The 61,014-nt window shown below is 37.8% G+C and overlaps 1 protein-coding gene, 3 long non-coding RNA genes and 1 pseudogene across 4 annotated transcripts; 2 read left to right on the forward strand and 3 right to left on the reverse strand.

Moving 5' to 3' along the window:
- Positions 1-13,682: 13,682 nt before the first annotated feature.
- Positions 13,683-18,845, reverse strand: LOC132645141 (uncharacterized). Its single transcript, XR_009584010.1, has 2 exons — positions 16,976-18,845; positions 13,683-14,107 (listed from the first exon to the last, which is right to left on the reverse strand). It is a non-coding gene; the product is annotated as an uncharacterized LOC132645141 (long non-coding RNA).
- Positions 14,114-16,924, reverse strand: LOC132645138 (receptor-like protein 9DC1; annotated as a pseudogene).
- An 11,379-nt stretch (positions 18,846-30,224) lies between the features above and the next one.
- Positions 30,225-32,530, reverse strand: LOC132645140 (uncharacterized). The gene is made up of 2 exons (XR_009584009.1): positions 32,137-32,530; positions 30,225-30,700 (listed from the first exon to the last, which is right to left on the reverse strand). It is a non-coding gene; the product is annotated as an uncharacterized LOC132645140 (long non-coding RNA).
- A 113-nt stretch (positions 32,531-32,643) lies between these two features.
- LOC132645139 (pentatricopeptide repeat-containing protein At1g08070, chloroplastic-like) lies at positions 32,644-35,503 on the forward strand. Its single transcript, XM_060361926.1, has one exon. The coding sequence runs from the start codon at positions 33,375-33,377 to the stop codon at positions 35,193-35,195; it is 1,821 nt and encodes a 606-aa protein (XP_060217909.1). The 5' UTR covers positions 32,644-33,374; the 3' UTR covers positions 35,196-35,503.
- A 19,554-nt stretch (positions 35,504-55,057) lies between these two features.
- Positions 55,058-57,167, forward strand: LOC132599901 (uncharacterized). Its single transcript, XR_009567065.1, has 3 exons — positions 55,058-55,512; positions 55,852-55,907; positions 56,798-57,167. It is a non-coding gene; the product is annotated as an uncharacterized LOC132599901 (long non-coding RNA).
- Positions 57,168-61,014: the final 3,847 nt, after the last annotated feature.

Here is a 61,014-nt window from a genome sequence, read left to right on the forward strand (position 1 = left end):
CTTTGTGAAGGAAACTCTTTTTTCAATTGCATCTGCAGTGGGATGGAAACCAACAAAGATATGAAGGGAAAAAGAATTATGGAAAATACAATTATAGAGGATACAATAATTTGTACAATTATTCTGCTAGAGTGTTGGCAGGTGGAAGAGTGTTAGGAAATTCGGGAAATTGGAATCCCATCAAAGACAACAGAAACTTCAATGCTGAGAAGGGAAATGCAAATCATAGCCAACAGAAAGAGACAACAATCACTGCTACATGCAACAAATTTAACACTTTGGTGGACTTGGAGGAGGAACAAGAAAATAAAAATGAAACACAAGAAGAAAGCACACATAGTAGCAATCCTGTTAAAGAGACAGCTAGGCCATGGGTGGATGCTGCCTTTGGGAAACAAACAGAAAATAACAAAGCTATGAAGGAGCAGGGAAAGATAGATAGCAGACAAGAGCAAAATAATAAGAAGGAGAAAGGGGTAGGGGGTAATCAGTTAGAGGAGATAGCCATACAAGATTCAGAAAGAACAATTACAGATATCGTGGAAAATGATAACAAAAAAGAAGATGATAACAAACAGATTACTGAAGGCCAAGATGTACTTCAACCCATAGAAGTACATGACAGTGTTAATTCAAGCTCATATCAGCAAGTGGAATCAGCTAGACAACAATTGGATCAAATGAAGGACTTACTGGAAGAGCCTCCTGATGCAAACAATATGGGTGAAGGAGATACAGCATCATCTGCTAATAAGGAACAAAATAATGAAAAGGCAACACAAGAAAGGGATCAGAGAGATCAAAACAACAAAGATACAGACATAGAAAAGCAAGCAATTTCAGGAAATCATAAGTATCAACTGGTAGCCAAAGATCATGAAAACACAACACAAGAAGAAGTGAATCAGAATAACATAGATATTGGAGAGGAGGAAGCAGGGGAAACTATTAGTTCTGATTTAATGGATGGCCACAATAAAGGAGATATTTCCCCTAAACACTTGACAAAAACTAAAAAGGGTCACAAGGCAAGAGATAAAAGTGTTCCTCCCAAGACAGTGGGAGGAGTACAAACAAGGATAGCATGTTCTAAAGGAGTTTCTCAATGAATAGCTCATTAATATGGAATATAAGGTCTGTAAATACTCAACAGGCCTTTGAGAGGGTAGTACTATTGCATAAACAGAAACATTTTAATTATGTTGCGTTACTAGAGCCTTTCCAGCATGTTAGACATATTGACATGTACAAATTGTGGTTAAATATGGGGACATCATGGCATAATGTGAATGGGAAGATTTGGATTTTTGTGGATGCAGAAATTCAAGTAGAAATAATGAGAGATACAGAACAACTGTTATCCTGTAGATTCACTCATTTGGGTGATGGGCAAGAGTTGGTGCTTACAGTTGTTTATGCGAGTACCGATAGAAGTGGGAGAATAGCTCTATGGGAGGATCTATATGACATGTCTTCACACATCACCATACCATGGCTTGTGGGTGGGGATTTTAATGTCATTATAGATGACATTGAGAAATTTGGGGGTCTTCCTGTACAGTTTGCTGAAACAGAAGATTTTAGACAATGTATAGACATTTGCCAACTGATGGATCTTGGTTTTACTGGAAGTATGTTCACATGGTGGAATGGGAGATCTGATGAGGCTTGTATATTTAAAAGACTGGACAGATGTTTGGGAAATCAGGCTCTGCAGAATTGTTTTTCTAATTTGGAGGTAGAGCATCTCATTAAACAAGGCTCTGACCACTCCCCCTTGCTGGTAAATATGAGAGCAGATAGTAGACCAATTAGGAAATCTTTCAGGTTTCTTAATTTTTGGGTGGAGCATGAATCTTTTCTAGATGTAATCAAAGAAAATTGGGTGGAATCTTATGGCTCAGACCCCTTCTTTAACTTTCATAATAAGTTAAAAAAAAGGTGGGAAGAGCTCTCTCTAAGTGGAGTAGGGACACTTATGGTGATATCTTCAAGCAAATTGCAACTCTGGAGGAAGTGGTGCAGGTGCATGAGCAGGAATTTGAACAGAATCCTACAGGGCTTAACAGGGAAAGGCTACAAAGGGTACAAGCTGATCTGATCAGGTTTTATGCTATTGAAGAAAAATTTTGGAAACAAAGAGCAGGGATGCAGTGGTTTCAGGATGGAGATAGAAACACAAAATTCTTTCATGCTCATGTCAATGGAAAGAGAAGAAAGCTAAAATTACAGAGAATGCAAGATCATATAGGTACCTGGCTGGACACTGAAGAGGAGATTGCGCAGGAAGCAATCAGATTTTTCTCAGACCAATTCAAAGAGGAAAATATCCCTACAGATTTCTCTATGCTTGATAAGATTCCTAAAATGGTTACAGAAGAACAAAATCAACAACTCTATGAAATGCCAGATGAAGTAGAGGTGAAAAGAGCAGTTTTTGGTTTAAATGGAGACAGTGCAGGGGGTCCTGATGGTTTCACAGGAAGATTTTTCCAAGCTTGTTGGGAAATTATTGCAAATGACTTGGTGACCATGGTGAGATCATTCTTCTGTGGGCATGAACTCCCAAGGTATGTAACATGTACCAATTTGGTTTTGATACCAAAGAAGAAAGAAATTAATACATTTTCTGATATGAGGCCAATCAGCTTGAGTAACATCACTAGCAAAGTTATCTCAAGAATCATTCATGAAAGACTAATATATCTGCTTCCTGAGATCATTTCACCTCAGCAATCAGGATTTGTTAAAGGCAGGAGTATTGTAGAAAACATTCTGTTGGCTCAGGAAATTGTACATGATATTAGGATTAGAGAAAATCCTGCAAATGTTGTCATTAAGCTTGACATGGAAAAGGCTTATGACAGGGTATCATGGTTATTTCTAACTAAAGTCCTGAGGAGAATGGGGTTCGGTGAATTTACTATTGATCTGGTGTTTAGAGTTATCTCAAATAATTGGTATTCCATTCTGATTAATGGGCAACCTCATGGATTTTTCAAATCATCTAGAGGAGTAAAGCAAGGAAATCCATTGTCCCCTACTTTATTCATTTTGGCTGCAGAATGTTTGTCTAGGGCTCTCAATGCACTGCATACTGAGGCTGAATACAAGGAATATGGGATGCCAAAATGGAGTCCATATGTTAATCATTTGGCATATGCAGATGATACTATCATTTTCACCTCTGCTAATGAACAGTCTATGAGATTAGTGATGAAGACTTTGAGTAATTATGAGAAGGTGAGTGGTCAGAAGATCAACAAGCAGAAAAGCGCTATTTATATGCATCATTTGACATCTCATAACATTAAGGAGCTGGTATTTTCTGTCACTCAGATTCCTAAAAAGGATTTTCCATTCACATATTTGGGTGTACCAATTTACTATGGGAGAAGAAGGAACATTTACTACAAGGAGATAATAGAAAAGATTCAGAAGAGACTGAGCTCATGGACTGGTAAGCTGTTATCTATTGGAGGAAGGACAACACTGATTAAACATGTTTTACAGAGCATGCCTATACACCTACTATCCGCTTGTGACCCTCCTAGTGCTATACTTGCTCAGATTCATAGATTGTTTGCTAAGTTCTTTTGGAGCAACTCTGTGGGAAATTCAAGTAAACATTGGGCAACTTGGACAACCTTATGTCACCCACAAGAAGAAGGTGGCATGGGGTTCAGAAGCCTACAAGATATATCTAAAGCCCTCTTTGCTAAACTGTGGTGGAACATGAGAACCAAACAATCCTTATGGAGAACTTTCATGAGTAATAAGTACTTAAAGAAGTTTCATGCTGTGATAGCCCCGAGCGGATCAGGTACTTATGTGTGGAAGAAGATGATTAAATACCGAGATGAGATGGAACATGAGATATGGTGGAAGCTTCAACAAGGTAATTCTTATTTTTGGTTTGATAATTGGACAGGACTGGGAGCCCTATACCATATTACTCCACCAGATTTTGAGTGTGATCCCACAATCATTCTTGTAAAAGAAACTGCAGAAATGGGGCAATGGGATGAACAGTTGCTAAGAAGAATCCTTCCTGAGGATCTAGCAGATCATATTGTGCAGCACATTAATCCACCAAATGAAAATGGCCAAGCAGATAAGGCTTTCTGGAAATTAGATTCGAGGGGGAAATTCACAGTTGGGTCTGCATTTCAATTGCTCAGACAAAGAAAAGACCCCAGTAATTTGTATAAGCAGATGTGGATTAAAGGACTACCAATAAAGATATCTTTTTTTATTTGGAGATTTTGGAAGTTCAAACTACCACTGGATGATAAGCTAAAGAAATGGGGACACCAATTTCCTTCCAGATGCTATTGTTGTCAACATCCAGAAGTGGAAGATACCTCCCATGTCTTTTTACACTCACCAACAGCTCAAGCCATCTGGAAGTATTTTTGTGGACCAGTGGGAATAAATATTGAGAATTTGCAAGTCACCCAAATAATTAACAGATGGTGGGATATGCCTAGTAGACGACATGTCAAATGCATCAACCAAGCTGTCCCTGCTATTATTATTTGGGAACTCTGGAAGAGGAGAAACACTATGAGACATGAAGGGAAGGTGTCAATCACAAAACTCATTTACCAGGTGATGTATACTTTGATTCAATTCATGAAGGTGAGAAGGAAAATTTTTAGGTATGCACCATATAATTGGAGTGTGATTGTTGAAGCATTACAGAGATACTCTCCAAAGATAAGAGTAACACCAGTGACTTGGAGAACTTCAGATATTGGATGGATAAAAGTCAATACTGATGGAGCCTCAAGAGGAAACCCGGGTAGGAGTTCATGGGCCTTTTGTGTAAGGGATGAAAGGGGAGATGTGATACAAGCACAGGCCAGAGAAATAGAGGATCTTCAAAGCACCAATACCGAGGCAGAGGCCCTGGCCATTTTACAGGCTCTTAGGTATTTAAAAGACAATCAATGGGATCAAATAAGAATAGAGACAGATTCACTTTTGCTGAAGAACTCTATTCAAAGGACATGGGAAATTCCTTGGCAAATCATTACTATGGTGGAAGAAATTTGGAGAATAAGTGAGGAAAAAGTGGTGGTGATAGAGCATATTTATAGGGAAGGAAACAAATTAGCAGATCACTTGGCTAATTTAGCTTTGGACACAGGGGACATACAATTCAATTCCTTTCATGACATGGAGAGCCACTGTAAAAGAATTGTGAACAGTGACAAATTACAGCTGCCCTATCTAAGAATTAGATCATGTTAAGGAGACTGAATATAGAGGGAAGGTGGGAGAAAAAGAGGTCCTCACACTCAAATCCTTTGGGAGGAGAATGTGAAGGATTTGGTTTACACTAACTGTTTGCTAATGGTTGCAGGTACACAAACTAACATAAATGGAGGATTTTTAATTCAACAGGTACCACAGAACAACAACACCGAAGGAATACCAACAAGCAGCGAAACACAGTGCAATCAGGATGTTGAGAAGGTTTACCAGCATAAATTGCAACTGGTTGGAGGCACTTTTGACAAATGACATGAAGTGGAATTACTGCTCTTAATGATTGAGCACATGGAACACAACAGACCTCTTGAGTACACATGGGCATACAGGTTCTATTTAGTGGTTGTTTCTTAGTTGGTGGTATTAGCACCCCGGGATGCTCATCCTACTGAGAACTGGTCATTAGTTAGAAAATGTACTGCCTTGGTGCATATAGAGGGCCAAATATAGAGCATGTGAGATATAGAAACAGAAGTTCTTTATGGAGCAATTATTTCAAATTTCATTCTATTAGTAATTTTTTAACATTTTGTAATATCAAATTAAGACAAGTTATAAGTCTTAATTTGATCATTAGTTTAAATTTTGTATTTTTCATTAGCTTTTTTGGCTACGGTTGTACAAACTTCTGGATTTTTTGATAAAATTTATAAAATTAGCCCTAGGCCAAAAGCCTAGTGGACTTGAATTTTAAAAAAAAATATATCTAATGCTAAGGCACGTGAGACAGTATCTGAGTTTTTTCACACGATAATTATAGGTTCGATTTCATTTTCTTTACCAGTGTAATTGAAAAAATTACACGATCGATTTACTTTCCAAAGAGGCCAACTTTTCGAGGGTGTTTTGTAGTAGTACTTTATCCAATATCAAATTAACCTTACAACTTAGTCTCTTTTCCTTTGAGAGACTGAAAAGTCCAATATTAACTCTTTACTCCATTCGTGTCAACTTTTCTGAGACATTGTTTTCATCCTTTCTAATAAGTAACAATGGGATCGATCTGATGGATCATCCATCAGTAAAGAAAACAAATCCTTCAATTTCAATTAATGTGACAGTGTAATATTAGCTTGGACACAGAGTTTAATTATGATGTTATTTTTATTTATATACTAGTAAATTGGCACGCGCTTCGCGCGATTGTTAAAATCTTATTAAATTTATGAAATTAATCCCTACGTTTAGCTTAAATGATTTGTTCCAATAAATAAAATGACATATTACAATAATGATATCCATAAAAAATTGAACTAATATGCTATAAGCCTTAGATTAACTGAAAGGAAAGAAATACACAGAGAAGGAGCAACAAAGAGAAATAAGCACACAAAAAAATTATCTACACTTTTGTTTGATAAAACACTTAATAATCCAATTGAGATGAACATATAACAATGAAAATAAAATCTATCTTTAAACAAGCTTTAATACTACAACAACCTCGATATATATCTTTCCTTCACTATTCTCTTCTCCTTAAAATCTTCCATTGATCTTCTTATATGTACCATCCTTCAACAAAATGTGTATTCAACCATTTTTCTCTTTCGCTCTCATCTTCTCAAACTCCTTGCCCATAAGCATAAGAAAATAAAATTCAGAAAAAGAAACCTAAGCAGCAATTTTCGAATCAATTGAATGAAAAAAAAGACTATTAAGAAATACATATATGTTTGGAGATTCCCATGTTTCATTTTTGAACTATAATTCAAGATCATTAAAGATAAGCTTGCTTCAAATGTCTTTAAGGGTGGCACATCACTTTTCTATTTCCCATAATTATATATTTTTTATTCACGAAAAATTAAGAAAGTTGGATAAATTAGAAGTAATTAATGATGAAGTAACATAGAATAACAAAAATAGATGGAGTTAAAGAGATTTTTGAATTGGTACATTATCTCTTTAATTGAAGAGTTGCCATTATCTCTTTTAATCGGTACATTATCTCTTTTATGGTCTAATTATTTTCTTATTTTATCATCGATTGGTTGATTGACACCGCAAATTTTATTACTTCGTCTTGCTGATTTCTTCTACTTGCTTCCTAACTCGAAGGCAAAAAGAGGTTAGAGTTTTCTGTTTTGTATGAGTAATGGTCTGATTATTTTCTTATTTTATCATAGATTGGTTGATTGACACCACAAATTCAATTGTTTCGTCTTGTTGATTTCATCTACTTGCTTCCTAGCTCAAAGGCAAAAAGAGGTTAGAAAACTATTAAAAGTACAAAGCCCTTAGAAAAATGTCGTTCGCTACGTTAGACAAAATTGTAGTTTAACTATTTTTCTTATATTTAGTGATTTAAAATCAGCTAAAATTTTGATTTTATATTTTTGATTTCAACAAAAACTTTCATTGCACATCATAGGGCCTCAACCGGAGTTCAAGAATAAGTTGCATTAAGCCAAAGAAGAGAACTTTTGCGTCCACGCCAAGTGATTTCTTGCTACTTCCAAGAAGTTTTTATTGCATATTTTCTTTAAATTTTTGATTTGTTTATTTCAAAGTTTGGCTTTGCAAGAAGGTCTATGTTGAAACGATGAGGTCAGAAAATTCACTATGTTGGCAGAAAGTTCTCCATTACATAATAGGCTATTGTTTAGGTTTTGTTCATAAAAAGTACTGTATTTATTTTAAGAATTAGAATGTATTTCTCATTATTTCTTTTTCAATTGTTTTGTGCCTGAGGCGAAGGGATTGGATCCCCTCTATTACTATTTAGTCATTAATCTTTAATAGAGTGTTTGATATGTGCCATGTGGACAACAAATAATTGATAGTTTGAAATTATTTTATTATTCAACATAACTTTTTTTTAGCAAAAACGATTTTCTAAATTTCATGCTATTGAAGTTACCGTTTTTCATAAAAAAAAAAAGAGTTTGCGTAGTGATACTTTAAAGTTGTTTATAATTGTAGTAAACCAGTATTCTATTCCACTTCTCCTACATTCTTTTTATTGGAAAAATTTCATTAATTCATTTATCTTTTAATAACATATGCTTTTGTCGTGGACAAGTAATAGGTACATTCATACTAATTCACCGTGATTTTTTTCTTATGTTATTTATCGTACAAAATAGCCATGCTTCATAATTCAAATGAGAAAATGATTTATATAGGATATTTAATATTAGGGTTGGCTTTCCACATATTTTTCAAATAAGGAAAGATTTCATGCAGAAAATTTGTTGATTTAAACCTCTGAAATATTAGGGGAAATCTAAAATGATAATTTTGTCAAATTTGAAGTCTATATTTTTAAAGGGTTTTACAAAAAATTATTCTAAATTGAAGGGATTAAGAATTTTATGCAAATAATATATTTTCAATTAGGAAGGAAGAATTTACTTTTTAGCAACTAAAAATAAATAACATGTCACTCAGAGGATTTAAGCTTTAAAGTATCATAAGGAAGGTCGAGATGCATATGCTGGATGATTTGAAATAACAGAAAACAACATTAATTTACATGTTGATTGAATTATTTGCACTTCATTAGAAGACATTACAATAGACTTACTATTAGTCCTTTCAAAATTAAAATATTTAATTATCTCATATTATTTAGGACTTCAAAACCAACCAAAATTTGGTCATTAAATCCTATATAATAGACTATTCAAATTAGTCTAGAGTTCGTTTACAATGCATTAAGCACTTAAATATTACTCACTAGGAAACAATAAGGTTTTGTTACACTGTAAAAATAAAAAAGTACAATAAAAAAAGGCATTTGAAGCAATTTAGCTACTAGCAATTTAGCGATGGATAAACCGCGAAATTTGGATTTAAGTCCGACTTTTTTTTTTTCAAATAATGTTTGTTATAAAAGAAGTACAATAAAAAAGGCACTTGAAGCAATTTAGCGATGGATAAACGGCAAAATTTGAATTTAAGTCTGACTTTTTTTTCAAATAGTGTTTGTTGTCAAATCAGGCTCATGCTTTTGTCACGCGCAAAGCGCGTACGCTGAGACTAGTGCAAAAAGAAATGGAAGTGTAAAATCATAAAGGCAAAGCAACTGATTAACGAATATTGAGACAAATCATTATATTTAAGAAAAAAAAAAAGGAAGAGATCATTATAGAAATAATGAAGTAGTACCAATGATGTTAATTGGAGAAAGGAACTGCGGTACAGGAATAGGTGTGGGTGGATTTAGCGAGAATGAAGGGAGAGAATGAAGGGGAGAGAGAGGGGCAAAATTTGACGCTACTACTTAAGGCTATCTCCAACCTTACATCATTTTTTGCACCAAATGCTATTTTGGTGTAAAAATGACGTTTTGGAGCTTCAACCTTGCACTATTTTTGCACCATTTTGGTGCATGAATAGTGTTACACCAAATTTGGTGCAACACTATTCATTGCATCATTACTGTTCATTAATAATTTTTTTTATTATTATATAACACTTTTAATTTAACATATTATAAATTTTAATTTTTACATTTAGATTCCTAATATACCTATTCATCTACACCATTACTATTCATTAATATTTTTTTTAATTATATAACAGTTTTAATTTAACATATTATAAATTTTAATTTATAATTTTAGATTCCTAATATACCTAATTATTTTTTATGTAATATCTTATAATATTAATTTTACATCTTAATTTTGGAGTGTAAGTTTTATAAATTAATTTTTGTATATATTATTTTATATAAAATTGTAAGTTAATTTTATTATAAGTTATAATTGTATTAAAAAATATAACCATCACAAAAATGAAAAGTGCAAATATAAAATATAATATGTTGTTAATAAATAACACAATGTTCAATAACATAATAATTTTGAATATATAACACAATGTTCAATAACAACACAATGATCAATAACATAACAATGTTCATTACATTAAAATTGAAAATACATTAAACAACATAATAATTTAGAAAATCATAACAATAATTTAGTACTCTGGTAGGTCGTTTCCAGATCCACCAATATCATTAAAATATTAAGTGTATGTGGCAGAGGATTGTTGTGGTTGTGACTGTTGAAATTGTTGACTTCTTTTATCCATTATTCGTTTTTGTTCTTGTCGAATAAATTCACGAATACTTGGATCACCAATAGAATCTAAATTCGACAATAAAATTTTATTTTCTTCTTTAAATTCTTTTAGTTTCAAAGCTCTATCTTTCATCTCCAAATCTCGCTGCCTGTCTGCACCTGACTTTACCAACAACTCAACAAGCCGATTATTTTCTGATTGGACCATTTGCACAGCAGATGAAAAACCTTCTTCGATTTTTCTCTTCAATTTTGCTTTCTTCACCCTAATAGGTCGTTGTGATGATGTGGAATCACCTGCAACATCCTCATTCAAATTTAGTGAAAATGATGATAAGTTAGGAGATGATACTAGAGGTGAATCAAGAGCAGGAGTCTCAGACTCCGATGATATATAAGAAGAGCCTTGCTTTCGAACTTTTTTACTTCCAGGATCGACATCTTTAAACTTCTCAAAATCCTTCATCATACCCCACACATGATCAAATTTAAAACCTTTTTTGTAGTTCGGATCTTGCATAAGTAAACATTTTGCTTGATTAATTTGCAATATTTAAAAAAAAAATTGAAGGGAAACTGTAAGTAAATATATACAAATAAAGTATAAAAATTTACAAAATAAATACTCACAATATCTTTATCTGAAGCACTACTAGGATGCAAATTTTCAACTTGACGTACACAACCATTTAATTTTCTTATAGCCTTCTCAATAACTTTAATTCGACATTCCAACGATCTTTTGTTGCGATACTCCCAACACTGATCCCTTACACTATTGTACCCATCTTCCACTTGACCCCAAAAATTATCTCTACATTGATTTATACCTGTTATTGGATCTTGAGATACATCTAAATAAACTTGGCATAATACCATATCTTCATTGGTAGAGTATCCTGTAGATCAGGTAGACATTTTTTGCAAGTGAATAGAGGAAAAGTAGATTATATGGTTAAAGAAAAACTAAAGCCAATTTCGTATGAATGGGTATTTTGGGACTTGAATATATATAGATAAAAGTAGAGCCAAAATAGGATAGATTTCATCTTGATCTCAACCGTTGAATGAATTTGATCCTAATCTCAACCATCGGATGGATTTTATCCTTATCTCAACCGGATAATAATAGGATAGATTTCATCTTGATCTCAATCGTTGAATGGATCTTAACCGTCGGATGGATTTTATCCTTATCTCAACCGGATAATAATAGGATAGATTTCATCTTGTCTCAACCGTTGAATGGATTTCATCTTAATCTCAACTGTCGGATGGATTTCATCCTTATCTCAACCAGATAATAATAGGATAGATTTCATCTTGATCTCAACCGTTGAATGGATTTCATCCTAATCTCAACCGTCGGATGAATTTCATCCTTATCTCAACCCGATAATAATATGATAGATTTCATCTTGATCTCAACCGTTGAATGGATTTCATCCTAATCTCAATCATCGGATGGATTTCATCCTTATCTCAACCGGATAATAATAGGATTTCATCCTAATCTATAAAAATGAACATCATTTAGGTAAATAACTCAGGATTTCCAATTCATTTCACAATCAAATCAAAAATTCTTATTTGTCTTCTGAAAATGAATTTCTATACTGGAGGTTATTCTAATAATAATGATAAAAATTCCTCTTCATCATCATCATCTTTAGATTTAGATGATACTATTGCAGAAGAGCAACAAGTAATCTTGCGAAATATTCGCATGAACAACTATATGTTGCAATATTTGCAAGAATATCAAAATAATGAAGTTTTCAGAGTTGGCTCTGTTCCAGGTCATTCAGTAATCAATCGAGATTGTGAAGCAACTGATAATAATTTATTTCTCGATTATTTTTCATATAATCCATGCTATAATGATGGTAGGTTTCGTCATCGATATCGGATGTCCCGGAATTTGTTTCTTCGTATTGTTGATGCAATTAAAGCTCATGATACGTACTTCGAACAACATGCTGATGCGATGGGTAGATTTGGTTTATCTACTATACAAAAATCACAGCTATGTTTAGAATGTTGGCATACGGCTTGCCAGCGGATGCCACTGACGAATATGTGAAAATTGGAGAGTCAACTGCAATTGAAAGCATGAAGAGATTTTGTTGAGCTATCGTAGAGGTTTTTGGCCAGCAGTATCTGAGATCACCAACAACTAACGATGTTGCAAGGCTTCTTCACATCGGTGAGCAACGTGGTTTTCCAGGAATGCTAGGTAGTCTAGATTGCATGCATTAATGGAGATGGAAAAATTGTCCAACAGCATGGGCTGGACAATATGCAGGTCGTAGTGGATCCCCAACAATAATTCTTGAAGCTGTAGCTGATTATGACCTTTGGATATGGCATGCATATTTTGGTATGACTGGCACCAATAATGACATTAATGTTTTAGAATCGTCACATCTGTTTTTCAATCTTGCTAAAGGTATTGCTCCTCCCGCCCATTATGTTATTCAAGGAAACGAATATGATGTGGTTTATTATTTAGCTGACAGTATATATCCAAAATGGTCTACAATTGTGCAAACCATTCATGAGCCACAATCTCAAAAGAAGAAATATTTCGCGACGAAACAAGAATCATGTCGAAAAGATGTTGAACGTGCATTCGAAGTTTTGCAATCTCGTTTTGCAATTATTGCAGGGCCGTCGCGTTTTTGGAGAAAAGAAGAGCTACATGATATATTAGCATCATGTATTATACTGTACAACATGATAATCGAGGATGAGTGTGATCTTAATGCACCAATTCAAGATGCTTGGAAAGGTCCAATTCCAACAGTAGAAATGGTAGTAGATGAAAATTATCGATTTGAATAATTTTTAGCTCGACACAAAAAAAATTAAGAACAAAGATTTTCATTTTGCACTTCGTAATGCATTAGTAGAGCATTTATGAGAGCAACGTACTAATCATGGAAGTTGAATATTTATGTAGAAATTAAAATAAATTCTACCTTAATGTAATAGTATTTATTTAATTATATTTTATCAATGATTTCACTTTTATTTGAATTATCCATTAATATGTATAACGTATAATATTTGCTTACAATTTATATTATTTAAAATTTTATGGTATAAAATAATTTTATATTAAATGATTATATAACAAAGGATTATGAATTACATGGGATGGATATGTAAAAAAGAAAAAAAAAAGGATTTTTTTTATGAAATTAAAAATAAAATTTAAGTAAAAGAAAATAATATAATATAAAAGAGAGAGAAGAATATAAAAGGAATATTCTTTTTTGGTGCAAAAAATGGTGCAATGGGTTGGAGTTAATTTGCACCATTTTGGTGCAAAAAATAGTGCAATGGGTTGGAGTTAATTTGCACCAATTTGGTGCAAAAAATGGTGCAATGGGTTGGAGATGCCCTAAGAAAGGCAAGTAGGCAACGTATGGAAACATTAAAAAAAAATCTGAAAGAATATGTCCGTTTATGTTTACTAATTAACTAACAGAGTTAAAAATGAAATGAAGGCATAAAATTGAGAATAAATAAAAAATAGGTTTGCTGGCTTTTGAGGCATGTCACATCAACGGGCTTTTGTCTTTTTTTTTATTTTTTTATATATATATACAAGTTGAGGCCATGAACTCTAATAATCTAACACTTTAAATAAATGAAAATAAATTTGGCTGAGTCTCAAAGGAAGAAAGCACATGTCTTTATTCATAGGGTAACAAACACTTCTGAAAAATCACAAACTATGAAGATAAAGGCTTATATTTGCATCACTAGCAATATATTAGACTTGAATCCTGCAATTTTCAAAAATGAAGAATTAAAGTTAATTAAGAGCTTTAAGGATGAAGGAGGTAGAAAACACTCTAATAAATAAAAAATAATCTTCTGAAGGATAGAAATCAAGTTGAATACTTGGAGGTTACACGCTAATTTCTTTTCTTGTGTCTTTTCGTTCTCGTAATAATTCTATGCTCCAATTCTTCAACCATCCTCGAAAACCATGTTGGATTTTGGGTTGCTAACATTATGTATATTACAGACAATACAATAATTAGACCACAACCATAACCTATGAGAAACACTTGCCAACTGATTATTGCTGAATCTCCTTCTCCTTGATCTAGCTCACCTGGAGTTGTCGCTTGTGGTACCCCCTCATCACCACCACAATCTGTTGAGAGTGCAAAACCTCGTAATCCATCATTCCCTTGGTATGAACTGTTCTCAAACGTATCAAATTGTTTTCCTTTGGGGATGCATCTAACAAGATGATTGTGAGAGAGATTTAAGACTTCAAGTGATGTGAGGGATGCAAGTTGTTGTGGAATTTCTCTGCCAATTTTGTTAGATGAGAGATCCAGTGATTCAAGTACAGATAGTTGTTGTAGTGATGCTAGTATGTGACCTTCCAAGCCATTGTGGGATAAGTTCAACTTACGAAGCCCAATGAGATCTCCAATAATACTTGGAATATAACATCCAAATCTATTGTTAGAAAGATCGATAACTATGTTTGTTGTCAAAACACGAGGAAGTTCTAAATCCAATCCCTTTGTTGTCACTATCAAAGAACTTGTGTAATAAACAAGAATTACATCTGCTACATACTCTCGGGTTCCACTGTTCTCATCAATTATTTTCATAGCTTGGAAATTCTCAAAAAGGTTCACCGGTAATTCTCCACTAAATCCATTCGATGAGAGATCTATTATTCGAATTTGAGCAAACAAGTTTTCAGCCCTTGAATCTTTTATAGGGTCATGCAACTTATTTGATCTCAAACTTAAAATCTTCAAATCAGGTAGGGTTCCCAACCAATTTGGAAATGTGTCATTCAACTCATTGTTACCTAAATCAAGGAGTTCCAAATACTTGCAATTGATCAAAGATCGTGGCACTTTCCCCCGTAGCTTATTCCCATCCAATTTAATGATCATGAGTGTGTTTCCAACATTAATTGTCCCACTTAGACTATTGTTGCTTAAATCCAAAACCAAAAGCCCAGACATTTGGGGATTGTTCCCTCCAGATTATTACTTCCCAAATCTAGCACTTCCACTGTTTTTAGATTGCAGATAGTTGAATCAATCTATTCGCTGAGATTATTTTGAGAAAGAAGAAGCAATTCTAGGCTCTGCTGGTTTAGGAGTGACTTTGGAATAGGACATTGCAGCTGATTTTGTCTTAAAATAACTGTTCTCAATGTTTTGAGCTTGAAATCCTGAATTTTGCCAGTGAAATTGTTATTCCTCAAATCTAACAATCCTATGTTGGTGAGATTCCATATAGGTTTAGGGAATGGGCCCTGAGAGATTTGCAGAGCTCATGTACAATGCTTGCAATGAAGTTAAATAACTAACTGATTCAGGTATCCTACCAGTAAAATTCACGCCATCAAGACCTAAATACATGAGAGATGCACTGCTATTCCATTTGGTTGTGGGAAACCCAACTGTGAGATGAGGATTGTGTGATAAATAAAGAGCTTTCAAGTTGGAAAGGTGGAAAATTCTTTCGGGAAATATACCAAATAACTGTGTGTTGACAAGCCATAGAGTTGTTAAATAAGAATAGATATTTAGAGGAATGGTGGAAGAGATGTTCACATGGAAAAGGTTAAGCTCTCTTAATTGGGTCAAGTTCTTAAGGAGCAGTTCAAAATTGTGAGGTCCGAATTTAAGCCCAGATGGATAATTCCGGATACGAAGAAAGTATAATTTGGAAAGATGAGAGATTTCAGAAGGGATTAGACCAGAACAAACCGAATCCCCCAAATCAAGATGCGTCAAACTAGAAAACTCACCAAATTTAGGTGAAATGAACGACCCGAAAAAATTATTATCAGACAAATAAAGCCTTTTGAGATTGGAGAGTTGAAAGATGCTACTATTAGAAAGGAACTTGCCTTGAAGTCCGCTGCAACAAAGATCAAGCTCAATTACTTGTCCTGTTGTCTCCTCATAGTTAACTCCATCCCATTCGCAGCAATTTGTGCTCTTGTTCCATGTAATTGTTTTTGGATGAGAAAAACCACAATATTTAGAAGCATTGGAATTTATGGTAAACATGTGCTTGAATTGTAGCAAAGCATGAGCTTGATCTTTGGGGCACAAATGAGGTAAGGATGAAGAGAAAACAAGTTGACAGAGAAAGACTATATATAGCAGAAACAATGTAAATATTCCATAACCCATTTCTGTTACTAAAATGATCAAATCTGAGTACTTAAGGTGGAAAAGAAATCAAGAAAATTTTGCTGTGCTCCTCTATTCAATAATATTGAGTTATATATAGCAGAAAGCAAAGAAAAATGTACTATTGTAGCTTTGGAGTAGTCAATACCAGGAAGGTCACCTAATCATTTTCAGGTTTAAAATTTTGATTGGTAAGGATGAGAGTGTAACTTGGGGTAAAGACCTTGACTTACAGAATATCATACTTTTTCTTTACTCTGCTTTCTCCATACAATCAAGAATCTCAATCAAGTTCAGAGAAGGTTCCTAATATTTTCCATCAGCACATAGTATTATTGCAAGGTTCCATTTAAATCAAAGTAGAAACCTTCTACCATTCAAATACAGTGCTAAACAAAGAAAATTCTGTGGAGAATTGAAACAAACAAAAATAAATAATAGAGAAATAAAAGAGAAGAGAGAACGTACTTTGTTAGACCCATTTTCGCGTGTATGTACGATTTACTGTGTAAGTTGAAAAAACAGTAAATTTGCAAAGTCAAGCCCCTCTTTGATCAAGTTAACTTTATCTTTTTCATCTTGATATTACTCTCAGATCACCTTATTACTTTAATTTTTTGTTGATTAATGGGTTTTTCAGCTTGCTTTTTTGAGCTGGGTTAAGCCTTTTATTTTGCTACTTATGGTTAAAGTTTCCACCTTCTTTATTTGAGTCTGTTGACTTCGTCAAATATTATTTCCAGCTTGTTTCTTTTCATTTAATTGCACGGTTTGCCCTTCAAATGGGCTAGACTTTGGTTTTTGCCCTTCAAATGGGCTAGACTTTGGTTTTTGCCCTTCAAATGGGATGATTTTTAATTTTGGGAATATAGGTGCAAATATACTCCTCAAATAATAGATATATCCCTCGTTAAAAATATAGTACATATATACCATTGCCACTACAGAAATAGTGCAAATATACCCTTTTTGCTGACAATTTTTTCTTTTTAAGAGCTTGTTATATATTTAAAAATATACCACATGGCTTTAAAAAGATAAGTCTACCTATTTTTTAGTAGACTTATTTTTTATTAGTGGTCGGGTCTGGTTCGTTTAAAAAGATGGATAGACTTATGTTTTTTTTAAATCTAAACAGGTATTTTTTTTAAACGAACGAGATAACCCACTAGCCAAAAAAATTGCCTCGTAGCTTTAAGAAATAAGTCTAATAAAAAATAGGTAGACTTATTTTTTTTAAATCACGTGACAATTTCTTAATTAAAATATATGCTAAATGATTTAAAAAAAAACTCTAGTAGCTAAATGGGTATATTTACACAATTTGTATAACGGCAGGAGTATATATGCATCATTTTCTTAACGAAGGTATTTATTCTTAAGGGCAGATATTACTCTATCAAAGTCGGATTATTTATTTCCCAATTCTGAATCCTATTTTCTAACAGCCCTTCACCGGACTCTGCTAATGCGGGATGCTTTGTGCCCCAAGGTACCCTGTAATCTCAGGAATGCATTCATTTCCTAGTTCTTTATTTTCCTTAAAATCCTATAACCACGTAAACTTGCGTGTGAGTTTAGGAGCAACAATAACACATGCATCTTGTTTGATGCCTTATTAGACAAAGATAACACCAAAAAGGTATTTGTTTAGGCTTTCTTAACAACCCCACTACACGCACACTCCACACGCAGAGAGAATACTTTCCCCTTTCATTACACACACAAAATAAAATAAAATAAAAAGAAGAGCGGGAGATGACAATTTCTACTTTGCTTTCTCTTCACAATCTCGAATCGATTTCTACTTTGCTTTCTATTTCTTTTGGCTTTCTTAACAACCCCACTACCCACACACGCCACACGCAGAGAGAGTACTTTCCCCTTCCATTACACAGACACACACAGACACACACACACACAAAAAAAAAGAGAGAGAGAGAGAGAGATGACAATTTCTACTTTGCTTTCTCTTCACAATCTAGAATCACTTTTCCCTTTTTTTTTTCAACTTCTCTCCTCAGGATATACACGTAAGCATGTCACCTGGTGTTTGTTAGCAAATTCAAGTTTTAACAAAAGAATGAGAGTTTGTTCCAATGAAAATATCAAGCTCAATTCAAATGTTTATTAAAATAGTAAAAGTCATGATATTATGTAAAAAAATCAGAAATTAGGATAAATGAAGAGAGAATAGATTTGTGTTATTATTAACTTAACTAATATTAAAACCTGCGCGATACGCGGTTGATATTAAAAAAAATTAATCATACAAATTGTTACCGTATGCTTCTCTATCCAATATTGTTAGAACCCGTATTTTTGTACAGTGGAATAATCTGGATTAATTACGATAAGTTAGGGACAAAATTATTTCGGGATACAAAGTCGGGATTCTTGACCTTCGATTTTATTTTGAGATATAAGTTGTGCATGAATTTATTGGTATGGATCAATTAGGAAAAATTTGGGACCAAAAGTGATAAAATTAGAAGTGGAAAGTCATCCACAAATTCCATGTGGTGCCCACACAATTTGGTGTCATCTTTTAAGTGGTCCAACTCATTTAATGTGGGCCAAGGGACAACAATGCACTTCATATTAGTTAAAAGATGACCATGTATTCATCTTTCTCACTTCCCACAAAAAAAAAAAATATATCTAAAAGTTGAAGGAGAAAACCCCCAACCTCACGGCCAAGTTGAAAAAAAAATCAAGATCAATTCTAGCCTTCCAAAAATTATTTCTTTGGCACAAATCAACTATATTGAGGTCCCTAAGTAGCGTGGAAGCATTGTGGGAGCGATCAATCCACTATTTCTCATCTTGTGGAAACCCTAGGCTTGTGGAAGTTGAAGATAAAAAGGTAAGATTTGATCTTGTTCTTGTGTTATGATGGTTATATTCATGTTGTAGTATCTTATTATGGTTAAAAATCATGAAATAAAGAATGGTGAAGTGGATGCCATATGTATGAGGGTTGGGCGTGTGATGGGTGTTGTTGTGTTGTGATTGAAATTATGAATTAATGTTTAGTTAGTTGATTATGATCATTGTAAGGTGAAGAACAATTGGGAATCATCCATATATGTGTATGTGTAGTGTTGATTGAAATGGTTCACATTATATGACAATGAGCGAATGAATATCGCTTAATGTTTTAATCGTCGTCGCTTTGAATTTTATGCTGGAAATGAATGTTCATTGGTTCAAATTGAGGTTGTAGATGTTGCGGACTGATTTGGGGGCTTTTGTATATTTAATGTAATTGGTATATGGACGAGATAGTATTGTTAGAAGGTGAATTGTGAATACAAACCATAATTTGTAAATGAAGAAAAAGTTAGAGGGGCTGTTTCGGTTAGGGGGCTGTTTCGGGTAGCTGGAGAAAAATTTGGATTATTGGAAATGTTGTATGAATTGCTTAGAATGTCCTTAAATATTGTTGGTAGGGGCATGGGTTAGTATGTGAATGTATAAGCGTCGATTTTGGCTTGAAGGTAAGTTGTCGAATTGAATTTATGTAAGTTGTTGAATAGTGGAAAAAGAAAGCTATTGTTGTTGTATTGCTTTCCGAATTAGTTGTTGATGTTGTTAGGTTGGTTGTTGCTGTTGTTGTTGATTGATATGGCCGAGTTAAATTCTCGGGGTAGCCTATTTACAGGGGAAATGCCGCCCAAATTTCCGTAGAGTTAAGGGCGAAATTGGAATTTAATGCCCAAAAAGTCTTTAGCTAATGTTTGGCATTTTATGGCTTGTTTGTAGACCTTGGGCAGCCCGAATCATAGTTTGGACTTAGCTGGAGTTGGATCATATTGGAGAGCGTTTGAGGTATGTAAAGCAACCTTCCTTCTTTTGGCGTGCCTTAGTTTCACATAGGCTAGATTGGAGCTTTAAGGGAACTCCAAATTCGAGATCCGAGCATGTTATGATCCATATATATATATTCTTTGGCACTCTTATGTATGTTTTTATGAAATATGAACCATGATGTATTTGAAGTAATCGCTTTCCGAAATTCGCATGGAAAATGTTCGCTTTAAGGAATTTTGTAATCTCTGAATGCCATATTTTTCGCATAGAGGCTCGGATCGCTCCAATAATTTTTATAGGAGTTTGCTTGATGTATAATGGGTATGTTTTTCATAGGCGGACTCAGTTCGGGTCTATACTCGTCCGTGGGTCCCGCGACGCCCTTTATGTAAATTCGACAACTTTGAATCAAAAAGTGATAATTATTACTCCGATTTCAAATATGACTATTTTACTTATCCTTCGGATTTATAATAATGATTTTATGCATATGATTCCTCACTACTCCGCTCGTGCCTACTATGATATCGTTCGCCGGTTCCCGGGCCGGTTCTGTTGTCGTGCGCTTTTTGATATATTCCGGTGTTATGCTGTGTTTATGGTTCACCGTGCTCCTTGCTCGAGGGCCGGGTTCCACTTATGTTTGGCGTTATGCTGTGTTGTGATGTGTGACGGGGATTCGGAGATTTGAAACTTTCTGGTGTTATGCTGTGTTGTGGCGCCATCGACAGGCGGGCGACCACATTTTCCAGTGCCCTATGCATAATTTATACTTTGGGAATAAACATTTTGATATGTATTATTTTCTATATATCTGATTCGATTATTATTCAGATTTATTTCTGTACCTTCTGCTTTGCATACTCAGTACATATTTCGTACTGACCCCCTTCTCCGGGGGCTGCGTTTCATGCCCGCAGGTACAGACGCGCAGCCTGGTGATCCACCTGTTTAGGACACCCTTTCTGCTATTCGGAGTGCTCCTCTCTTTCCGGAGCTTATACTTTTGGTATATATATTTATTAGTGCATTTGTATATATTCGTTCATGGGTACGGCGGGGCCCTGTCCCGTCATATGATTCTGTCGGTCTGTTTAGAGGTCTGTGGACATGTTTGTGGGTTAGGGTCTTTCTGTATGGATGTATGTACATGTCGTTTGGGTGATCCCATACGCCGAGGCGGCCGGTCCGCATATGTTGTTTGGGCGATCCTATACGCCGAGGCGGCCGGTCCGCATATGTTTATATCTTGCTTGGTTAGCCCTGTGTGGCTTTTGTTGGTATTTTCTGCGTGCAGGGTATATTGGATAGTCCGTAAAACAAAGGAAACTCTGCCGAAATTTTTCTGGAAATTACTTAAATTTGAAATAAAGCCTTGTCGGCTTCCGCCATATACTAGAATGAGTTGATGGAATTTGAGATAATACTTAATAGATGGGTTCGGGTGCTCAGATCGGGCACTAGTCACGGCCTACGGGGTTGGGTCGTGACAGAAGTGGTATCAGAGCGGTTTGTCCTCGGAGTGTCCACAGATCGTGTCTAGTAGAGTCTTGTTTATCGGTGTGTTGTGCACCACATCTATAAACAGGAGGCTACAGGACATTTAGGATGTTGTCTTTTCTTCTGATCTTAGATCGTGCGATAGAACTGTGCTATTAGGATGATTCTGTTTTGATCTGTTGTTGTTTTTCTTTCAGTGATGCCTCCGAAAAAGGCGACGGCCGCCCAGAAGAAAAAGGGCGTAGTAGGAGAGACCAGCCGGGCTCAGAAGGGTACTCGGACCCTTGCTCAGATGATGCGTGATATTACATCCCGGCCAGCCGACTCTGCTACGTCTTCATCGTCAGAGGAGTCTGGAGCAGCTTCACCATTAGCTCCAGGGGCTTCAGCTCCCGCGCCTCCAGCTCCTCAGCAAGGGGCGGAGGACAGGACACTGAGAGAGGCTGTGCAGTTATTGACCACTCTGGTAGCGGGACAGGCTCGCAGACGCGGGCGGAGAGATGATGATGATGACGATAGGCGTGACAGCCTGAGGGTTCGAGAGTTTCTATTATGTGGCCCTCCAGAGTTTTACGGGTCTAAGCCCGACGAGGACCCCCATGACTTTATTCGGGGGATGCGGCGCTCACTAGATTTGGTCAGGGCTTCAGAGACTGAGTCTGTTGAGTTGGCTTCGCATAGACTACGGGATGTTGCTGCTCACTGGTATGAGTCCTGGGAGCTATCCAGGGGTGAGGGTGCTACCCCAGCTACTTGGGACGAGTTCGTGACTGCTTTCACTCACCACTTTTTGCCCCCAGAGTTACGGCGAGCGCGGGTTGACCGATTTTTGCATCTGCAGCAGAGGGGTCGGAGCGTCCGTGAGTATAATATGGAGTTTGATTCTTTGGCCCGGTATGCACCTGCCATAGTAGCAGATATGGCCGATCGGATGCACAGATACGTGATGGGGTTAGACCGCTATTTGATTGATGGCTGTATGGCGGTGGCATTGCAGGCAGACATGGATATTGCCCGACTACAGGCTTATGCCCTAGGTATGGAGGACCGACATAGAGCTGATTATTCTAGCAGAGATCGGGACAGGAGGCCGCCCAAGAGGGCCAGATTCGCAGGTTATTCTGGAGACTCTCGAGGCGGACAGCCTCAGCAGCAGCAGTCAGGCAGACATCCTCCTCCGTCAGGCCGGGGTACACCCCCACAGTTTACCGGCAGGAGATCTGAGGGTGTCGGATATTCAGGGGCAGGCCCGAGCTCCAGGGCTTCAGGTTCACAGTTGAACAGAGGTTCCAGCAGTCAGATGAGGCCACCCAGACCTTTGTGTTCCTACTGTGGGAGACAGCACCCGGGAGAGTGTTTCCGAGCTACGGGTGCATGCTTTGTGTGCGGCCGTCAGGGCCATCAGATGAGAGACTGTCCGGCTAGAGGTGGTACAGGCAGTTCAGCTCAGTCTACCGGGTCAGCCGGTGGTTCATCTTCAGCCTCGGTGGCGATGCGCCCTGCGGGGCGAGGTACTCCAGCACCAGCAGGCCGCGGCAGGGGTCGTGGCGGAGCTTCGGGTTCTAGCGGTCCTTCGAACCGCATTTATGCTTTAGCCAGCAGACAGGACCAGGAGGCTTCGCCTAATGTCGTCACAGGTATATTACTGGTTTTCTCTCGTGATGTGTATGCATTGATTGATCCTGGTTCTACATTATCATTTATATCTCCACTCGTTGCTGATAAAATTGGGATAGAATCCGAACCGATAGAGCCTTTTGAGGTAGCTACACCAGTAGGGGATTCTGTTATAGCCAGTCAGATTTATAGAGATTGTTCCGTGATTATCTGTGGCCGCTGCACTAAGGCGGATTTGGTAGAGTTAGATATGATCGAGTTTGACGTGATTATGGGTATGGATTGGCTAGCTTCTTGCTATGCTAATGTTGACTGTCAAAAGAAGATAGTCCGATTCCAATTCCCAGGGGAGCCAGTTATAGAGTGGGCAGGTAATACAGTATCGCCGAGGGGTAAGTTTATTTCATACCTCAAGGCTGAGAAAATGATCAGAAAGGGGTATATTTATCATCTGGTCCGTGTTCATGATTTAGAGGCAGAGGCACCGACTCTTCAGTCAGTCCCAGTGGTTAATGAATTTGTAGATGTATTCCCAGATGAGCTTCCGGGTCTACCTCCCGAACGGGAGATAGAGTTTGCTATTGATCTGTTGCCAGACACTCAGCCTATCTCTATTCCTCCGTACAGAATGGCACCTGCAGAATTAAAAGAATTGAAAGAGCAGCTGAGAGATTTATTGGAGAAGGGTTTCATTCGGCCTAGTGCGTCACCCTGGGGAGCTCCAGTATTATTTGTGAGGAAGAAAGACGGCTCGCTGCGGATGTGCATTGATTATCGGCAGTTGAATAAGGTAACCATCAAGAATAAATATCCCCTCCCCAGGATTGATGATTTGTTTGATCAGCTGCAGGGTGCCAGGTACTTCTCGAAGATAGACCTGCGATCGGGTTACCATCAGGTACGGGTACGAGAGGCTGATATTCCCAAGACAGCATTCAGGACCCGATATGGGCACTATGAGTTCAGAGTTATGTCTTTTGGGCTGACAAATGCCCCAGCAGTATTTATGGACCTGATGAATCGGGTATTCAGACCGTTCTTGGATATGTTTGTGATCGTATTTATCGATGATATTCTGGTTTATTCTCGGTCAGAAGCAGAGCATGCAGACCATTTGAGGACGGTACTTGGCACACTTCGGCACCAGGAATTATATGCTAAATTTTCTAAGTGTGAATTCTGGTTATCTTCAGTGGCATTTCTGGGACATATTATTGGGGCTGATGGCGTCCGGGTGGATACCCAGAAGATCGAGGCCGTAAAGAATTGGCCTAGACCTACGACGCCGACAGAGGTGCGTAGCTTTCTGGGATTGGCTGGTTATTATCGGAGATTCGTGGAGAAGTTTGCTTCCATTTCAGCGCCTTTGACAAGGCTGACTCAGAAGGGAGCTAAGTTTCAGTGGTCAGATGCTTGCGAGCGTAGCTTCCAGTTGCTGAAAGAGAAGTTGACTACGGCTCCAGTCCTGACTCTTCCGGAGGGTCCAGATGGGTATGTGATTTATTGTGATGCCTCTGGTATTGGTTTGGGATGTGTGTTGATGCAGCATGGCAGGGTGATAGCTTATGCTTCCCGGCAGCTCAGAAAACATGAAAAGAATTATCCTACTCACGATTTGGAGCTGGCCGCGGTCATTCATGCCTTGAAGATGTGGAGACATTACTTATATGGGGTTCACGTTGACATTTATACAGATCATAAGAGCCTTCAGTACATCTTTAGGCAAAAGGAGCTGAACTTGCGGCAGCGGAGGTGGTTAGAGTTGCTGAAAGATTATGATGTTGACATTCTCTACCATCCTGGGAAAGCTAATGTTGTGGCGGATGCACTCAGCCGCAAGTCTATGGGCAGCCTAGTAGACGTGCCATCAGAGAGTAAAGAAATGGTTCGCGATATTCATCAGTTGGCTAGTCTTGGAGTTCGCTTGGCTGATTCTGGAGATGTTGGGGTTTCTGTTCGAGGTATTGCTGAGTCCTCTATTACAGAAGATATTAAGCGGCATCAGTATGAGGATCCTATTCTGGCAAAGTACAGAGACGCAGCGCTGGCACAGGAGAAGACTCCGTTTGAGATTTCACCTAATGGAGTGTTATTTCACAGAGGCAGATTGTGTGTACCTGACGTTGCAGGGTTGCGGCGACAGGTTATGGGCGAGGCACATTACGCCCGATATTCTGTTCACCCAGGGTCGACGAAGATGTACCATGATATCAGATGCCTATATTGGTGGGACGGTATGAAAAGAGATATAGCAGAGTTCGTTGCTCAGTGTCCAAATTGCCAGCAGGTTAAGATTGAGCACCAGAAGCCCGGTGGGCTATTGCAGGAGATGGAGATACCGACGTGGAAGTGGGAGATCATTAATATGGACTTTATTACAGGTCTACCTCGCACTCCACGGAGGTATGATTCTATTTGGGTTATTGTTGATCGGCTGACGAAATCAGCCCATTTTCTTCCGGTTCGGACCACCTATTCAGCTGAGGATTATGCCAGGCTTTATGTCAGGGAGATTGTACGACTTCATGGAGTTCCGGTGTCTGTTATTTCCGATAGAGGTGCCCAGTTTACAGCTAGGTTCTGGAGATCGTTTCAGGAAGGATTGGGAACCCAGGTGAGCCTGAGTACAGCCTTCCATCCCCAGTCTGACGGACAGGCCGAGCGCACTATTCAGACATTGGAAGATATGTTGCGTGCCTGCGTTATTGATTTCAGGGGTAGCTGGGACGACCATTTACCGCTTGTTGAGTTTGCATATAACAACAGCTACCACTCCAGTATTCAGATGGCACCCTATGAGGCTTTGTATGGCAGGAAATGCAGATCTCCGATTGGTTGGTTTGACGTGGGTGAGACTCAGTTCATCGGTCCAGATGTGGTCCAGCAGGCCGTGGATAAGGTGAGACTTATTCGAGAGAGATTGCTAGCGGCCCAGAGTCGACAGAAATCTTATGCTGATAAACGACGTCGACCGTTAGAGTTTCAGATTGGCGATTGGGTGTTCCTGAAAGTGTCGCCTATGAAAGGTGTTATGAGATTCGGCAAGAAAGGGAAGCTCAGTCCGAGATATATTGGGCCGTATCAAATTATTCGTACAATAGGCAAGGTGGCCTATGAATTAGATCTGCCAGCTGATTTGGGAGCGGTACACCCGGTATTTCATGTTTCTATGCTTCGTAAGTGTATTGGTGACCCTTCCAGAGTTTTTCCTGTAGATGATATTCAAGTCACAGAGGAGCTATCTTATGAGGAGCAGCCTATAGCCATATTGGATCGTCAGGTAAAAAGGTTGCGGAACAAAGATATGGCTTCTGTTAAAGTGCTGTGGCGGAACAATAACCGAGAGGAAATGACCTGGGAAGCTGAGGAGCATATGAAGAAGAAGTATCCTCATTTATTTTCGGAACCTACAGGTAATCCAATTCTCTATTTGACTTTGTTGTTTGATCAATAAATGTATGGTTGTGATAGTTGAGAAGGAAACTCCCCCAAATTGTTTGTATGACCCGTGAGATAAATCTAACATTCGCGGACGAATGTTCTTAAGGGGGGGAGGATGTTAGAACCCGTATTTTTGTACAGTGGAATAATCTGGATTAATTACGATAAGTTAGGGACAAAATTATTTCGGGATACAAAGTCGGGATTCTTGACCTTCGATTTTATTTTGAGATATAAGTTGTGCATGAATTTATTGGTATGGATCAATTAGGAAAAATTTGGGACCAAAAGTGATAAAATTAGAAGTGGAAAGTCATCCACAAATTCCATGTGGTGCCCACACAATTTGGTGTCATCTTTTAAGTGGTCCAACTCATTTAATGTGGGCCAAGGGACAACAATGCACTTCATATTAGTTAAAAGATGACCATGTATTCATCTTTCTCACTTCCCACAAAAAAAAAAAAAATATCTAAAAGTTGAAGGAGAAAACCCCCAACCTCACGGCCAAGTTGAAAAAAAAATCAAGATCAATTCTAGCCTTCCAAAAATTATTTCTTTGGCACAAATCAACTATATTGAGGTCCCTAAGTCGCGTGGAAGCATTGTGGGAGCGATCAATCCACTATTTCTCATCTTGTGGAAACCCTAGGCTTGTGGAAGTTGAAGATAAAAAGGTAAGATTTGATCTTGTTCTTGTGTTATGATGGTTATATTCATGTTGTAGTATCTTATTATGGTTAAAAATCATGAAATAAAGAATGGTGAAGTGGATGCCATATGTATGAGGGTTGGGCGTGTGATGGGTGTTGTTGTGTTGTGATTGAAATTATGAATTAATGTTTAGTTAGTTGATTATGATCATTGTAAGGTGAAGAACAATTGGGAATCATCCATATATGTGTATGTGTAGTGTTGATTGAAATGGTTCACATTATATGACAATGAGCGAATGAATATCGCTTAATGTTTTAATCGTCGTCGCTTTGAATTTTATGCTGGAAATGAATGTTCATTGGTTCAAATTGAGGTTGTAGATGTTGCGGACTGATTTGGGGGCTTTTGTATATTTAATGTAATTGGTATATGGACGAGATAGTATTGTTAGAAGGTGAATTGTGAATACAAACCATAATTTGTAAATGAAGAAAAAGTTAGAGGGGCTGTTTCGGTTAGGGGGCTGTTTCGGGTAGCTGGAGAAAAATTTGGATTATTGGAAATGTTGTATGAATTGCTTAGAATGTCCTTAAATATTGTTGGTAGGGGCATGGGTTAGTATGTGAATGTATAAGCGTCGATTTTGGCTTGAAGGTAAGTTGTCGAATTGAATTTATGTAAGTTGTTGAATAGTGGAAAAAGAAAGCTATTGTTGTTGTATTGCTTTCCGAATTAGTTGTTGATGTTGTTAGGTTGGTTGTTGCTGTTGTTGTTGATTGATATGGCCGAGTTAAATTCTCGGGGTAGCCTATTTACAGGGGAAATGCCGCCCAAATTTCCGTAGAGTTAAGGGCGAAATTGGAATTTAATGCCCAAAAAGTCTTTAGCTAATGTTTGGCATTTTATGGCTTGTTTGTAGACCTTGGGCAGCCCGAATCATAGTTTGGACTTAGCTGGAGTTGGATCATATTGGAGAGCGTTTGAGGTATGTAAAGCAACCTTCCTTCTTTTGGCGTGCCTTAGTTTCACATAGGCTAGATTGGAGCTTTAAGGGAACTCCAAATTCGAGATCCGAGCATGTTATGATCCATATATATATATTCTTTGGCACTCTTATGTATGTTTTTATGAAATATGAACCATGATGTATTTGAAGTAATCGCTTTCCGAAATTCGCATGGAAAATGTTCGCTTTAAGGAATTTTGTAATCTCTGAATGCCATATTTTTCGCATAGAGGCTCGGATCGCTCCAATAATTTTTATAGGAGTTTGCTTGATGTATAATGGGTATGTTTTTCATAGGCGGACTCAGTTCGGGTCTATACTCGTCCGTGGGTCCCGCGACGCCCTTTATGTAAATTCGACAACTTTGAATCAAAAAGTGATAATTATTACTCCGATTTCAAATATGACTATTTTACTTATCCTTCGGATTTATAATAATGATTTTATGCATATGATTCCTCACTACTCCGCTCGTGCCTACTATGATATCGTTCGCCGGTTCCCGGGCCGGTTCTGTTGTCGTGCGCTTTTTGATATATTCCGGTGTTATGCTGTGTTTATGGTTCACCGTGCTCCTTGCTCGAGGGCCGGGTTCCACTTATGTTTGGCGTTATGCTGTGTTGTGATGTGTGACGGGGATTCGGAGATTTGAAACTTTCTGGTGTTATGCTGTGTTGTGGCGCCATCGACAGGCGGGCGACCACATTTTCCAGTGCCCTATGCATAATTTATACTTTGGGAATAAACATTTTGATATGTATTATTTTCTATATATCTGATTCGATTATTATTCAGATTTATTTCTGTACCTTCTGCTTTGCATACTCAGTACATATTTCGTACTGACCCCCTTCTCCGGGGGCTGCGTTTCATGCCCGCAGGTACAGACGCGCAGCCTGGTGATCCACCTGTTTAGGACACCCTTTCTGCTATTCGGAGTGCTCCTCTCTTTCCGGAGCTTATACTTTTGGTATATATATTTATTAGTGCATTTGTATATATTCGTTCATGGGTACGGCGGGGCCCTGTCCCGTCATATGATTCTGTCGGTCTGTTTAGAGGTCTGTGGACATGTTTGTGGGTTAGGGTCTTTCTGTATGGATGTATGTACATGTCGTTTGGGTGATCCCATACGCCGAGGCGGCCGGTCCGCATATGTTGTTTGGGCGATCCTATACGCCGAGGCGGCCGGTCCGCATATGTTTATATCTTGCTTGGTTAGCCCTGTGTGGCTTTTGTTGGTATTTTCTGCGTGCAGGGTATATTGGATAGTCCGTAAAACAAAGGAAACTCTGCCGAAATTTTTCTGGAAATTACTTAAATTTGAAATAAAGCCTTGTCGGCTTCCGCCATATACTAGAATGAGTTGATGGAATTTGAGATAATACTTAATAGATGGGTTCGGGTGCTCAGATCGGGCACTAGTCACGGCCTACGGGGTTGGGTCGTGACAAATATACTCCAACACAAAGAGTTTATAAATTATAGTCTAACTAAAAATTTATGGTTTAAAGAATTTTTAAGAACAGTGGTTTTTAAGATTTTGCAATATATCAAATTCTTTGTAACTACAATAAGATAGACCCTTTAGTATAAATAAAACAGTAACTCAACTTATATTCTCTGGATGTAAAAATACCAATATATATATATATCCCAACTATCAATTGAAGGAAAACAAACTCAAAACAAATTTAGAACCATTTCAATTGTAATGAAGGCAGAAGTACACCACAGCTGGGTGTTCATCCTTGTCAATAGAAAGAGGTTAATAAAAGAAACCAATAGAATCTTTCTACCAACATTCTTCCTTCTAGCCTCCTCGTGGTCCATGATTCCGGCAGAGGTAGTTAATGTATCCAAACTGTCTAGAAGGCAGTAACCTTGTTATCCATCCTTCAATCTCCCTAACACCCAACATCAAAGCTACGACTAATGACATCTCATTTGTTCCCTTTTTTTTTTTAAAGCAAATTCACTAGGCGAGGTGCCTAGGGCTAGTTTTTTATTTATATAATAAAAGCGAAACGCAAAGGAAAAGTACAAGCAAGGAGGCTAGGCCTTACCTTACTAATCCTATTTGTTCAGCCTATCATTTTCTTCAACAACAATTATTCCTCACATGTGATCATCAACATACTCAGATTCTCCGATGTACCCTACACAAAGATGGAAAGGATAAGAATTACGGAACTGTCGAAAAAAATGTGGAGCAAGAGAAAAGAACAAAAACACAGATGTTTTAAGATATGGTGCCTCTGCTATTTCAATTAGAGGCATCAATCTGATCTTGAGATAACAAAGTATAAAGGTAAACCCAACAGAGGAAACTATATACATTCTATCTTATGCCTTTCCTCACTTGCTCTAGCGCAAAGATTGTTAATTTGCGGCATCTCTTCTTCCAGGAGGTTTTTTTTTTCAGTAAATAAAGAAGCAAAAGTCAATTCCAACACAACATATATAAAAAAAAAAAATTGGAAATAGTAAAGCGACTGTATTTCGGAAACAGCCGTCCTACCTTGGTAGGAGTCAGGTCTGCGTACACTCTACCCTCCCCAGACCCTACGATGTGGGATTTTACTGGGTTGTTGTTGTTGTAGTAAAGCGACTGTATATATAACATCTTCGAATAAAAAATTTGTTAAGTACCATGAGAGTAGATACATTCACCAACATTTGTTTATGAGTCGGAATAATTTAACTACTTTAAAATGTAGAACCACTAAATATGTAGATTAGTTACCATCCAGAAATCAATACTTTTTACTTCTTTTGGTTGTAGTTTCTTTGTGGTTTAGACACCACTCAGTTTTGAAGCTCAAAAGAACTCGAAAAGGAAGGAACACCTTTAAAAACATTATGATCAAAGTGAGTATATGCAAGTTTGGGGCGCAACTAAACATCCCAAAATGTCAAAGATTATCAACTCGTGTTTTCAACTGTTACAATCTTCAAAAAAAAAAAAAAAAAAAAAAAAGACAAACTGAATGAATACTGAGAAAAGAAAAAGTTGCCATAGGCGACCCTAAGCGATTTCCGTTTATTTTTGTTCCTATACCCCAAGACGCTGTCATGACTCCATGTTTGGGCATGAGAGTCAAGAATTTATTCCATGTGCAGCAGATAAAATAAAACACGGATCCGAAGAGGGAATCTAATTCTTAATAAAAAGGAGAAAATAAATCAAGAAAATTTAGTGCATTAAAAAAAGAGACCAAAACATCTCAACAAAATTCTAAGACTTAAACATGTCTATCTCTATGGCTAAGCCGATTGTTCACGTAGCCCACTATGTAAGAGAAAGAACTAAGATACTCCATGTTTTTTAGGATCTGTCATGGTAAAGTTTTGTTTCAAAACAAAAGCAAAGAAGAAGAATAAAGGAGATGCATTTAATAAGATAATTAATAAAAAGAATGGGAGGATTAATGAATTGGTGTGACTGAAGCAATGGGAGGGGCCTAAATATGAAGACAATGAAATTTTTAGAGAAACCATAATTTACTTGCATGCTGAGATAATATACAAAGCCAAACTCATATTTTATTTCGTTTCATTTCGGGAGAAAGATTGAAATTGAAAGACAACAAACCTCAAATAAGGACTTGTATCCATAAATTCCATTTGTCCCACAAACAAAATCAAAAGTGGCCTTCACTACAGAAAATCTTCGACAGTCTTGCACTTACTTCATTGGTACTCCTTTATTTACATAAATAATCTGCAGTTGAAGCAAGAACTTAGAAAAGAAAGAACACCCAGACTGTGATAAAAGCCAAAGAGTATCAGAAACATCCCAAATCTGCTAATCAGATCTCCTAACTTTCAAGAATAATGCTTGAGATTGCTTAATTTGATGTCAAATACAGCTTCGGGTTAACTCAAAAATAAATCTTTTGCATGAAAACTAATTGAAATCCCTGTAACTGAAATACTAAGAGAAAAAGAAAAACACCCAGATAAAGACAGAACCAAAAGCACAACTAACGAACGTGGGATAAGACAAAGCAGTTTCTCCCAGTTTCACATTCAAAGCAGTTTATTTTTTTCTCTCCCACAGTTTCTGTAATTTTCTAAATATTTTTATTTTTATTTTATTACTATTTATTTATTTATTAAAATGTAGGAGATTTATCTAAAAAATTAAACTTGAAATTTTGTAGTGATGACACTTGTCATCTTATCATGCTTTTGTCTCTCCTATTATATATAATATAGATAGATATATAGATATAAATTATACGAGTGAATGTGGAATAACATGTTAAAAGTAGTTGTTGAGATGTGATAAGTTAATTGATAAAAGAAATATCATAACAAAGTGTAAAATTTGAGTAGCGTAATGAATTTGATGAGTTATACAAAGTTACCCGAAATTTCATGAAAATAGCATCAAGTGACACATTTTAAACTAATCTAAAATAAAACGAGTGTCATATGAATTAAAAAACTTATACGTACATTTTTTATGGTTATTTTACCCACCCTTAATGATAACTAGTCATGCTATTAGGACATCACCCTCTAGGTTATTATTATCCGAGAATTTTCCTTGTGAATTTTGATACCCGACGTGACTAGTTTTAATTATAGAGTGACTATTTGTGAATTTTTACACATGGACAGACAATTTTTTTGGGTGGACCAAAATATTTATGCCTAATCAGTAATCAACACGCCATCCATCTATGTAAAAATCTGTTGGACAATTCTTCCCGCCAAAGTTCGTTTAGATTCATGTAAATCCCAATTACAGTTAACAGTTTCAATTATCCTTGATATTTTCTCTGTGTGTTTTTAAACAAGAAATCAAATGTTATACCATTAACCATGGCTTGCCACTTGTCCTTGTCTATTACATCCTTAAATGTTTGTTCCAATGTCAGTTCTCAAAAACCTTGTTTCTTTCACAAAAAAATCAATTCTTTGATCACCAAAACTAGCTCCCAACAACCCCTTTACACCAAAATCATATCTTTATGTTCTTCTACAATACCCTATAAGGACATAAGCTATATCCACTCTCTTTTCACTAATTTACACGACCCAGATATCAATCTTTATAACTCCTTAATTAGATGTGTTTTAACCTCTAAATGTAAGGAAAATGCTTTACTTGCTTTTTTAATGTATGTTGAAGTGATGTGTAAAGGCTTAGATTTGGATAAATATACGTACCCTCTTGTTCTTAAGGCATGTGTACAATTACGTGAGCTGAGATACGGTACATTTGTTCATGCCCATGTGATAAAAAATGGGTTTGCGTTGGATTTGTATGTAGTGAACAATTTAATGCGTTTGTATGGTGTTTGCGGGTGTGTTGGGAGTGTTTGCAAGGTGTTTGATAGAAGTCCTGTGAGGGACTTGGTATCTTGGACTATTTTGATTCAGGGGTATGTGGACAACGGTTATTTGAAGCAAGGAGTGGATTTGTTTTTTGAAATGATAGAAGACGGGTTATGTGCTGACGAAAGGATGATGGTTGTTGTGATATCTGCTTGTGCTAAATTAGGGGATTTGAGATTGGGCAAGATGTTGCATGAATACGTAAAGAGTCATAAGTTGAATTTTGATGTGTTTCTTGGGAACGCATTGGTGGATATGTACTTAAAATGTGGTGAATGTGACGTTGCTTTTGATGTTTTTAGAGAGATGCCAACGAGAAATGTGGTATCGTGGAATACGTTAATATCTGGATTGGCTCAAAGAAGGGAATTTAAACAGGCCATGAACGTGTTTAACGAAATGCAGGATCAAGGAGTAAAGCCTGATGAGAATACTTTAGTTGGTGTTCTCAACTGTTGTAGCAATTTAGGGGCACTAGAAGTTGGGAAATGGGTTCACACATATATAGATAGAAATAGGATAAAAGTAGCGGGGTTTGTGGGCAATGCTCTTGTAGATATGTATGCAAAGTGTGGAAGCATGGACGATGCCCTTAGAGTTTTTGGAAGTATGAGTACTAAAGATGTTTATTCATACACATCCGTGATAGTTGGATTGGCCACAAATGGGAAGGCACGAATGGCACTTAATTACTTCTATAAGATGCTTGAAATTGGCATAAAACCAAATGAGGTCACATTTGTTGGTGTTCTCACAGCTTGTAGTCATGGAGGACTAGTGGAAGAGGGTAACAAGCTTTTTGCAGATATGTGGAGAGTGAACAAATTAAAACCTCAAATAGAGCACTATGGCTGTATGGTTGATCTGTTAGGTCGTGCAGGGTTGATAGATGAAGCAATGGAGTTTGTGGAAAACATGCCAATTGAACCTGATGCTTCTATTTGGGGATCGATATTAGCAGCATGCAGGATCCATGGAAAAGTTGAACTCGCTGAGCATGTGACTGAAAAACTTGTTGATATAGAGTCTGAAAAAGATGGTACATACATATTGATGTCAAACACATATGCTTCAGTCAGTAAATGGAGAGATGCTTTAAAAGTAAGAAAAGCAATGAAGAGACAGAAAATAAAGAAAGTTCCTGGATGTAGCTCCATTGAACTTGACGGCGTTGTTTCTGAATTTAGGAGAAGTGACAAAGCTCATCCAAGAAGTAAAGACATATATGCGATGGTTGAGCAATTGACATTTCATCTAATTGGTACAGAGGCCTTATCAGACGGAAGTGAGTCTTGCATAGTTTGAATGGTGCAAAGAAGAATTATTCCCTTAATTGAATGGTTAGTTAGAAAAGGCACTGTGTTCACTGTTCTTCTATACATTGCTACTCTATTTCACTCAGCTTGCCGCTCTTATACCTGAACGAAGGCCCCCGTAAATGCTCTGTGCAATGAAATAGGCAGCCTTATTTGAAAATGAATTTTGTCAGGCTTCACTTCTTGACTTAAATGGCATGAATTAGTTGGAATCTCTGACAGTTGAAATTTTTTAGGACGATTCCTTTGTACATTTTGTAACAAACTTTCGAGAATAACAGAGTATTATTACACATAGATTGTTCGCAATTCCTTACAAGAAACTTTTGTGACATCATCTGTGTGATTATTGTTGGGATACTTGCACTTCGCTTACCAAACATTACAAATATAAGTAAATATTTACAGCTTGCCGTTAGATCTAACATAGACTAATTGCTTTACCTTCTAAGCATTATTTGAAGTCCAGAATTTCCAGTTGAAAGGTAGCAGATAGCCTAGTAGTCGAAGAACTGGAATGACAACCCAGGGAACAAAAGTTCAAGCCTCAGCGAAGGTACCACTAAGTGAATTCTTCCTAGTTACCTAATCTTTAGAGGCCAAAGTTACCCTGTATTTATGATAGTAGGAGATCGCAGGTATCAGGTGGATTAGCGGAGATGTACCTGAACTGGTCGGGACACCATCGTTATTGAAAAAACAAGGAAAACATATCTTGCTTATATCAAGTGAATAAATATATAAACTTAAAGAAGGTGGTGATCCATAATGTTTGTCAACTCATACTGTGGAGGATAGTTTTGATGCTGTGGCTCAGAACTAAACGAGCACTATTTGGGCTGGAAACTCAGTGTCCATGCTCAAATTTTGTTCTTACAACAATACAAATCAACTTATTATTTTTTAATTACAGTGTGCACCTAATCTTTTCACATAAGTTATTAGTAATGATATTCTTAATTCGACGTTGTTGATGTATTTATGAATACTTATAAATCTTAGTGTATGACTAAAATACGAAATTCGATGAGCATGACACTCGTAAGCAAACTCAGCCTCAGATGCCTGAGAGGTTGTGTTGGTTGCCTGCCCACAAAAATTTCTTATGAAACAAAGACAATAATATTAAACTCATCCTGAGATGTTTGAGTTATGTTGGTTACGTGCCCTCAATAAACTATTCTTGTGAAATAGAGACAATAGACGTACAAGGGAAGCATGCAGTTAGCAGCCTGTTTCCCAGAGTTCTAAGGTAGTAGAGCACTGTGACGTATAGGGAAGCAATAGTTAGCTTTAAGCAACAGAATATCTATAGTATTTTATGAATCTAGCTTTTATCCAAAAAACTTGTCTGTTTGCCTTTATGTCGTGGCGTGGGGAACCTTTTAGAGATACTATGATCTGCATCACAAGAAACAAACACCAGAGAGAAAGAGGGAAAAGTGTTAGGAATTTGCTTTAGAACTGCAGTAAATTTATTTTTACTGCTTTAGTTTTTTAATAAGACTTAGTCAAATAGTTGTTAGCTATCATTTGCTATTATTTAGGAGTTAGTTCGTAAAGATAATGATTCTATGAATCTGCTAGGATCGTGTCTCTTTTTTTTACTGCTTTTGTTTTTTCAAGGTTTTATATATGAAACCTGCAGCAGTCAATAAAATTAATGTTCTTCCACTGCTATACTTTTTTGCTTTCTCATACCCTTGTGTTCTAAAAAATAACCAACAATTGGTATCTAGAGCCCTTTTTCTTGAGGGATCTGTAAGTATTCTCTGTGAGTGAGTGTTTCGAGTGAATCGCGAACCACAACCAGAAACACCAAAACTTCAAACATGGAAGAAAGCTCAAGTTTCTCAGCAATGGCACCTCCAGTCTTCAATGGTGAAAATTTTCACACGTGGGCAGTGCGGATGGAAGCCTATCTAGAAGCGTTAGATCTTTGGGAAGCAGTTGAGGAAGATTATGAAGTTCCTCCACTACCCGACAACCTAACAATGGCTCAAATCAAGAATCATAAGGACAAAAAAACCAGAAAGTCTAAGGCAAAGGCGTGTCTCTTTTCGACAGTCTCATCAACAATTTTCACTCGTATCATGTCTCTAAAATCAGCAAAAGCCATATGGGATTATCTCAAGGCAGAATATGAAGGAGATGATCGTATCAAAGGCATGCGGGTGCTGAATCTCATTAGAGACTTTTGAGTTACACAAGATGAAAGAGTCGGAAACCATCAAGGAGTACTCTGACAGGCTTATGAACATAGCAAACAGAGTAAGATTACTTGTTCTGAGTTTAAAGACTCTCATATTGTTGAAAAAATTCTGGTTGTTGTACCTGAAAGATTTGAAGCCACCATAACCACTTTGGAAAACACCAAGGATCTGTCCAAAATTACTTTGGCAGGATTATTGAATTCCTTGATGGCACAAGCACAAAGAAGGGTTATGAGAGAGGATGGAATTAGAGAGGGTGCGTTGCCAGCCAAACATGAAGATAGCGGAAGATACAAAAAGAAAAACAATAAGAAGAACCAACCATCAAATGGAGAAGGAGCAGCGCGCAACAACAACAAAAACAAAGCAGGCAGTTCCAAAGGAAACTACCCTCCTCGTAAGCATTGTGGAAAGAATGGACATGCGCCTTACAAGTGTTGGAAAAGGCCTGATGCTAAGTGCAATAAGTGCAACCAGTTTGGGCACGAAGCAATCATTTGTAAGAATAAACCTCAGCATGACGCAGATGCTCAGGTTGTTAATGAGTAGGAAGAGGATTAACTTTTTGTCGCGTCGTGTTTTGCAAACAATGTTTCAAGAGAATCTTGGCTGTTCGATAGTGGATGCATAAATCACATGACTTATGATAAAGAAATCTTCAAGGAATTGAAGCCTACTCGAGTTGCAAAGGTTAGAATAGGCCATGGTGGTCACATTCCAGCAAAAGGAATGGGAACCATTGCAGTTGAGACACAATCAGGTACTAAAACAATATATGATGTTCTTTATGTACCTGACTTGGACAGGAACTTGTTAAGCGTTGGTTAGTTATTAGAAAATGGTTTCAAACTTAATTTCGAAGATAAGTATTGCTTGATCAAGGATACGTCGGGACAAGAATTGTTTAAAGTCAAAATGAGAGGCAGAAGTTTCTCATTAGATCCATTTGAGGAAGAGCAGATGGTGTATTCAACAAAAGAAAATGTCGCTGACTTATGGCATAAGAGACTCGGGCACTATCACTATCAAGGGCTTGTCAAAATGCAAAAAATGAAGATGGTGGAGAACCTACCTAACTTGGGAGTGAGTTCTACAGATTGTCGTGCTTGTCAATTTGGGAAACAAAGTAGACTTCCGTTCCCTAAGGCAACTTGGAGAGCTACAAGAAAGTTGCAGCTGGTTCACACAGATGTTGGAGGACCCCAAAGGACTCCTTCACTTAACGGTAGTCTTTATTATGTTATTTGTATTGATGATCTGACCCGAATGTGCTGGATTTATTTTCTAAAGTTCAAATCAGAGGCCAAGAGCATTTTCTTGAAGTTCAAAATGAAAGTGGAAAATGAAAGTTGTTGTAAAATTCAGATTTTACGATCTGACAATGGCAAGAGTATACTTCTCATCAGTTCAGTTTATTTTGTGAGGAAGTCGGTATTGAAAGTCAACTTACAGCTCCAGAACAAAATGGCGTTAGTGAAAGAAGAAATAGGTTTATTATGGAGATGGCAAGATGTATGTTGCATGAGAAAAATCTGCCAAAGAAGTCTGAGCATAGGCAGCAAACACAGATGTGTTCCTACAAAATAGACTTTCCTCAAAGGCTGTGAAAGATCAAACTCCTTTTGAAGCATGGTATAGGTACAAACCTCCGCTGCATTTTCTTAAAGTGTTTGGTTGTCTTTGTTTTACCTATGTTCCTCAGGTTAAACGAGATAAACTAGACAAAAAGGATGCCCCGGGTATCTTTATTGGGTACAGTACTGTTTCAAAGGCGTACAAAATCTTTCAACCAGAAGTTGAGAAGATAGTTATCAGTAGAGATGTCCACTTCATGGAAAATGAAGAATGGGATTGGGAAGACTCAAAGAATTTTGTCCAGCAAACAAGCTCATGGTTAAACGAAAGGGAGGATGATCCACCGATTAGGGGAATTCGATTGCTCTCTGACATATATCAGAGATGCAATGTTGCATTATGTGAACCTGCTAACCCTGAAGATGCTCTCAAAAACCCCAAGTGGAAAAATGCAATGGAGGAGGAGCTGTTTATGATCGAAAAAAAATAATACGTGGTAGCTTGTTGACAAACCTCAAGGCAGAAAGGTAATTGGGGGTAAAATGGGTATTTAGAACCAAGCTAAATGCTAATGGTGTTATACCCCATTTTAAACGGGATCCAAATTGGAGTATAACATATTGGAGATTCCTAAATTGCTTATTTTAAGGAGTCGCCACCTAATTGATTTTAAGGTGAATTAGGGCACCTAATTATTAACTAAGGTAAAACTAACTAAATCTCCGTTAATAGTCTGCTTAATCAGCATGATTCTAGGTAAGGGTTCTATATTATCCTAAAGGGAAGGGGTTAGGCATCCTTTAGAATCCGTTAACTACGATTATCCGGCCAAACTTAGGTTAATTAATTAATGCTAAATAAGGTGCTTAAATTTTAAGAAAAGGGCTTATAATGTTACTAAGGTTATAAAGGAAAATATGATAACGCTGTTTAAAATAAGACTTAGAAATATGCTGATGCTTTAAGTAAAAAATGTTATTTAAAACAAGACTTATAAAAGAAGACTTTAAATGAAAATATAATAATTCTATTTTAAAATAAGACTAATAATTTGCGTAAAGGAGATTTTAAAATGCTATTTTAAAATAAAGCTTATAAACGTTGCTAATATCTTAAATGAAAGTATAATAATAAAATTGGCAAAATCTGCATATAAGTAGAAGAAAATGCGGGTTTGTGCAGTGTTTTAATAAATATTTGAAACAAACCAAATGATGATGTATTAATTGATTTTGCGATTTAGGAGTATGAACAAAATACGAAAATAGCTAATGAGTTTTCTTTATCCTTTCATTATTTTTTACTAACTATGCTTAATTAAAACAATGTGTAATTAAACCAAACTTGCAATACTTAAATTTATATATTTTTTTGCATATCCACGGTACATCAATCTCTAAGGTGATAGATAAACAAAGAGTAATTCTCTAATCCAAAGCACGTGTTCTTATCATCGAAAATCAATGATTCTAGCAAAGGTAAATATTATAAATGATGTAAATAATTTTAAGATAAATGTTATAAATTATGTAAATAATTTTAGGATAAATATTATAGATAATGTAAATAAAAAAAGAAAAAAAGAAAAAAAAAAGCCCACGGAATTAACTACTAATTTCCTTTGGATTAACTACCCTTTATACTAAAAACTAACCCACTAAGTTTACTAGAATTCGTCTAAGTTAAGAAGATAAAATAAGATAAGGTGTTAGTCATACAAAACAAATAAAAAATACACAATAATAAAAAATAAGGTAGAGGGGAAGAAAATTGAATGGATATGGCCCATTTTTTAGGGCCCAACTGCTGCGAACTGTTGCTATTGGGCTTTGGCCCGAAATTTCGTTTCTTTCTTTTGTATATATGCTGCGGACAGGGCTAGAACAAAGAGGGAAATAATATTTTGTTGGGCCTTGGCCCAACATCGAATGCGGAAGAAGAACGAGTCCCTCGGACTCTTATGCGATGGTCATGCATAAAAACGAAAGATAAGGATTAGTATATAATCAACAAATGAAGTTAAACATGTAAAATATAAACTCAAAACAGATCAGTAAATTATGTATATACTGTGTATATTTAAGTATATCTCATGTATACACATGTGAACATAATCAAACTGTTATAGCCCGTATTTTGAATGTTCGGATAATTCAAGATAGTTGTGAGAAGTTAAGGGCAAGGCCATATTTTGACCCTGTTTAATACACAAGTTGTTTATGAATATTATTTATGAATATTATTGGTATGGAAATATTGAGAAAGGCTAAGGGTAGAAAGGGAAATTCACAAAGTGGTCCATGGTAATATTGTGAAAGGCTAGGGGCAAAACGGGAATTTCACAAAATGTTCAAGAAAATTCTTGAAGAAGGCCACTTTGGCTGTGTGGCATATATATATATATATATGGAAAAGTGATGACAAAATAAAATAATTAGTCATCTTTATTTTAATATTTAAGGAACTTCAAGAAAGAGGGCATGTGTTCACATGGTATTGGAAGGGGCTATATATATATATATATGTAGAGAGATGACCAAAGCAAGACATATTTTCATCTTCAAAACTCAAGGAAACTTCAAGAAAAATTAAAGAGCCATTCGGCCATGGCTAAGGAAAATTGTCTCCATGGAGTTGATCAAGAAAAAATATTTTCTTCTAGTATTCCAACCAATTGGAACGTCCTCTTTAACATGGAGTGGTTGTTGGAGCAATAAAACCATCTATTTGTGCAAGTTCACAACCCTAGCCAAGCCAAGAAGCTAAGTGAAAAAGGTATGTATTCAATCTTCTTTCATGTGTTATGGATGATTGTGAGTATTGTAGTATGTAGAAAAGGATGAAATTCATGAAATATGGGTATGTTGGTGGTGGCCGAATATAGTTGTGTTGTGTAGAACAAATGAATTGATTTTATTTAGTAATTTGATTGTTGTGGTTGTGAATTCCATGATGAAAATGAAGGTTGGATGAATTGAAATGAAGTTGTAATCGTTGAGAAATTATTGGAGGAATTAATGTGATTCCAATATGGTTTCTTGTAATTATAAGAATAATGTTGTTAGTGTGTGAATCATTGGTATAGTTCATAAATTGAAGGAAGGAAATGTGTTGTCATTGTTCTTATTGAATTTGGAGGTTTCGGGTGAAGTAAAATGTTGATTGGGTTGTTTGGAATATTATGTGAATTGCTTGAAGTATTCTTGAACCATGTTAGAATGATTTCGGATTAATACTTGAATGTGGGATCATTGGTGTTAGCTTGAATATATGTGATCGAATTGAATATAAATGAAATGCCGTTGAATTGTGTGACAAGAGTTGTTAATGTTAGAATATATTTTGGATTGATTGTTGAAGATTGTTAGTATGATTGTTGGTATTGCTGTTGATAATTTGGCCGAGTTGAATTCTCGGATTATTGTTGATAAATTGGCCGAGTTAGATTCTCGGGGATGGTGTATTTACAGGGGAAATGCTGCCGAAATTTCGGCAGATTATAAGTGAGTTTATTTGAAAGATTAAGACAAGTGTGTGACAATGTGTTTGATGATTATGTAAATCTCCTTGAATGTAGACTAACGAGCTTGGATGAATAAGCGTAGCTAATAGGACGTGGAACAGGTATGTAAGGCTTACCCTTTCTTTCTTTTGGCATGATCCTTATGAAACGAGCAAATGACGTATATGTATGATTTCAAAGAAGTTCCTATTCTTAGAGCCACTAGGATGGCTAACGTTCTTGATTTCCATAAGTTACTTCATATGGTTTGATGCGTATCTATGATGTCCGAAGATCTATGTGATATGTTTCTGAATGACATTCGAGAAATAATTGATATGACTAATGTCTTGATTTCCAAATGATAGCATGTTCGATTATTCCATTGAGTCTTTGATATACTTTGACACGTACATATGGTTCCAAAAGCTCTATTTGATTTGATCCATAATGATGTTCGGAAGGTACCTAACATGATTGTTGCTTTGATTTTCCAAAAATGGCTTCTGAAACGTTCGTAGAAGGTTCTGTACTTCAAACACTCATAACTTTCTTATACTAAGTCGGATTGACCCGAAACTTGTTTCTGAGCCTTCAGGTGTCGGTAAGTATATTTATCTATCGAGTCTTGATTTATATGCATATGGTTTCTCACGATTCTGCTCGTGCATGCCTTAATGTATCCTCCACTGAGTCCCGGGCCAGGATATGTTCTCGTGCGTACTCCTTTGCATTGTTCACCGAGTCCCTCTCACTTGCGGGCCGGGACACGTTATATGTATATGTATATGATGATACGGGGATGGCGGTCAGGATGGCATATGATGAATTTATTCACCGAGACCCGCAATAGAGGGCCGGGACACGTTATATGTATACATGATATATGATGTTGACATGTATTATTCTATCCACCGAGTCCCTCACTAGAGGGCCGGGACACGTTACACATATATGATATATGATGTGGACATGTATGATGTTATCCACCGAGTCCCTCACTGGAGGGCTGGGACACGTTATCTGTATATATGATATACGATGTGGATATGCATGATTTTAATTTAAAAAGACAAGTGCTTTGATGTTTTAAAAGGTCATACTTGATTCTGGTAAATCTCTGTTTCAGTTATGATCCTCTTTTCTGTATTCCATGCCTTACATGCTCAGTACATATTCCGTACTGACCCCCTTTCTTCGGGGGCTGCGTTTCATGCCGCGCAGGTACACCCAGATGAGTAGCAGTCATTATAGAAGATGTTCCAGCTGTTGACACCCAATTTTATCCCTCCTTTATTTAATTTTATTCACTCGGGCGTCTAAAATTACTGACAAGCTAAATACTTTATTTTCACTACTATTATTTTCGCCACTTTTATTTTCAACATTACAAGCATTACTTTATCAAAAATTTTAAATGTTCGTCATCGTTTCATTTTCGGGTTTGGACTCGTTAAATTAATTACAAGACAACACTTTGTACAATCCTTATTTTTTCTACACATTAATTATTAATTGTCTCCACATAGTATATATTGTACTAATTGTTAAATTAGAAGCCCAAAAATAACTAAATAGAGGAGAAATGATCAACAATGTTTAGCCAAATTAATGACCCAAAATATAAATACAATATTATTTCCCTACCCAAATAAATAACCCACATTTTAATACCCAACCCACATTTTTACCTAAATTATTAGCCCACTACAGTACGCAACCCGTCCGGCCCATTTGTTTTAATCAGCTCAACCTAAACTAAATCCCTAAACCTAATCCCTTAACCAGCCGCAAACTCCCTTCTCCCCCCATTCCCTTCACCGATCTCTCTCTCGCTCCACCTCTCTCTTCTCCCACGTTCCTCTCCACCATTGCCATTCCCCCATGCCTGCTTCTGCTCCTCACGTTCTCCCTCTGCACCTCCACTCACCACTGTCCCATACTTGTTCTCTGCACCTCCACACTCCCCTGTTCCCCACGTTCTCTGCCGCCTCCACACACACCTGTCCCCCACACCTTCATCTTCTCTCATACGCTCCACTTTTCCTTAAACCCAATGGCAATCCTATAAAAAGGGGGAGGAGAACAAGGGAACGGGGGACAAAAAAATAAAAAAAAATCAGGAACCGCAAAATTCCCTACAAAACATCAATTTTAATCATAAAAAGGAGCCTTACTCGAAGGAGAACAGCCAATAATCACTCACCCTGTTTCGTTCTTGGGTTTTGAAACTTTAACTACTTTAATCGGGCACGCTCGAGTTCGAGTATAGATTCGAGGCCCCGACGACCTCAGTTCATTGCACACAAAAGAGGTAAACTTCGATACACTCATTGTTCATGGTCTTTAGTTTCTGCTTTGTTTAAGAAATTTTTAGTTTATTCTGCGATATGTTTAGTGATTGTGTGGTTTCCTCGTCGTCGCATTATTTGTTTGATGTTTGGGAGCTGTTAGGATAGTACATTAATCGTTAATTGAATTTGAAAGATATCTAGTGTAATCCGGATGCCTAAGACTGAATTTCCAGGACTTAGGATACATTTAAAATAAAATATACAGAGGATATACTGTGGGTTATCAAGACAAGAGGAAGATAGACATTCGATATACGTCTGATATATACACTACTGTGCGTATATCCTAGGTATATTACATATACGATCAGGATAGGCCAACATCGTTTCTCTTTTACTCTATCTTCTAGTAAGATACCCGTCATGAATGTAATTTGTTGGGATAGATATGATAAACTGATAGTATGACATGTCGATGTTGGTTGCTAAATTTTGTTTGGCCCTGTCCTGTTTCGTCAGTTTCCAATTCTGTCGTTAGTGTGTGTGTTTAGTTCAGTTGTCGCAGTTTGACAATGGATGGCATCCATATGTTATTATCTCATTTCAATTTAATTTAATCTCATTTTATTAGTGTTTAGATGTTCGTATGAGCTCATGTTTGGATGATTAAGTCGAGATGATTTGGTGTTCAAAATCAGTTGATCTCCCTTAAATGCTTATCTCTTTCATAATCCTGTCTTGAACCTAACCTCTTTTGTGCTTAATGTATATGTCCAAATTATGTGAGCCTAGGAGAAGTCTAAACTTATTTGATGTGCTGCTTTATTGTGAACTCGTTACTATCATTTGCTTGACTGTGTTTGTATCTAGTTTCTTTCAGCATGATAGTTTTTCTTTCCCTCAGTCTGTGGTCCTTTCACTTGTTTGTGTCTTGCATGCTTGAATATAGTGTGGAACCGTATATGAATGCCTCTCTTATAATATCTTTATCACACCTGATCTCTGCATCTACTTGCCTATTAATTGGACTGTTTTTAGAAAATATGCTGACACTTCTACTGTTTTGAATTCGACCTTTTGCTGGCACTTGCATATATTGGTACACCTATCTAGATTTAGTTACTTTCCTATTAATAATTAAGGTTATTATGTCATTGATAAATGTGAGATGTTCCATTTGCACCAGACAGGGTATTGAACCTTAGATTTTAAAACCCCTTTTTTTCATTGACGATTATGCTTTCTGGTTGTCCATGTGCATCCCACATTCATGCCTCTGTCTTTCATTTATTATTGATTGTTTAACATGCTTCCATTGTGGCTTTCACTCTACTTGTCATGGTGAGTATTTGAGCTGCATTTAATCTGCCCCCTTCCGCTGGTAAGCAGTCCACATCCTCGTTTCCTTCCTCACTTGCATCCACTGCTATGCAGATGCCGTTTGCTATTAGTATCTTATGCAATTTATTCTTGCAATGTGTACTGCCACTACTGGGCAGAATGTGTGCTTTATATGTTATAAATGCACTAATGTTGTTAAGGCACCAAGGCTGTATACCTATGCATACATAAGGTATACTTCAAATATGCCAAAAATATGCACAGTATGTATATAATTTGTTTTGTTTGAGTTTTATACCTTACATTTTTGGTGTTATCCATTGATCGTATACTAATACTTTGCCTTCATTTTTATGCATGACCCTCGTATACGAGTTCCAGATTCGTCATCTCCCGCACCAGATGTTGGGCTAAAAGCCCAACGTAATTCTCCTACCGAGTCACCCCCCCTACAGTGGCAGACAGCAGCAATACATACAATTTGGGATAAAACCCACTAGCGAAACGGACTGTAGTAGCAGTCCATGAAAAAAAAAAGGATTAAGCCCATTTAATTTTATTTTACGCTTCAGCTTTATTTTATACCTAACTTATATTATTTGGCTAACACTTTTTCTTTTTGTTGTTGTTTCTTTTCTTAGCTTAAAAGAATCGTAGGAATTAGTATGGATAGTTTTAGAAGTCACGGTTAGTTAATTTAGGGAGAATCAACGATTAGTTCCATGGGTTTAATTTCCTATTTATGTTCTAAACGATTTGTAATACCCATAACACTTATTGGAGTAATTGATTTTCAAATTGTACGCATACCTATTTTTGAGGTTAAAGGAATCATTTTTTCATTCTTACCATCTTAAGAACTTCGAAATGTCACTAACACACAAATATGAATTCAAGTAATTTTATGAATACATTTTTTAGAATTATGCATATTTTAGTTAAATAAAACTAATGAAAGAGAAAGAAACTTACCTTTTTTTCGTACTTACAAAAATATAATTTTTCTACATCGTTATATTCATACAATATAATTTTTTATCTAGAGTTCACGTTTGTTGAATCTTCTCTACAAGTATCATTTTAAACAACACTATTATGCTTTCGTTTAAAATCTTAACAATATTTACAAGTCGTATTTGTCAAAATAGCATTAGAAGTACTCTTTTATACAAATTATCATTTTTTCTACAAGTCCTATAGCATTCTTGCATATCTATCTATAACTTTAGTCCTATTTATAAAGCTATGTTCTTTCCTATAATACTATATTTACACTTAGCCTAACTAATCGTAAGTCCGATCGGTCAACTATTGTTAATGGGTCTTAAAGGGTGCCTAATACCTTCCCTTTAGACTAATTGAACCCTTACCTAGAGTTTTAAGTTTCGCAGATCTTAAAGAGTTAAGTTTAAACACAACTTTAATAAACTTTAGGTGTCCTAATTCACCATAAATAATTAGGTGTCGACTCTTAACTTTAAATAACCCCGGAATTACTCGGATGTTATAAACTATTTTGACTTCGGTTAAAATAGGGTATGACAGCCTGGCGACTCTGCTGGGGATGTACACTTCGGTTCTAACCATAACAGACTTAGTTTAAATAGGCTTTGTGTGTTTATTTTAATTACTTTATTTATTTGTTAACTGTTTTTACATGCTATTAATTGTTTGTTTGATATAAACTGTTTGTTTGATATAAATTGTTTATGTGTTACTTGCTTTGATAAAACTGTCATTCCGTTCATACTTCCTCCACTTCTGGAAAATCCACACAATCACACGTACACGCGAGGTGTGTTTTGTGCACCCGCAAATCTCTTTCAAAATTCCAATTTTTAGGAGAGTTGGCGTATGCGCGGGGTGTCCGAATAACGGTGACCGCATAGCCTTCTCACTCGAGTTGTCCGCTCGGGAACCTTGCGTCCAGTAAACCCACTCTTAGTCAGCCTAAGATAGAGCTAAACCAACACTCTTTATTAAGAGCATACATTTCATGACCTAGGAGGTTTAATACCCTTGGTGTATTAAAACCATTAGACAACTTTACCAAATGTCCAAGCGGGTTCACGACCCCAAGTGACATTAAGCATACTTTATGTGCATGTTTGAAGGATAACTATGCCAAAATATTGACTATTTGCTCTAATTAATTAAACTTTAAGAGGGAGAGAATGACTAACGTTTTATGACAGGTATGGATTTGCATTGGAGTACAACAAATGACGCAGATGGAACTAGAAGTTAGGCATAGGAAATTTTATTTACTTTAGGAAACACTTTATGTTGTATTCATTTGACATGTAATAAATATTACATTGTTTTGTACTTTATTTTTGAGAAATAGAACTTGTTTAATTAATCAAAAGCAACGGGATGACGTATTATGGCACACTTTACCCTTCAAACAAACGTTAGGCCTACCTCTGGCACAAAGAGGTCACATGCATATTAGGACGCGTTATCGTTTGATATAATCGTTTACATTTGTTTGACAGCATGTTTGATTTTATTCTACGTGACTTTACGTGATCATGACTTTACCTAGATATGCTCATGAGACTAACATCGTTTATACTTTATGTTTCTTTTATCTTATTCCCCATAGAGAGTTGATTCGTGTTGACACTCGATGGCCGACCATCCTTACATCACAAGGTCAAAGACGTCATCGTTACCTGAACGTAGTTGGGTTGTTCAAGGAAATGAAATTACTATGTCTGATCCGGCCGCAGCTATTTCAACTGGTGTGGAAAATATCGTGATCTCTAACGATCCGCCCGAGACTTCCGAACACGAAACTACTATTCAACGGGATGAACATATCGCCCACCTGACTCAAGAAATTGAGAATCTACGTGGAGAACTAAATCGGGTTAGGGACTTGACCAATTTATCCATCACACTCCAAAATTCACCTCCTGAACCTAGAAATACTGCACCAGACCCACCTCGTTTCCCCTCACTTGAATCTCCAGTTCCTGAGCATTTTCCTTCCCAAAACAATGCACCAACCAACGACAACTTACCTCCAATCACCCCCGCAAATCCACCAAATCCGTCATCCGCCTATACTCCCCCACAAAGTCAACCACCCACTTACACTAACTATACTTCTCCACAAAGTCAACCACCGACCTACAGTAACTATACTCCCCCACAAAACCAACCACCCCCCTACACTACCTATGCTACTCCTAATCCACCACCCGTCAACCCACCAAGTCAATCACTAGTTCACACTCCTTATGTTCCTTTGCCTACCAACACTAATCCACCACCTACGACTACTCCCCTAAACCCGTCAAATCAACCACCTACAAATACCACTTATAACATACCACCTCCTATCCAAAACACTCCGACCGTCCAAACTTATCCAACCCAGCATCTACAAGGGGCACATTTTGTCACTCCAAATACACCGTATGTGCCTCCGGTATATGCCGCAGAAACACAAGCCTTTACCAACCCAGTAACGGTCAGGTTCCAACCCGAGGTAGATCAATACGAAGAGGACGCAAAAGCAGGGGCAGACAACATATTGCTAAAAGAGATCCACAGTCTCAAAGAAGCAATGAGAAACCTTCAAGTTGCTAGGGGAACTAAGAGTGTAGAATACGAGGATCTCTGCGTTCAGCCTGATGTCGATTTGCCCGTAGGCTACAAGCCGCCAAAATTTGATACATTTAATGGGACAGGCGACCCTCATACACACTTAAGAGCTTATTGTGACAAACTGGTTGGAGTAGGTAGAGACCAGAACATAAGGATGAAGCTCTTCATAAGAAGCTTATCTGGCGAATCTCTTACTTGGTATACACAACAGGACGTCCGTAAATGGCGTGGTTGGAGTGACATGGCTCAAGACTTTATGGACAGATTCAGTTTTAACACCGACATCACGCCAGATAGAGTCTACATGACTAAGTTAACCAAGAAGTCAACTGAGATGTTCCGCGAGTATGCGTTACGCTGGAGGTCAGAAGCGGCCAGGGTTCAACCTCCGATGAATGATAGAGAAATGACTGCTACCTTTATTGAATGCCAGACTGGCATATTTTATGAGAAAATGATAGGTATGATGGGACAAAAATTCACAGAAGTTGTCAGAATGGGAGAAGCCTTAGAAGAAGGAATCAAATCGGGAAAGATTCAGGATCTTATTGCTTTGCAAGCAATAAACAAATCTATTCAATCTGGTTCTGTCGGCGGGGTTAAAAAGAAGAAAGAAGATGTCGCTGCAGTCATGAACGTCCAAGGGCATGAGCCGAGCCAAGCCATTACATACTTTAACCACCCACAGCAACCTTTCTACCCTTACCACTACACTGAACCCTACCAAGCTCCACCATCTCCTTACCCTGTTTACAACACCCAAGAAAACTACTACCAACCCCGAGCACCTCCGCATCAAAACCCACGTCCATATCAACCCGTCCAAGCCCCAACTTACCAAAATCGACCACATGCTATACCCAGAGCTCGTCCAAACCATGACACCAAAAATACCCGTAATTACACTCGGATCGCTGAACCCTTGGCTCAATTGTTTGAAAGAATGAAAGCACCAGGCATAATACAACCGATTGAAGGAAGAATTCCCGATCCTATCCCAAAATGGTTTGATGGTTCCAAGCGCTGTGCATACCATTCTGGAGTTGCTGAGAACGCCACTGAAGATTGCTATGGGCTTAAAAACAAAATTGAAGCCCTGATTAAGGAAGGAGTAGTCCAGCTCGCTGAAGCTAAGCCCAATGTGGTCAACAATCCTTTACCTACTCACGAAGATGCCAAGATTTGAAAGAGGCCATGTGTGTGTCGATCGGAGGGTGGAAAAGGAACATGTCATCAACTTTTGTCGCTCCCGTGGGAACAATCCGAAGACAAACACACATGAAGATTACTGCTACAACTACTCACAACACCAAGGCACTGACAATACGGGGTGCCGAACCAGGAGTCTTGGTAGACTGAACATGTAGTGAACTTTTATTTTTAAAGGCTTGAATCATGCTCAAAACTTTTGTTTGCTTTGCTTCATCTTTGGGAAGCTTAATCGTGAAAACTATGAATGCATTTATGATTTTCCTTAATCATCTATTATTGTTATTTTTCTACTATAATTATCAAATCTGTCAACTCTACGATTGTGACATGAAATGTACGAATAGACAACATACATCCCGAGAGAGTAGCAAAGAAACTAGGGGACAAGACAAGATTCCACTCGAAAGGAATTGAAATAGCCGATAGGTGATGACATAAGCCTGAAAGCTAACAATCCGAGAAGAAATCAAAGGACGACATTAGGTAAGACAACCTAGTTCGCAACCTTTCCTTTAACAACCAGTTACGAACTACGCTTGACCTGATTCCTCGGTGGATACGTAGGCGGCCCATACAGGGACTCGGTCATACTAAGTTAGAATTTTTCCCATTTGCGTACGAATTACGTTCCGACCTGATTCCCGTGGTGGGATACGTAGGCAGCCTACATAGGGTTCGGTTGCACTATAACAGAAAATCAAAAATCATTAACAAAGTACGAACTACGTTCCGACCTGATTCCCGAGGTGGGATACGTAGGCAGCCCATATAGGGTTCGGTTGTATTATAATAGAAAATCCAAAAAATCCTTATACAAGGAGAACTACATATAGCCTGATTCCCTCGGCGGGATTCGTAGACTATCAACATACAGGTCCGTCACACCCAGATCTTTCACCATTTGTATAACAGAACTACGCCGATCTGATTCCCTTGGTGGGATACGTAGGCAATCCAAATCGGGTTCGGTCCCTTTATCAGAAAATTTCAAACCATTTCTATGTACCTCACGAACTACGTTCTGACCTGATTCCTTGGCGGATACGTAGGCAACTTATACAAGGTTCGGTCATACCGCAACATAAATTTAGCATACTCTTCTGAACCCAAAACTGGGGCATATTTTGAAAAGATATAGACAAAAGAACAATTGTGCATCGACAAGATTAAGGCTACCAGACAGGAAGTATTATGAACCGATTACTTTAGAAGTGTCACAATCTAAAGTTGGCAGAATATTTTACAACTTACATATATATACATTTACACATATATCTTTTCTTATATACATATACTTACGTATATATCTTTCCTTATACATATACTTACATACATACCTTTCAAATGAAACACTTTCTTTCAATTGTTTCACTACTGTTCGTCTACCGAGGCTTGAATGGAGATCACAAGATCCAAACAAATAAGACGAATGGAGCAGCCAACAACGTCAAGCTTCGAGTCAACACGAATCAACTTCCCCCTCCCAAACTAAGAATTTTTCTTTGAGTGCAGGAACCTAAAATCGCGAGATCAACAGTCAAGTCTATCAATCAGGGCCAAAAAACATCATTTGGCTCATTATGGCCTCGCCTCAAAAGCCATACGGCTTTAATTCCAACTTTATCTTTTAATTTATTTTATTTTTATCACAATAATTTTATGACTTTATATACCTGTTTTTGTAGGTTGACGAGATTGAAGGCGAATTAAATCAGGATTACGTGTCCTTAATTTGGCCTGTCACGATACCATCAATATCATTAGCCGAGCGAACTGACTCTTACTTTACTCTCCGTTTTATTATTTATTTTAAATACTTTAATGACTTTACTTTAAATTTTGTAGAAATCAATATCACACTCCGAGGATAACTATACACTTTAGGCTCGTCCGCCTTGAATAGGACACTTTAGGATTGTCCGCCTTTAATAGGACACTTTAGGCTCGTCCGCATTTAATAGGACACTTTAGGCTCGTCCGCCTTTAATAGGACATTTAGGCTCGTCCGCCTTTAATAGGACACTTTAGGATTGTCCGCCTTTAATAGGACACTATAGGCTCGTCCGCCTTTAATAGGACACTTTAGGCTCGTCCGCCTTTAATAAGATATCATTTCTTTAAATGCCTCACACGGCATATGCATCATGTCCTCGAAAACAACCGGAGACATGCTTGGGTTCGTCCACCCTAAAATAGGACACTTTAGGCTCGTCCGCCTTTAATAGGATATCATTTCTTTAAATGCCTCACACGGCATATGCATCATGTCCTCGAAAACAACCGGAGACATACTTGGGTTCGTCCACCCTAAAATAGGACATATCGGGTTCTTCCACCCTAAAATAGGACATATCGGGTTCTTCCACCCTAAAATAGGATACTTGGGTCCTTCCACCCTAAAATAGGATACTTGGGTTCGTCCACCCTAAAATAGGACATATTGGGTCATTCCACCCTAAAATAAGAATTCACATTTTTGTCTTGAATTTTACAGGATTGGCGTCGAGTCTCCGAAGACAACCGGGGGCATCATTCGACTATACAGTCTCATATGCATAAGTCAGACGGCTGCACTATGACTTTACTCTCTACCTTATCATTCACTTTACCAACTCTAACGATTTTACCATGAACTTTAAAGGAATTATCATTAAGCCTCCGAAGACAACCGGAGATATATCATCAAGTCCCCGAAGACAACCGGAGATATATCATCGAGTCCCCGAAGACAACCGGAGACATCACATGGCTACACAGCCTCACCTGCATAAGCCAAACGGCTACACACTTACTTTACTCTACACTTTATCGCTTTATTTCACCATCTACTTTACCTACTTTAACGACTTTACCTTAAATTCCGCAGATATCATTTATCATCGAGTCCCGGAAGATAGCCGGAGATCTCATTATCATTTAAAGTCTTCAAATACAACTGGAGATATTCAGCATAAACATCGCGCATTCATTCAAGTCCTGGAAGACAACCAGAGACAACATTTGGCCACACTGCTTCATTAAAAGCCACACGGCTTCATCTTCATTCCCACACTCATATTTTCTATCATTTTACACTCTTTATAATTTTACACTTCCAACTTTACTACTAATTTTGACATGAATTTCAGTTTTGGCAGCAAGTACAACCTGCAGAGACGCAACGCAGCGTGGAACTTTATCTTACGCAGTGAACTGGGGCAAATTTGCTGAAGAGGAATATCAAACTCATAAGCAAAGGTCACGAATCTACTCTCGAACTCGACTCCGCCTACGTCCACAAACATGTGATACGTAGGTTATCCAAAAAAAATCGTTCATATCCACCACTAAAACTCTACTCAATCAACTCTTGTCGCAATCTCGTATACTTTTCTACATCCCCAGTGTCTCCATAATTCAACACTGGGGGCATTTTTGAGAATTTACATCGTGTCTAGTAGAGTCCTACTTAAAGGTGTGTTGCGCGCCACATTTATAATTAGGAGGCTATAAGCGTATGTTCCATTCTCGTCACATGTCCACGACCCTTGCAACGTTATAAATTCATAAATAACATTAGCTCAATAGGTTTGACCTGTAACACCCCGCATCTTGGAACCAAGCTTAAACTCATATCATTAAAGTTCTAGTGGGTTGACAGGTCTATTTCGGGCAACGATAACTCCTTGATCCGTTGTGAATCTGGAAGAACTTCCTTGTTGAAAGTTGTAGCCCTATTACCAAGATTTCCAACGGTATATTATGGGGATTAAATGGATATATGTGCAAAAAGTTATGCCCCATTGACTGAAGCCTGTTCGCTGGAAAATCGCCTGCGTTACGGTGACGAGTTACGGACCGTAACTCGTGTTACGGACCGTAACAGTGTACCGTAACACAGACGAAATTTCCAGAACCTCACTGGAAATTTTCATCAAGATACGGTCCCAAGATACGGTCCGTCCCTTCGTGTTACGGATCGTACCTTGTGTTACGGACCGTAACATCGGACCGTAACACAAGGAAAATTTCCAGAAAGTTTCTGGAAATTTTCATCAGGGTACGACGCGATGTTACGGTCCGTACCCTGTGTTACGGTACCGTAACGTGGGCGCGTTTTGGTCCGCATTTGAGATTCGGGTCAACTGACTTCGGGAGGCCATAACCCCATCGTAAGTTGAGAATTTGGGAAAACTCAAAGAATGAAAGTTGTAGATTATTGAAATATCTTTCCAACCATAGGTTGTGGGTTCACAAGCGACGTCGGGATTGGGAGATATGGACGTTTTAAGACAGAACAGTCCCGACCCGTTTTCAAGTTGGGTCAACCCATTTTCCCTTGGTATTTAAAGAAAATGAAACCCTAGAAGCCTCATTTTTTCCCCTCATTTCAGATTTTAGAGAGAGGAAAAAGAGAGAGAGAAATTTAGAGAGAAGAAGGAGAAAATCAACCAATTTTAAGGCCCCGAATCCTAAAGCTCGTGAAGGATAAAGTGTAGTACGAGTTGTGGTCGTCATTTTAAGCTAAAGATCGGGCTTGGGAGTGTTGATTTCGTGGTGACTACCCAAAAGGTAATATTTCTACTCCCAAATCATTTATAATTGCGAATTGATGATTTATTGAGAGAATAATGATTGGGTTGTTGAAGATAATTATATGAACTATGTTAGAATTGTTGGGTTGTTCATTTGGGATTGTTGTATTCATATGGATTATGAAGAATGATGTTAATTGCATCTAAATGGGATTGTAGAAATGACTAGAAGTAAGAGAATGGGGATTTGGTGAAGAAAACACCATTAATGAGGGTTATAGAGCTTCATGCCCACTAAGTGTTTGATAAAATGCTTAGATGAACAAAACATGGATATTGTTGCTAATATAGAATCCCTATGACTTGTATGCTATAGATTGAAGTTGAAGGGGGTGAAGGACATTGTGATACGCTCAAAAGCGGAAGGTTAAGGTATGTAGAACTTCCATCCACATGTGGGAACTTCTATGTTCTTCCCCGTGATCCGTTTAGTAAATTCTATGAAGTTCAACTCCTAGGGCATTAAACCCAATGTATTGGTAGCCCGTAATTATGTATGTATGTATGAACATGAATTCCATATGTATGTTCGTTATTGTGTTCCTAAACCTCCATTTCGGACATTAGGAATCCTAGATTAATCCATGAATCATGAATTCTTTCTCATGTGTTCTCATTATGTTCATATGAAACTGCATGAGTTATTTTTACAAGTTATTTCATGAAAATATGTTTACAAGTCCTTTCGTGAAAATCATGATTTCAAGACAAGTACAAGTTAATTCACGAAAGTCATGGGCTTCTTAGCCAACTATGTTATTTTCATGTTCGGGAGTTGTAATAATACCGAGAAGGCTCAGATAGCCTGAAACTACGTATGCCAACGTAGGATAAGAATCGCTCCGCCCAGTAGGACGATTCCTTCATATGTTCCCCATTGAGGGATTTGGATCCATTTATGTTATGTTCATGTCTCGTGCCCCGGCAAGGTACGAGATGGCTTAGCTGATCGGGCAGAGATCAGACTCCACGCTTCTCCCCATGGTGGTTTATGTCGGTATTACAGATTATTACAGATCATTTCAGATTATCTCATGCTTACAGTACTCATGTTTTATGTTCAGTTTCAGTACTCAGTTTCAGTTTCAATTCCATGTTATGTACTCATGCTCATGCTCATGTTCATGTCCCAGTTTTCAATTTTTAGTTCCTATCATGTTATTCTATGTCCTATGTTGTTCTTCCGGTTGCTTTACATACCAGTACATTCAATGTGCTGACGTCCCCTTTTATTTCCCGGGGGCCTGTATTTCACGATGCAGGTACGGATTTACAGGACGACGCTTCTGATCATTAGGATTTGCTCGTGCTAGCTTATTGGTGAGCCCCATTTCATTCGGGGTTTTAAGCATTGTCTTCTCTATGTAGTTTTGCATGTAAAGGTATGCTGGGGGCCTTGTCCCAGTACGTATGACTTCCAGTCCAAACTCAAAATAGAGGTTTCATAGACTAGACAAATCAGTTATGTCATGATAGACATTTGAAGTCATATGGACATTTGGGCACACTCATGTTTAAACAAGTACTTTATTATGTAATATGACCTATTATGTTGTACAAAGGTTCATCATGCATTCACGTCATATTCCGCTTATAATATGAAATCATGTTAGTTCAGCAAGTCATGTGGTTCGCTCGGTCACATGTAGTCAGGCACCGAGTGCCGTGTTACGTCCAGGCAATGGTTCGGGGCGTGACAAAGCTTGGTATCAAAGCCTAGGTTCAAGTGTCTTTAGGGAGTCTATGAAACCGTGTCTAGCGGGGTCTCTTTTATATGTGTAAGGGCCCCACACATATAAACAGTTGACCACCAGGACATTCAGGATTGTCTCATTTCTTTCATATTCTAGATCGTGCAATTAGAGCAGTATTTTTAGGATGATTTCCTAACTCGTGCGTATACGTGTTTTCAGAAAATGCCTTACAAAAGAACTTACAAGAAGAAAAACACAGCCACTAGCCAAAGGGCTGCCGCCGAAGTAGCTCACGAAGATACTGTTCCGACTCAGGCAACAGCTCCAACCACCTCTACTGTTACACCTCCGAATGCTTCGGATAGGGATGTTAGGAGTGCTATCAATATGCTCACCCAGCTAGTAGCAGCTCAGACCCAACGTCAGGAAACTGGGCCAAGTTCAGGAGGTAATGGGGAGTCTTCTAAGGCAAAGGACTTTCTCAGAATGAATCCCCCAGTATTCACGGGAACGAAAAAGGATGAAGATCCTCAGGACTACATTGACGCTCTCCAAAAGATCTTCAGGATTATGACAGTTACCGAAACAGAAGCAGCTACTTTTGGAGCTCATCAATTACAGGGCATTGCTAACACGTGGTATGAATCTTGGGAATTGTCCCGAGGTGAGAGTGCACCTGATGCTACATGGGATGAATTTGCTAGCGCATTTCTAGACCACTTTATGCCAATAGAGCTCAGAGAGGCTAAGGCCGAACAGTTCCTGAAACTTAAGCAAAATGGCAGGCCAGTTCAAGAATACTATTTGGAATTCGTTAGTCTGGCAAAGCATGCCCCACACATGGTACCTGATATGAGGGCAAGAGTGAGAAGATTCGTGGGAGGTCTTGATTCCCATTTGTATGATGGAGCCAATATTGTTGCACAAAATGGGACCATGACTATTTCCAAGATGGTTGCTTTTGTGCAGGGCAAGGAGACAAGGATAAAGGAGGAAGAAGCCTTACAAAAAGAGAAATACAAGGAGTACAACAAGAGGGTCAAATCTACCGGACAGTTCAGCGGGAACCGAAATAGGAACTTCTTCAAGAACAGGTCAGCAACACCTGCTCCGTCCACAGCAAGTGCCCCACCCTCTAAGTTCCGCAATGATAAGAGGCAGAATTTCAGGCCATCAAGTTCGTACTCTCAAACTAGTGGGGGTCAGTCGAACTATAATTATCCGATATGCGGCAAATGTAATAAGAAACACTTAGGTGAGTGTCTCATGGGCAGGAATGTATGTTATGGTTGTGGCCAGAGGGGCCATATTCAGAAATATTGTCCATCAGCTAGGCAAGGTACCAGAGGTAATGTGACGCAAACCACAAATTCAGCAGTCCCTCGTAATAATCAGGCCCAGCAGGGGAGCAATGCAGTTAGGGCTGGGAACGCAAGCGGGGGGCGAAACCGCATGTATGCATTGACAGGCCGTCAGAATGCAGAGGCTCGGGCAGATGTTGTTACAGGTACTCTAACAGTTTTCACTTTCGATGTATATGCCCTTATTGACCCAGGATCCACCCTATCTTATGTAACCCCTTTTGTTGCTAAGAAATTTGGTATTGAACCTGAAAAATTGTATGAACCCTTTGAAGTGTCCACCCCCGTTGGAGAATCACTCACAGTTAGACATATGTATAGGGGTTGCCCAGTTTTAGTCTACCACCGCAGAACCATAGCTGATTTAGCAGAATTAGAAATGGTAGACTTCGATGTGATCATGGGTATGGATTGGTTAGCTTCATGTTATGCCACAGTCTGTTGTAGAACTAAGGTGGTAAGATTCGAGTTTCCTAATGAGCCAGTCATAGAATGGAAGGGTAATTCAGTAGTACCCAGGGGTAGATTCATTTCTTACCTAAAAGCCAGAAAAATGATTTCCAAGGGCTATATCTACCACCTAGTTCGGGTCAAGGATTCAGATGCTCAAACTCCAACTCTTCAATCTGTTCCAGTTGTAAATGAATTTCCGGAAGTCTTCCCCGAAGATCTTCCAGGAGTCCCTCCTGACAGGGAGATTGAGTTTGGAATTGATTTACTTCCCGATACTCAGCCGATATCTATTCCACCATACAGAATGGCTCCAGCGGAGTTAAAAGAGTTAAAAGCCCAATTGAAAGATCTACTTGATAAGGGGTTTATTAGGCCTAGTGTTTCGCCTTGGGGTGCACCAGTCCTATTTGTCCGAAAGAAGGATGGTTCTTTACGTATGTGTATAGATTACCGACAGCTGAACAAGGTCACCATTAAGAACAGGTACCCTCTTCCTAGAATCGATGACTTATTTGATCAGCTGCAAGGTGCCCAATGTTATTCCAAGATTGATCTCAAGTCAGGTTATCATCAGTTGAAGGTTAAAGAAGTGTATATTCCTAAGACAGCTTTTAGGACCCGTTATGGCCATTTCGAATTTCTCGTTATGTCATTCGGGTTGACAAATGCACCAGCTGCTTTTATGGATCTTATGAACAGGGTCTTCAAGCCTTATCTCGATTTATTCGTCATTGTCTTTATTGACGATATTTTGGTGTATTCCCGTAATGAGGCCGAACATGCAGAACATCTCAGAATAGTGTTGCAGACTCTTAAGGAGCGAGAGCTTTTTGCAAAATTTTCAAAGTGTGAGTTTTGGCTTAAATCAGTGACATTCTTAGGCCACGTGATCTCGGGTGAAGGTGTTAGAGTTGATTCTCAAAAGATTGACGCCGTAAAGAGTTGGCCCAGACCCGCTTCAGTTTCTGATATAAGAAGTTTCTTGGGTCTGGCAGGTTATTATCGGCGCTTTGTGGAAGGATTTTCTTCTATCTCTGCTCCGTTGACCAAGTTGACTCAAAAGAAAATTTAGTTCCAATGGTCAGATGCTTGTGAGCGAAGCTTTGAAGAGCTGAAGAAAAGATTGACTTCTGCCCCAGTTTTGACCTTGCCAGAGGGAACCGAAGGATTCGTGGTTTATTGTGATGCTTCGGGAGTTGGTCTCGGATGTGTCTTAATGCAACATGGTAAAGTTGTAGCTTATGCATCTCGTCAGCTCAAGGTTCACGAAAGAAATTACCCGACTCATGACTTAGAATTGGCAGCTGTAGTTTTTGCGCTTAAGATATGGCGACATTATTTGTATGGGGTGCACGTTGATATTTTCACGGATCATAAAAGCCTGCAGTATATCTTCAAGCAAAGGGAGCTAAATCTTAGACAGAGGAGATGGCTCGAATTGCTTAAAGATTATGATGTGGATATTCTTTATCATCCGGGAAAAGCGAATGTTGTAGCGGATGCTCTTAGTCGGCATTCCATGGGGAGTTTAGCCCACGTGGATGTGGATAAGAGAATTATGACGAAGGAAGTTCACCGTTTGGCCAATCTAGGAGTCCGACTTTTAGAATCCGGAGACGGTGGGGTGCTTGTTCAGAATAGTACTCTTTCCTCTCTAGTCGCTAAAGTCAAGGAGAAACAATTTAGTGATCCCTATTTATTGCAGCTGAAGGAAGGGATTCACAAACATAAGACAACGGCTTTTGAACAAGGGGGAGATGATGGTGCCTTGAGGTACCAAGGCAGATTATGTGTCCCAGATGTAGATGGACTCAGAGAGCGAATCATGTCGGAGGCCCACAATTCCAGGTATTCTATTCACCCAGGTTCCACTAAGATGTATCATGATCTCAAGGAGATGTACTGGTGGAACGACATGAAGAAGAGTGTGGCAGATTTTGTAGCTAAGTGCCTGAACTGTCAGCAGGTGAA

Source organism: Lycium barbarum, chromosome 6 (genome assembly GCF_019175385.1).
Source record: "Lycium barbarum isolate Lr01 chromosome 6, ASM1917538v2, whole genome shotgun sequence".
Classification (NCBI taxonomy): domain Eukaryota; kingdom Viridiplantae; phylum Streptophyta; class Magnoliopsida; order Solanales; family Solanaceae; genus Lycium; species Lycium barbarum.

What these genes read in the sequence shown, in the direction of transcription:
- LOC132645139 (XM_060361926.1), top strand. Translation starts at nt 33,375, where the DNA reads ATGGCTTGCCACTTGTCCTTGTCTATTACATCCTTAAATGTTTGTTCC.